The following is a 72,089-nucleotide window of genomic DNA, read 5'->3' on the forward strand; positions in this document are numbered from 1 at the left end:
AAAATGCTCAGTCTCAACAGTAATCAAAAAATTAAAACTGAACAGATAATTTTCCATGCAGAAAATTCCAAATAATGTATTCTGATACTCATTCCTTAAGGAGATGGAGCAGGATTCCCCATCCCTTAAGGATGGGCTGTACATAGTAACTGTACATGGTAACTTCTCTCAAACAGTACGATTTGGAAAGGAGACAGGGGAAACCTAAACTTAACAGTGCAGAGACCTTACAAACACTAGTTTAATCAGGTGACCAAGGTCAACGTCAACAGGAATATGGTGCTGACAGTATGTACTCTTTATGTGTGGGTGTATGTGTGTTGATAGTATGCACTCTTGATATGATGTGATGAGAACAGCAATTTACCTATGTGTTCTTCCTCCCCAAAGGGTTTTCAACACCAATCTAATCATGAGAAAAATAGACAAATTCAAATAGAAGGACTTTTAAACAAAATACCTAACCAGTATTCCTCAAAATAGTCAAGATGATCAAAAACAAGGGAAATCTGAAAAACTGTCATAGTCAAGATAAGTCTAAGGAGATATGAAAATTAAATGTGAAGTGGTATCCTGGATGGAATCCAGGAACAGGAAAAAGGCTTCAGAAAAACCTAAAGATGTCTGAATAAAGTATGGAATTGAGTTAATAATAATGTATCAACACCGCTTCATTAATTGTAATAAATGTACTGTGCCAGTGTAAGATATTAATTAATAATAAGGAAAATTGGGCAGGGGGTATATGAAAACTATCTTCACAATTTTTCTATAGTTCTAAAACTATAATAAAAAATAAATTTTATCTTAAAACATTCTGTACAGATATGGCATTTTCAGTTATTAGATTGGCAATGCTTAAAATTTTATTTTATACTTCTTTGGTGAAAGTATAAAGAAATAGGTGTTTTTATACATTATGAGGTGAGTATATGCATACACTTCTTTATGGAGGGCAATTTGGCAATACATTTTCAGTTAGTATCTCTTCCCTTAGCAATTCCATTTCAAGCAATTTCAAGGAATTTATCATAAAAAAGACTCACGGGATTTTGCCATTTGAAGCAACATGGATGGACGTGGAGAGAATTATGAAAATGAAATAAGTCAGACAGACAAAGACAAATACTGTATGATCTCACTCATGTGTGGAACCTAAAAAAACCCACAAACTAGTGAATATAACAAAAAAAAAAGCAGACTCATAAATACAGAGAATAAGTTAGTGGTTATCAGGAGAGGAAAGTGGAAAGAGGCAATATAGGGGTAGAGGGGTAAGAGGTACAAACTACTAAGTATAAAATAAACTACCATGATATATTGTACAACATAAGGAATACAGCCAATATTTATAAATTACTATAAATGGAGTATAACCCTCAAAAACTGTGAATCACCATATTGTACACCTGTAACATAAAATATTGTACATCAACTATATTTCAATAACAAAGAGATCCACATTTAAAAGAAGCAGTTCATGACAAAAATTTATCATCATTAATTTTATTTTGATCTTTCCTCACTGTTTATCTTTAGGGTTGCTTTATGTAATACATTCTTTCCAAACATAACCCTAATGATGTTAATATTTAGTCCTAATTCTCTTTCACCAACACGCTCCTTTATTGCCTTTGTAACCCAAGTTGTCCAGTTTGTTTGTCAAAGATGTGAGAGCAAGCCTCTCTCTCCTTCTGAAAATGAATGTTATAATGCCTTTAATGGTCTACTCTTTTTCCTATAAAAGCTCAGTATTGCAAGCAAATTTATTTAAGTGCGAACTATGTGTTAGCTTCTGGATGTTCAAGCTGGTTTTAGAAAAGGCAGAGGAACCAGAAATCAAATTGCCAACATCTGCTGGATCATCAAAAAAGGAAGAGAGTTCCAGAAAAACATCTATTTCTGCTTTATTGACTATGCCAAAGCCTTTGACTGCATGGATCACAATAAACTGTGGAAAATTCTGAAAGAGATTGGAATACCAGAGCACCTGACCTGCTTCTTGAGAAACCTATATGCAGATCAGGAAGCAACAGTTAGAACTGGACATGGAACAACAGACCAGTTCCAAATGGGAAAAGGAGTACATCAAGGATGTATATTGTCACCCTGCTTATTTAACTTATATGTTGAGTACATCATGAGAAACGCTGAGCTGGAAGAAGCACAAGCTGGAATCAAGATTGCCGGGAGAAATATCAATAACCTCAGATATGCAGATGACACCACCCTTATGGCAGAAAGTGAAGAGGAACTAAAGAGCTTCTTGATGAAAGTGAAAGAGGAGAGTGAAAAAGTTGGCTTAAAGCTCAACATTCAGAAAACAAAGATCATGGCATCCAGTCCCATCACTTCATGGCAAATAGATGGGGAAACAGTGGAAATAGTGTCAGACTTTGTTTTTTCGGGCTCCAAAATCACTGCAGATGGTGATTGCAGCCATGAAATTAAAAGATGCTTACTCCTTGGAAGGAAAGTTATGACCAACCTAGATAGCATATTCAAAAGCAGAGACATTACTTTCCCAACAAAGGTCCATCTAGTCAAGGCTATGGTTTTTTCAGTGGTCATATATGGATGTGAAAGTTGGACTGTGAAGAAAACTGAGCACCAAAGAATTGATGCTTTTCAATTGTGGTGTTGGAGAAGACTCTTGAGAGTCCCTTGGCCTGCATGGAGATCCAACCAGTCCATTCTAAAGGAGATCAGTCCTGGGTGTTCTTTGGAAGGACTGATGTTGAAGCTGAAACTCCAGTACTTTGGACACCTCATGAGAAGAGTTGACTCATTGGAAAAGTGTCTGATGCTGGGAGGGATTGGGGGCAGGAGGAGAAGGGGACGACAGAGGATGAGATGGCTGGTTGGCATCACCGACTCAATGGACATGAGTTTGGGTGAACTCCGGTAGTTGGTGATGGACAGGGAGGCCTGGCATGCTGCGATTCATGGGGTCATAAAATGTCGGACACGACTGAGCAACTGAACTGAACTAATTGAACTGATAGAAATGTAGCCTCTGCCCTTGAGAAGTTCACCCTCGGTGGAACTACTGAGTCATATTTAGCAGCTATGATTTTGGAGTCAGTTCAGTTCAATTCAGTCACTCAGTCGTGTCCGACTCTTTGTGACCCCATGAATTGCAGCACACCAGGCCTCCCTGCCCAGCACCAATCCCCGGAGTCTCCCCAAACCCATGTCCATTGTGTCACTGATGCCATCCAACCATCTCATCCTGTATCGATCTCCTTTAGGATGGACTGGTTGGACCTCCTTGTTGTCCAGGGGACTCTCAAGAGTCTTCCCCAACACCACAGTTCAAAAGCATCAATTCTTCAGTGCTCAGCTTTCTTTACAGTCCAACTCTCACATCCATACATGACTACTGGAAAAACCATAGTGTTGACTAGATGGATCTTTGTTGGCAAAGTAATGTCTCTGCTTTTTAATATGCTGTCTATATTGGTCATAACTTTTCTTCCAAGAAGTAAGAGCTTTTTATTTTCATGGCTGCAATCACCATCTGCAGTGATTTTGGAGCCCAGAAAAATAAAGTCAGCCACTGTTTCCCCATCTGTTTGCCATGAAGTGATGGGACCAAATGCCATGATCTTTGTTTTCTGAATGTTGAGCTTTAAGCCAACTTTTTCACTCTCCTCTTTCACTTTCATCAAGAAGCTCTTTAGTTCCTCTTCACTTTCTGCCATAAGGGTGGTCTCATCTGCATATCTGAGGTTATTGATATTTCTCCTGGCAATCTTGTTTCCAGCTTGCGCTTCTTCCAGCCCAGTGTTTCTCATGATGTATTCTTCATATAAGTTAAATAAGCAGGGTGACAATATACAGCCTTGACGTACTCCTTTTCCTATTTGGATCCAGTCTGTTGTTCCATGTCCAGTTCTAACTGTTGCTTCCTAATCTGCATATAGGTTTCTCAAGAGGCAGGTCAGGTGGTCTGGTATTCCCATTTCTTTCAGAATTTTCCAGTTTATTGTGATCCACACAGTCAAAGGCTTTGGCATAGTCAATAAAGCAGAAATAGATGTTTTTCTGGAACTCTCTTGCTTTTTCCATGATCCAGCGGATGTTGGCAATTTGATCTCTGTTTCTTCTGCCTTTTCTAAAACCAGCTTGAACATCTGGAAGTTCGCGGTTCATGTATTGCTGAAGCCTGGCTTGAAGAATTTTGAGCATTACTTTAGTAGCGTGTGAGATGAGTGCAATTGTGCGGTAGTTTGAACACTCTTTGGCATTGCCTTTCTTTGGGATTGGAATGAAAATAGGCCAACTTGATTTGAATTCTGGATTCTAAAAGTGTTAGTTCTATTCTCATAGGCCAATGACTGGCCTCCTGGAGTCTCAGTTTTCCCAATGGCTCCTTTTCCTTCTTTGGGTCCAGATGTGACTTATTTAAAATTACATGACAGGACTTCCCTGGTGATCCAGTGGTTAAGAAGAATCTACCTGCCAATGCATGGGACACAGGTTTGACCCCTGGTCTTGGAAGATCCCACATGCCACAAGGCAATGAAGCCCACGAACTGAAGGCCTCAGCCCTAGGGCCTGGGCTCCTCAACCAGAGAAGCCACCTCAATGAGAAGCCTGCCCACCATAATGAAGAGTAACCCCTGCTCTCTTTGCAACTAGAGAAAGCCCGAGTGCAGCAACAAAGACCCAGTGCAATAAAAAAATTCTTTTAATTTTTTAAATTAAGAGAAGGAAAAAAAATGAGAGAAGATCCCTTCTAGTACTGACTCTTGTTGGCCCTGTTCTCCATCTTCACAAAAGTTGGATTTCCATTCATACACTGTATAATATGGGTCTTCTATACCATACTCTTGAGTTATATAAGGGCAGGGACCACAGCTATTTTTTTCACCAGAGTTCACTTAGCTCATAACACAACCCTGGCACATAGAGTCCACTAATAGATACAAGCCATTCTTATTCTTTTTACCTTGGTTTCCAGGATTAAGCCTGAACAGACCCGTTTACTCTGACCCTTCCTTGCTTGAGTCAGGTACTTGTCCTATGTCATACCCCCAACCAGAATGTCAGCATGAGCAGTGCTTCCATCAGTTTGAGCCATTACAGAAAACAGAGTTAGGTTCCTGAAGGATCATTGATACACACTGAATGAACAAATAAAATACTAATTGCAATGGTCTTATTTTACTGGCTTTTCAAGCCCTTAAAAAGGTTCTCTTAGATAGAGTTGTGTCACTCAAGCAACCGTTTTCCCTGTAGAGTCCTAATCACTACAGCTCTGTTTTCCAGGTCAAAAAGATTAATTCAAATGATCTCCTCTATTCCTTCATATTAGATTACATGGTCTGAAAGTACATCCCTCTTTCTCTAGAACCTGGAGGCAAACCTGAAATTGTAAATAAAAATCAAGAGAACCCTCAAGCTATACACATTGATTTTGAAGACAAGAAAGATAGGGTTTTTCTGCTCTGAAAATAAGAAAAAGTAGAATGAATAGAACCTTTAATGAAGAAAGAATGACAGACTGAAATAGTGGAAAATAAATAACAAATAGCCAGAACTGATTTTCTTTGAGTTACTGAATTAGACTCCTTCTACTATTTCAAAGACTGATGATATCACATTTTTTTTTAATCCTGTGCTGGTCTCCAGGTCAGTCTTTAGGCAAAAAATTTTTACAGTAGCAGACAGTTCATTCATGATGCTTGTAGAAGACAGACCTCATAGCACTTTACCCCAAGTCTGTTTTGCCCTGAGAGTCCAACAAAGCACTCTACTAGGAAGGTTTCCAAGTGACATTTGATCTTTCTGTTCTTGTCTCCCTGCTAGTTTGGGCTCCCTCTAAAATAGACTGATGATTAGAAACTGTCATTAGCTATCAATAGCCTAAGCTCAAGTTACTCTCACCCTAGTCTTACAAAATACATTGCAGGTCATACACATTCATATTCTCAAGCCTACAGAGTTCTAACTGTAAACAATAAAAGTGTAAAAGGTGAAAGTACTGGAGACCATAGACTAACCCTTCTCTGCCTGCCTTTTATCCCCACAGAACAGAGGACAAATTATAGATAGCTAGCTTTAAAAACCGGAGAAGGCAATGGCAGCCCACTCCAGTACTCTTACCTGGAAAATCCCTGGACGGAGGAGCCTGGTGGGCTGCAGTCCATGGGATCGCTAAGAGTTGGACATGACTGAGCGACTTCACTTTCACTTTTCACTTTCATGCATTGGAGAAGGAAATGGCAACCCACTCCAGTGTTCTTGCCTGGAGAATCCCAGGGACGGGTGTGCCCAGTGGGCTGCCATCTATGAGGTCACAGAGAGTTGGACACAACTGAAGCGACTTAGCAGCAGCAGCAGCAGCTTTAAAAACAATTATGAAATAGAAGCATTTGGAGAGAGTACAATTATCAAAAGCTGATTGTTTGGATGAAGGATCAGATATAAATATTAATAGAAAGGAAGAGCAATTGGCAACTGTGGCTGGGACAAAAGAAACTGTGACATAAGTAGGCTTTCCTCCCACTTTGATCCTGAGGTGATCCTGGAGATGGTGGGATCTTGCTGGCTTGCTGAGGAGCAGATCTACTGCCTTTTACAGTAGCATAAATTTACTGTATGCAAACAGAGAGAGAAGGAAGAATCTAGAAACTCCTTGGTCTAGACTCCTTCCATCTGGCAGATGCCTTACCAAGGTTAGGACTCAACACTTTCACTGCTGTGGCCCATGTTCAATTCCTGGCAAAAGAGATTGTGTTGGCCCAGTAGACAAAAGAATAGAGTTTGTCTGTTTCAAGGTTATAAGTTAAAAATACTGATCATAAAACAGTGGAAACAGTGTCAGACTTTATTTTGGGGAGCTCCAAAATCACTGTAGATGGTGATTACAGCCATGAAATTAAAAGAGGTTTACTCTTTGGAAGGAAACTTATGACCAACCTAGATAGCATATTCAAAAGCAGAGACATTACTTTGCCAACAAAGACCCGTCGAGTCAAGGCTATGGTTTTTCCAGTAGTCATGCATGGATATGAGAGCTGGACTGTGAAGAAAGCTGAGCACTGAAGAATTGATGCTTTTGAAGTGTGGTGTTGAAGAAGACTCTTGAGAGTCCCTTGGACTGCAAGGAGATCCAACCAGTCCATTCTAAAGGAAATCAGTCCTGGGTGTTCTTTGGAAGGAATGATGCTAAAGCTGAAACTCCAGTACTTTGGACACCTCATGTGAAGAGTTGACTCATTGGAAAAGTCTCTGATGCTGGGAGAGATTGGGGGCAGGAAGAGAAGGGGACGACAGAGGATGAGATGGCTGGATGGCATCACTGACTCGATGGACATGAGTTTGAGTGAACTCCGGGAGTTGGTGATGGACAGGAAGGCCTGGTGTGCTGCAATTCATGGGGTGGCAAAGAGTCGGACACGACTGAGCGACTGAACTGAACTGATCAGAAAATGGATTGAATATAAATGAGCCAATGATTTAACTCAAGGAAAATTACAACTCGAGCTAGAGAAAGAGCCATTTAATAAATTCAAAGAACCATGTGTACTTAGTCACGCAGTTGTATACAACTCTTTGTGACCCCATGGACTGCAACCCACCAGGCTCCTCTGCTATGGGCTTTTTCAGGCAAGAATACTAGAATAGGTTGCCATTTCCTTCTGGATCTTCCTGACCCAGGGATTGAACCCATGTCTCCTATGTCTCCTGCACTGTAGGCAGACTTTTTACCCACTGAACCATCAGGGAACCATAGAGTAAGGAAAAAATAAAGATAATAACAGAAATTAAGGAAATAGACAACAAAACAGTAGGCAGAGAGTGATCAAAAGCAGAAATCAACTATAATGGACTTGGACATGAGTTGCCCAGATTCCCCTTCAATGAAAGAGGGTGTTGTCAGAAGACAGTCTCCAATGTCAACCCCTGGAAGAGTCCTTTAGCTGCAAGCAAATGCCCTTGCCCAAGGTCATACCCTTCCCTGAGCAGCCCACAACCCAGTAACTTGGCTAGGACATAGGGAAGAAACACTTGATCTAAGGTGGGCTAAATGACATTTTAGTACCACAACTGGTCCCAGAGGTTCTTCAGAGTCTGCTTCCTGAAGAACCCGACCTGGACATTGGTCTTTGGGAAGATTAATAACATGAATAAACCTTTAAAAAGACTGAATAAGAAAACAAGAGAAAAATCAAATAAACAAAACATAGAATCTAACAGAAATCAACCAACAGAGCAGAAAAATAAACCTACAGTGATAAATTTGAAAACCTGCAAGAAACAAATTTCTGCAAAAATATGAAATAAGTAGCATAAAAATAGGAAACTTGAACAATCCAATAATGATTTAAGAAACTGAAATGATCATCACCTATTTCCCTCAATACAAATCATGCCTAGATGTTTTCACATGTGAATCACAAGCTTTCAACCACTAAACAATTCCCTTATTATACAAATTGTTCCAAAGACTAGAAAGAGATAATATTTCTAAATTCTGTAAATGAACCCATATAATCTACATTATTAAAAATTTGGTATGTAAAAAATACGATCAAGCTAATCACTCATGTAAAGCAAAAATTTCAAATAAAATATGAGCTAATTGAATTTAAGAGTTTTTTAATGCATTTTAATATTAGTTGGTCATAGCACATAATCAAAAGTTAAATATAAAAATTTTAATTAAAACATAAATAAATTTTTAAAATATTTTTAATCATGAGGCCATAATGGTACTCAAAAAAGAAAGAGGGAAAGAAAAGTTCTTCTTTACAGTAGAACGTCAGCTAAAAATTGAATAAAGTGATAAGATTTTGCCACCTTCTGTAATTATTGATTCAGATATGGATGACTATTGGTTGCTAAAACTCATTAAGGAAAGGTTTGTTGGGAAGAGGCGAGACAGTCACATAGCATCAAAGTATCACCTTAAAGAGTAGTTACAAATTCCAAAATGAAATCTGCATCTAGACCTTGGAGAAATCTGGTGGTCACCACTTTAATAAAGTGTTAATATTTTTAATATAATGATGAGAAATCTGTGTACCTTCTCACATAATGCAGTATAAAGTCCTCAATCTCATGCATGAAGTATTCTTGACAAAAATGTTTTATCTGAGTCTAATCAAGCTTCCAGGCTTAATTTCTAGGTTACAGAAAATATAGAAAATTATTCAAAGAACACTATAAGGAGACAAACAAACCAGAACATAGTATACTGTACAAGAAAACTGACCTTTGTCAATGTCATTAAAAACAAACAAAAAGAAACACAAGATCTTTTTTCATTAAAAGGAACTAAAAAGATATAACAATCAAATAGAAGGTCTAAGACTCTATTCAAGCCTAGATTTTTAAAAGAAAACTACAGAACATATTTTGGGGACAATTAAACATATTTGAATATGAACTAGACATTAGATTCTATTATGGAATGGACGTTTATTTCTTAGGTTTCATAATGATAGCATGATTATGGAAAAGAATGTCCTTATTCTTAGAAGATGTATTGAGGGGCCAAGAATGTGTCTGCTTACTCTATTTGGCAGGGAATCAACAACAAATAGAAAATGAGGTTAATCAAATATGGCCAAATGTTAACAAATGGTAAATTATTTCTGTTCTCTCAACTTTTCTTTGGTATAAATTTTTTAAATATAAAATATAATAACAAAATGAATCATGATAAGCTAGCAGTATAAAAAAATACAAGTGTGTTTCAACATTTGAAATTGATCAGTTTGGGGTTTCTGTTTTATCATACTAATTAACTAAGGGGAAAAAGTAATTTCTTTCACTAATGCTGTATAGTTTTCTGTGTACAAGTCTTATGCCTTCTTAATTTATTCTTTAGTATTTTATGTCATATTTGATGCTATGGTAAATTGAATCATTTTAATCTCCTTTTCAGATCATCAATGCTAGTATAAAGCAATACAACTGACTTTTCCATGTGTTGAGTCTTACACTCTGCAAATCTAATTAGCTCTGATAGTTTTTGGTGGATGATTTAGAGTTTTCTATATGTAATACCATGTTGTGTGTGTATAGACATAAATTCATTTCTGCCTTTCCAAGTAAGATAATGTTTTTGTTTTTTGTTTTCTTGCCTAACTTCTCTGGTTAGAATTTCCAGCACCATGTTGAACAGGAGTGGTAAAAAATGGGCGTTCTTGCCTTGTTCCTGATTTTAGGAGGAAAACTTTCAGCTTTTCACCCTTGAGTATGAGATTAGCTGTGGGCTCTTCATATGTGACCTTTACCACATTGAGGAAGTTCCATTCTATTCCTTGATTGTTCAACGTTTTCATCATGAAATAGTGTTCTGTGTATGTGTGCACGTGAAGCCGCTTCAGTCTTGTCAGACTCTTTGCTACCCTATAGATTGCGGCCTGCCAGCCAGGTTTCTCTGTCCATTGGATTCTCTACGAAAGAATACTGGAGTGGGTTGCCATGCGCTCCTCCAGGGAATCTTCCTAGATTTTGTTAAATGCTTTTTCTGCATCAATTGAGATGTGTTTTTTTCTTCCTGCATTCTATTAATGGGAATATTATATTGATACTTCTCCAAAGAAGACATGTAGATGGCCAAAAGGCACATGAAAAGATGTTCAACATCACTAATTATTAGAGAAATATCAATCAAAACTACAATAGGTAACACCTTACAGTGGTCAGAATGCCCATCATCAAAGTCTATAAACAGGGAATTCCCCAGTGGTCCAGTAGTTAGAACTCAGAAAGTTCACTGCTGGGTGCCTGAGTTTGATTCTTAGTCAGAGAACTAAGACCCTGCAAGGCCAGCAGCCCAGTGGTGGAAAAAAGTCTATGAATAATAAATTCTGGGGACAGTGTGGAGAAAAGAGAACCTTTGTATATTGTTGGTAGAAACATAAACTGGTACAATCACCATGGAGAACAGTATGCAGGTTGCTTAGAAACTAAAAACAGAGTTGGCATATGGTTCAGCAATCTTATTCCTGGGCATATACCCAGAAAAGACAAAAACTAGCTGGAAAAAATACACTCCAATGTTCATAGTAGCACTATTTACAATAGCCAAGATGTGGAAGCAATCCAAATATCCAACAACAGATGAGTGGATAAAGAAAATGTGGTGTGTGTGCATTGGAATACATACCAATGGAATATTACTCAGCAATAAAAAATAATGAAATAATTCCATTTGCAGCAACATAGATGAATCGACTTAGCAGCAGTAGCAGCATCAGATGAATCTAGAGATTATCATATTAAATGAAATACATCACACAAAAGCAAATATCACTCATATGTGGAATCTAAAAAGAAAAAATGACACAAATGAACTTATTTGCAAAACAGAAATAGAATCACAGAAGTAGAACACAAATTTAAGGTTACCAAAGAGGAAGGGGGAGGAGGAATAAACAGATAATTTTGGATTAATGAGTACACACTACTATATATAAAACAGATAAAGGCCTACTGTATAGCACAAGGAATATTTTATATCTTATAATAATGTATAATGGAAAATAATCTGAAAAAGTATACCTCAAGGCAATGGCAACCCACTCCAGTACTCTTGCCTGGAAAATCCCATGGATGGAGGAGCCTGGTGGGCTGCAGTCCATGGGGTTGTGACTGAGCAACTTCACTTTCACTTTCCACTTTCATGCATTGGAGAAGGCAATGGCACCCCACTCCAGTACTCTTGCCTGGAAAATTCCGTGGACGGAGGAGCCTGGTGGGCTGCAGTCCATGGGGTCGCGACTGAGTGACTTCACTTTCACTTTTCACTTTCATGCATTGGAGAAGGAAATGGCAACCCACTCCAGTGTTCTTGACTGGAGAATCCCAGGGAAGGTGGAGCCTGGTGGGCTGCTGTCTCTGGGGTCTCACAGAGTCGGACACGACTGAAGCGACTTAGCAGCAGCAGCATGTATGTGTGTATGTATATGTATACCTGGGCTTCCCCGTGACTCAGTGGTAAAAGAATCCACCTGCCAAGCAGGAGACATGCATTCAATCCCAGGAGAAGAAAAATTCCCTGGAGAAGGAAATGGCAACACACTCCAATATTCTTACCTGGGAAATCCCATGGACAGAGGAGCCTGGTGGGCTATAGTCCCTGGGGTCACAAAAGAGTTGGACATGGTTGGACATGACTTAGCAACTAAACAACAACAAATATGTATACCTATAACTGAACCACTTTGCTATATACCTGAAATATTATACATCAACTATACTTAAAAAAAAAAAAAAGTAGGATCTTCTGCAAAACAACTGACTAGACTCTTCAAAAAACACTGTAAATGGGAATTTCCTGGCAATACAGTGGTTGGGACCCCACACTTTCACTGCTCAGGGCACAGTTCAATCCCTGGTAGGGGAACAAAGATTCTGCAAGTCACACAGTGAGGGCCAAAAAAAAAAAAAAAAAGAATATAATGAAAATAATGGGGAAATTGATTCTGAAAAAGGTTTAATAACAATATAATGTGTAAACTTTGACTGGATTTTGCTTAGAAACATTTTGAACAAATGTGAAATGAAATACTCTGGTTACTAGATATTATGGATGTGTATTATTTTCACCAAGATGATAATGGTATTATGCTCATGTAACAGTTATCTTTTTCTTAAGAATTAAATGCAGACTTTTTTGGTAAAATATCATGCTTTCTACAAATTTTAAATAATTTAGTAAAAATTTGTATATGCTAAAATAATACATACCAAATATAGAAAAATATTAACACATTAAATTTAGGTGGAGGGAATATAGGTATTCACCATATTGTTTTTTCAATTCTATGTATTTTAGTGTTTTCATAATGAGGTGAAGTGAAATTCACTCAGCTGTGTCCAACTCTTTGTGACCCCATGGACTATCCTCCAGGCCAGAATACTGGAGTGGGTAGCCTTTCCCTTCTCCAGGGGATCTTCCAAACCCAGGGATTGAACCCAGGTCCCCTGCATTGCAGGCAGATTCATTAATAGCTGAGCCACAAGGGAAGCCCAAGGATACTGGAGTGGGTAGCCTATCCCTTCTCCAGCAGATCTTCCCCACCCAGGAATCAAACCGGGGTCTCCTGCATTGCAGGCAGATTCTTTACCAACTAAGCTATCAGGGATGGAAAGGGAGATAATTAGGAATATACTGTTTACTGTTTCATATACAGTTTCATAATGAAGGTCTGGAGAAGAAAGGGGAAATCTATGACTTCTCTCCCTTTAATGTTTCACAGCCTTGTCCTGGCAAAGGGGCTTGCCCCGTAAATGACTACTGGAAAAACAAAAGCAAACACATCACTTTGCAGACAAAGGTCTGTATAGACAAAGCTACGGTTTTTCCGGTAGTTATGTATGGCTGTGAGAGTTGGACCATAAAGAAGGTTGGGCTGAGCGCATAATTGATGCTTTCAAATTGTGGTGCTGGAAAAAACTCTTGGGAGTCCCTTGGACTGCAAGGAGATCAAACCAGTCAATCCTAAAGGAAACCAACTCTATTTATTGGAAGAACTGATGCAGAAGCTGACGCCCGGATACTTTCTTTGGCCACCTGATTTGAAGAGCCAACTCACTGGAAAAAAACCCTGATGCTGGGAAAGGTTGAAGGCAAAAAAGAAGAGGACAGCAGAGGATGAGATGGTTAGATAGCATCAGAGACTCATCACGGACATGATTTGCGCAAACTCCTGGACATAGTGAAGGGCAGGGAAGCCTGGCAGGCTTCAGTCCATGGGGTCAAAAGAGTGGGACACGACTTACCAACTGGACAACAACACGACTTCTCTTCAGGAAATACGCAAGTAAGAAAAAGAGTGAAGTGATATTTAAAGTACCTCAAGAGAAAAAAAAAATAGAATTTTGTGTTTGGCAAAATTATCCTTCAAAAGTGAAGGAGAAATACTTTCTCAGACAAAAACTGAGGGACTTGGTCACCAGTAGATGGGTCTCCAAAGAATAGTTAGAAAATTTTCAGAGGAGGGTGCAGAAAGAGTGGAAAGGCTGAAAAAAGTTTTCCGAAGGGTGGTCGCAAGAGGCTGCCATTACGGGACCTTACCAATTTCTGATGTTTGGGTTTCCGCATCGCAAAGTCCACAAGATGCCGCACAACCAGAGTACCTGTGCAGCCCAGTCTGCGTGTGCCGCTGGGTTAATTCTGACCGGAGCCTCAATGGGAGACGCGCAGGTTCCGGAAATATGGCTCACGCCTCTGGATCAAAGAAGAGAGCGGATGCCGGCTCCCTCTCTCCTGGGGCCCCGCCCACTGATACATTTCAGGAGCAAACCCCGTCCAGCCAGGGGTCTTTTGAAGGTGGTGAAAGAGCAACGTCTCACAGAAAGGGAGCTCTGAGGGGATGCTTGGAGCTTGGGAGAGACTCTATAAATGTCCCTAATCCAACTGGGGTTTCAGGGAGGATCGGGAGCTGAGTACTGAAAGAGTTATCTAGGCAAAGAGGAATGGGAAGAGCCTTCTGGGCAGAAATTGATGGAGAAAGATCTTGAGGTAGAAAAAAAGCTTAGCAGCAGACTTGTAGGCAGAGGCGGGTTTATAGTGAAGCTAATGAAGCTGAAGTTTCAGAACCTGTCATTTGCATTACTTTCAAGGCTCAGTACTAAGTTTTACATTTTTTCTCAAAGAGGGACACTCGAATTGTGTAAGGTTTAGACCTCACAAAATGACTCCATATAGGGAGCCAGTGGAAAAGAGGAACATGATCAGATAATTGTTTATAAGAATGATTATCTGATAGGCGATAATCGGGATAGATAGGAGTAAAGTGGGGAGGTCAGATGAGACAGTGGTCTGGATTACTGCGGTTGCAGTGAAGATGGAGAGAAGAAGATGGATTTCACATACAGTTAAGAGAGAGAATTGCAGGACTTGTTGACTTACTGACCCTATCTATAAATAAAACAGTACCTACTACGCCACCAGGCTTCCCTTGTGGCTCTGCTGGTAAAGAATCCGCCTGCAATGCAGGATACCTGGGTTTGATCCCTGGGTTGGGAAGATACCCTGGAGAAGGGAAAGGCTATCCACTCCAGTATTCTGGCCTGGAGAATTCCATGGACTATACAGTCCATGGGATCACAAAGAGTTGGACACAACTGATTGACTTCCACTTTCACTATGCCACCAGTTAAGAGCCGTGATCTTACCCTGCTTCTTATAGTCTAAGCAATAGTAATTTTCAACAGGTTGAAAACAAATGTCTTAAAAAAGTATGAAATGAACACATGACAAAGATTTTACTCATCATAATAAACTATTCATCCATTATTATCTTAAATAATGAGGGAATCAGTAATATGGTAGGTTTTATTACTACCATATTTGAAGTAATATTTGATACCATATTTGAACAAGTATGAATTTGTTCAAATAAGAATTTGTATCAGAGATTTAGATTATCAGCCAAAGGGAAGCTGAAATAAATTTGCTAATAGTTGCAAAAACACTAATATCCTATTAAGCAATAAACTGTAATGTCAGGAGCTGGAAATAACTCCATCTCTACTAACAAAATCCATTTGTATTACTAGGGATAGGAATTATTTATGTTGCTCTCAGACAAGAATTATTTGCATTTCTATCAGTTTTCTGCCAAGTTGGCCTCTACTCCTACAAAGTTCTAAGACAGCTTATTCAACATAAGGTCAAAGATATACCCCAGGTGAAGAAGAAAATGGCAAACCATTTGAGTATTCTTGCCTGGAAAATCCCATGGACAGAGGAGCCTGGCATGCTACAATCCATGGGGTCACAAAGAGTAGGACATGACTGAGCTCGCACACAGGCATACCCCAGAACTGCAATGAAAGACATTGAGCAATTTTTTTCTACCCATTTATAAGTTCTGGGCACTATTTTCAGGACACCTATATAATCACTAGACTGTAAGATTTAAAAGAGCAAGGATTTTGTTTAACTCATTGCTGAGTTATCAACATCTAGAACTATATACAGTATGTAGCTAGTTTGCAATAAATACATATTGAATGACTGAATGGAAGATGAGAAAGTAAGAATGTGAGTGTGAACAATGTCTGGTAGAAGGACCTAGCAGTTGTAAAGTGGGGGGAGATACATATATAGACAGGCCTTTTTTTTTAAAAAAGCTCATAGATGTTTAAAGCCAGATAAGGATCCAATGAAGAGAGACACTGAATACACTGTCGAGGAGGTGTTCCAGATACAACTGTTTTCAAAGGTTTACACCAATTAAGAATGTCAGGACCAGGGCCACAATCTCCTGGGCCTCTTCTCACTCCAAGCCTCTAAAAATTGACGGAACAAGAGAGAGAGAGTTGGACTAGCTCAATGATTCTCACCAATTTGGTCTTGTAGCTCCTCTGCACTCTTAAAAATTGAGAATTATTGAGATATTGCTTGTCTATCAATAGTTGCCAGATGAGACATTAAAACAGAGAAATTTTTCTAAAATATTTGTTCATTAAAAGTAATAATAAACCTGTTACTTAAATATCTTTATGAAACATATTTCTCTAAAAGAAAGGCAATGCCAAAGAATGCTCAAACTACCGCACAATTGCACTCATCTCACACACTAGTAAAGTAATGCTCAAAATTCTCCAACCAAGGCTTTAGCAATACATGAACCATGAACTCCCAGACGTTCCAGCTGGTTTTAGAAAAGGCAGAGGAACCAGAGATCAAATTGCCAACATCTGCTGGATCATCAAAAAAGGAAGACAGTTCCAGAAAAACATCTATTTCTGCTTTATTGACTATGCCAAAGCCTTTGACTGTGTGGATCACAATAAACTGTGGAAAATTCTGAAAGAGATGGGAATACCAGAGCACCTGACCTGCCTCTTGAGAAACCTATATGCAGGTCAGGAAGCAACAGTTAGAACTGGACATGGAACAACAGACTGGTTCCAAATAGGAAAAGGAGTATGTCAAAGCTGTATATTGTCACCCTGTTTATTTAACTTATATGCAGAGTACATCATGAGAAATGCTGGGCTGGAAGAAACACAAGCTGGAATCAAGATTGCCAGGAGAAATATCAATAACCTCAGATATGCAGATGACACCACCTTATGGCAGAAAGTGAAGAGGAACTAAAAAGCCTCTTGATGAAAGTGAAAGTGGAGAGTGAAAAAGTTGGCTTAAAGCTCAACATTCAGAAAACAAAGATCATGGCATCTGGTCCCGTCACTTCATGGGATATAGATGGGGAAACAGTGGAAACAGTGTCAGACTTTATTTTTTTGGGCTCCAAAATCACTGCAGATGGTGATTGCAGCCATGAAATTAAAGGACACTTACTCCTTGGAAGGAAAGTTATGACCAACCTAGATAGCATATTGAAAAGCAGAGACATTACTTTCCCAACAAAGGTCTGTCTAGTCAAGGCTATGGTTTTTCCAGTAGTCATGTATGGATGTGAGAGTTGGACTGTGAAGAAGGCTGAGTGCTGAAGAATTGATGCTTTTGAACTGTGGTGTTGGAGAAGACTCTTGAGAGTCCCTTGGACTGCAAGGAGATCCAACCGGTCCATCCTAAAGCAGATCAGTCCTGGGTGTTCTTTGGAAGGACTGATGCTAAAGCTGAAACTCCAATAACTTTGGCCACCTCACGTGAAGAGTTGACTCACTGGAAAAGACTCTGATGCTGGGAGGGATTGGGAGCAGGAGGAGGAGAAGGGGATGACAGAGGATGAGATGGCTGGATGGCATCACTGACTCGATGGACATGAGTTTGAGTGAAGTCCGGGAGTTGGTAATGGACAGGGAGGCCTGGTGTGCTGCAATTCATGGGGTCGCAAAGAGTCGGACACAACTGAGCCACTGAACTGAACTGAACTGCAAAGAAATTTAGCCAGAAGAGTTACATTGTTTTACAAACCTCTTGCAAATTAATGTCTGGCTTAATAGAGCTGGATTCTATTTTGTAAAAAAAAAAAAAGCTTTAGAAAAAATGTAATATAGGTCAGAAAGTCAGCTCCAAAGAAAGGAAGATTTCTAGAGAAGAAATAAAAGAAACTAAAAATCTTTTATTTTCTTATTCCTTATTGACCTAACGAAATACATGAAAAGATGTCCTAATCATATATCACTAGGGAATTGCAAATTAAAATTGTACTACTGCACACCTTTAAGAATGGCCAAGATCCAAAGCACTAACAAGCAACCTCAAACACTAGTGAGGATGTGGAGCAGGAGAAAGTCTCATTCATTGCTGGTGGGAATACAGAACAGGAGAGCCACTTCGGAAGACTTTATAAGATTCAGAAATGACACTCCTTGATATTTACCCAAAAGAGTTGAAAACTGTGTGTTCACACAAAAACCTGCACACAAATGTTTATAGCAGCTTTATTCATAATTGCCAAAACTTGGAAGTAACCAAGGTGGCCTTCAAGATATGAATGGATATATTACGGTACATCCAGACAAAGGATTATCCAGCATTAAGTCAAAAACTGCTAAAAAACTGTATTAACTAAAACAAAACCAAATTACATTCTATCAATATATAGCTAGTAACAGTCACTTTCAGGTAAACCTTAAGTACAGAATACAGACATTCCCATCTGTACTTAAGGCATCAGGCCACACGGAGGATGGTGAGAACAGAGTATAGCAGTCATTGGGATGTGAATCACTTTAACTGTGGGCTCTCCACCATTTATCCTTTTTCCCCTAATTACTAGTAAGGATATTGAATCAATAATCAAAAACTTCTCATCAAGCAAAAGTCCAAGACCAGATGACTTCAGTGGTGAATTCTAGCTTTTTAAAACTTGAGGTAAAACCATATAAAACATTATGTTACAAATGTACAGGGCTTCCCAGATGGCACAGTGGTAAAGAATCCTCCTGCCAATGCAGGAGATGCAGGTTTGATCCCTGGGTCAGGAAGTTTCCCCTGGAGAAGGAAATGGCAAGTCCTCCACCAGTATTCTTGCCTGGAAAATTCCATGGACAGCAAAGCCTGGCAGACCGAAGTCCATGAGTTCCCAAAGAATCAAGCACAACTGAACAGCTGAGTAATTGAGCACACCCACGCACATACCCACTACAGATATACAACATAGTAATTCGGTATTTGATACTACAAAAATCTAGTTACCATGATTACCATAAAATTACCCTCTTCACCCATTTCTCCACCTCCCATTCCTTCCCTTCTGGTAATCACTTATTCTTTTTTAAAACGTGGTCCATTTGAAAGTAATGATGTTGATGTATCCAAACCAGGTTTCTTCCTCCTCCCCATTGTGATTAATCTTTTCATAATCTTCTTATTCCTATAAAGCAAATCAGAAAAGAATTTTGAAAAATGTTAAGAATAAGATAGATTATTCCATACCAAATCCTTGAAAATGATCAATAAAATAAGGAATATACTTCTGGAGTCTGAGTAGTTTGCCCTACCATCTAAAGGATTTTAAAATTAAAAAGATTAAAAAAAATTAAAAATATTTTATGTGGTAAACAAAAGAAAGATTGTCCACTTAATAATATCAGGGTTCCTATTCTGTATACTACAATTGGTTCTGCCACCTTTATCTTTATACCCTCCCTTTCCTCCTCACAGCTTCTCTCCAAATGCCCTCTCTGTTCACAAAGCTCTTGGTTTTCCCTTTAAAAAAAAAAAAAAAGGACGGAAGGAAGGAAAGACAAAAACAAGCTCCCTTGACATTACAGCCTCAATTGCTATCTCCTCTTGCTCAGGTCAAGTAGTAGATATCATCAATATGACTTGTTCCTAGGTCTTCACATGCTCTACTCCAACTATCACCTGACCCTCTCAACCGACTCTCTAAAAGACCACCAGTAGTGTCCCAAATTGACATTCACAACAGCACTGCATTAATCACCATCTTACATGGCTCTCTTACTGCCAACCATTTCCTTCTGAAACTCTCTACCCTTGGCTTTCTCACTTCTCTCCCAACCTCTAGCTGCACTTTTTCAGTCTTCATTGTTCACTTGTCATCAATAAGCTGATTCTCTTTAAGATTTTTCTGCAGTCCCTCTAATTCCCAAAGATGTTTCTCTCTAACTCATACTTTCTGAACACTGGACACATGTCAAGTATGTACCACATATAATTTTTGGCCATCGAGCTGAACTTCTATTAATACCTATCCTCTAATAAGATGGCATCCTGTTTCTCTACACTCCTGAAACTCTTACATTTCTGTTTAAATTATTTGTAAAGGTCATAAATTACATCTTTCCAGAATTATTACAATAATCTCTTACCTTTCAATCTAGTTTCTGTTGCAAGATTTCAGTCTACCATCCAAAAAAAAAAAATAGTATAATTTCCCATCACACCAATCTTACATCACCTCCAGCCAATTCTATCACCATAAGCTGGATTTTGTACTCATGGATGACCATTGGGAAGTATGTGTCTACATAAAACCTAAAGCACTGCTTGTGTGTATTGCTAATGTGTATTTTCTTGGATGGAGGGTATGTCATTATTATCATTTTCTCAAAGAAGTCTTATGTCCCAAAAGTGACTGAGAGACTATGACCTGCAGGATAATATAAGAGACCTTTAATATAGATATAAAACCAGTAGTCTGCTCCTCCCCTTTATATTCTTACTCATCAATAAGCTTCAATTTACTGGTCTATTTGCAGTCCGTAAGTAGGTCATATTCTTCCACTTTCAGGTATTGGTATGGGTTGTTTTCACTACCAAAATGCCCAAATTGTTAATTTCTAACTGGTGAGTTCTTCCTCAGTACATGTAATCCTTTCTAAAATTTCCCTAAGTCACTCCAATATAAGTACTAACCATATATTTTCATAGCATCTCTTAGTCATTTTCATCCCGGCATGCTAAATGGGTTTTATCTTATTAATTTTTGTATCCCCAGCTAAGTATCTGACATATGGTAGAACTCTAATTTTTTCTTTCTTAAAACAGATGTCTCCGACTTCCCTGGTGGTAGAGTCGATAAGAATCCAACTGCCAATGCAGTGGACGAGGTTTCAGTCCCTGGTCTGGGAAGATTCCACATATTGAGAAGCAGCTAAGCCCATGCACCACAACTACTGAAGCCTGTGCCTAGAGCCTGTGTCCCACAACAAGAGAAGCTACCACAACAAGCAGCCCATGCACTGCAATGAAGGGTAGCCCCAGCTCGATGCGACTAGAGAAAGCCCACATGCAGCAAAGAAGATCCAGCATAACCAAAAAACAATAACAACAAAAAGAATAGATCTCTCTAATACTGAGACAGTTAAGGTCCAACTTGTCAGATACTTTGTTAAGGTTGCTAAGAAGAAGCCATATTTATCTGAGTTCTAATCTATCACTAAATTATGTTTGCTTCCTATTTCCCTGAAAGTTAAACTCGCTCAGTCATGTACAACTCTTTGTGACTCCATGGGCTATACAGTCCATGGAATTCTCCAGGCCAGAATACTGGAGTGGGTAGCCTTTCCCTTCTCCAGGGGATCTTCCAAGCCCAGGGATCAAACCCAGGTCTCCCACATTGCAGGTAGATTCTTTACCAGTTGAGCCACAAGGGAAGCCTGAGAATACTGGAGTGGATAGTCTATCCCTTCTCTAGTGGATCTTCCCAACCCAGGAATCAAACCAGGGTCTCCTGCATTGCATGAAAATTCTATATGGCTTTCTGGATATATGGCATATGGATTCTGATCTATATGGCAAATTAATGAAACAGCATGCTTACCCTGTGCCTTTTCCCACCAAATTATCCAGAAACCCATCTAGCCATCTACTGTTCTGTGTGCCATACTTAAAAATATACTTAAGGGGTACCTCTTAGTGCATTCAGGGCATAACAGGTTGTCTTCCAGGTCTGGGGGTGCAAAAGTGCAGGCAGGTAACATGAAGAGGGAGGTCATCCTCCTGGGGGTGTCAGGCACCCAGGTCTGACCTGCTTGGAACTGCAGGCGAACCCAACCTTCTGTGTCTGCCAAGAGTGGTCTGCCATGGACCACACACCACCGGACACCTAGATGGGGAAAAACAAGCAAATATAAACTGCTAAGATCAGATAACAGCACCCCAATTCAACCCCTCAGTGAGTCTCTCTTAATTTCACTCTTATATTCTATTGATGAATCAACTGAATAAGAAGCATAAAAAATGTAGACCAAAAGACACCATAGTCTGATTCACAAACTACACAGCACAAGGGGCACCAACAATTAACTTTTGGGAAGCCTTGCTTTGTGTCTAGATTTTGCTAAGTTATTTACATGTATTAATATATTTATTCTTAAGAACATTATTAGTATTTGCCTTAATTTACAGGTGAAATAAATGAAGTTTACAGTGTTAAAAGAACATAATTTTCCCAGAACCAAAACAAAGATATAGGTATTCTAGACTCACGGTCCATTTGCCTAACCACTACATTGTACTACCTCAACCATAGAAAACAGGCAGAAAGAGCTTTGTTTAAAAGTCAAAGAAACAATCTAATTGGGGAGATGAGATATTTGAGAGACAACAGAGGAAGTCCTATCTACTGGGAGTAGATATCCAGTGTCTGAAATTTAGAGAAAGGATCAAGCAATGTAAGTTTAAGTAGCTATAAAATCTCCCCACTCTATAAAACAGGAGTAGAGATTACCATGCTCTTGGATAGTAGAACTAATATTGTTTAAATGGCTATACCATCCAAAGCAATCTACAGACTTAATGTGTTCCCTATCGAATCACCCATGAGATTTTTCACAGAACTAGAACAAGTAATCCTAAAATTGATATGGAACCATAAGAGCCTGAATTATCAAACAATCCTGAGGAAAAAGAGCAAAGAAGGAGCATAAACCTCTCAGACTTCAGATAACACTACAAAGTACATTAATGAAAACAGCATGGTATTGGCACAAAAACAGACATTTGGGCCAATGGAACGGAAAAGAGAGCCCAGAAATGAACCCACACACTTGCCTCAACTAATCTTTGACAAAGGAGGCAAGAGTGTACAATGGAGAAGAGACAGTCTCTTCAGCAAATGGTGTTGGGAAAGTTACAGCTGCATGTAAATCAATCAAGGTAGAATGCATCCTTATGCCACATACAAAAACTAACTCAAAATGGCTTAAAGATTTAAATATAAGACATGACACCATAAAAGTAGAAATTTCCATATAATCCAGCCATCCATTTCCTATATTCAGACAAAACTATAATTCAAAACCATACATGCACCCCAGTGTTCATAGCAGCACTATTTACAATAGCCAAAACATGGGAAAAAATCTAAATGTCCATCAACAAATGGATAAAGAAGATGGAATGGAATGGAATGGCATATTGTGCTCACTCACTCAGTCATGTCCAACTCTTTGCAACCCCATGGACTGTAGCCTACCAGGCAAGAATTTCCCAGGCAAGAATATTGGAACAGGTTGCCATTTCCTTCAGGGGATCTTCCTGACCCAGGGATCAAACCCAATCTCCTGTATTGGCAGGTGGATTCTTTGCCACTGTGCCATCTGGGAAGCCCCAACGGAATATTACTCAACCATAAAGAAGAATGAAACAATGCCATTTACGGCAACATGGATGGATCTGGAGATGGACCTGAGAATCTCATACTAAGTAAAGTAAGTCAGAAAGAGAAAGACGAATACCATATGATATCACTTACATGTGGAATCTAAAATATGGACACAAATGAACTTATCTACGAAGTGGAAACAGGTTCAGACACAGAGGATGAAGACTTGTGGTTGCCAAGCGGGAGGGGTGTGGGAAGGATGGATTGGAAGTTTGAGATTAGCAGATGCGAGCTATTATATATAGAATGGACACAAGGAGCTATATTCAATATCCTGTGATGTCATAATGGAAAAGAATATGAAAAAGAATGTGTGTGTATATATAACTGAATCACTTTGCCATACAGTATAAATTAACACAATTTTGTAAATCAATTATGACTTCAATATAATAAATTTTAAAGAAATAAACTTAAAAAGAGTAAAGCTGCTATGGCACAATATACATAGTGGCTAGGCACTCTCCTGTATCCCAGTAGGTGCTTGATAACTGCTGGATGAAGAGGAACTAAAATGGTAAGTGTGGGGTGCCACTCGCTCATATGGCACATTAATGAAAATTAGAAAGAGGTGTCATCGTTGGGGAAGCAGGTCTCCTAGACAGCTTTGTGGCTGGATACTGCTTTTGAAAATTAGTAAAAGGTGCTCATTTCTCCTCATAGAAGGAAGTATAGATGGGGGGTGGGGGGCAGTCAGCAGGCCAATTTTAGCTCCCAGTCTTTTCTTTTTTTGTCTGGGTTCTTTGTGTGGTGAACAATGCGCATGGCCACACAAGTCAGTCCTGAATAACAGGATTCAGACACCTCTGGAAATGGGGTAGAGGAGGGAAAAGAATTCAAGCCACAGAAGACAGTGACTTTGTACTGACCAGAGGTGGGTTTTTCTGGAAATGAAAACAGAAATATGAGATAGAGAAGCAGGAACTGGAGAAAGATGAAGCTAAGTTATGCTCACTCAAGATTTCTCAAGAAATATTTCAATTATTTATCGCCTACTTTTAATATGCCAAGTTGTATCTCATAAGCCTCGCAGTCATTCTATGAAGTCGAATAGTTGAAATCTTCAATTTTATAAATCAGGATACTAGGGTTTACACTGAGAAACCTTGGGTTTCTCCAAGAGAAAGGGGAAGATCTCTGGCTGTGGATGGCCTCACTCTCAGATTATGCTTTCTTCCCACCTTCTGCTTAGTGATGAGAAAGTGTCCCCAACTTAGTCACCTGACTCAGAGCCATTCAGGCAAAACTTGACTATCAATCGAAAGATAAGCCCTCTGTGAAGCTAACATTGCATCTGCAGCTATTTTAACCCTTTCACTGTAACTACCATTAGTATGTGTCTTCTGGGACTTCCTTGAAGGTCCAGTGGTTAAGACTTCACTCTTTCAATGCAGGGGGCACAGGTTCAATCCCTGGGTGGGGAACTAAGATCCCACATGCCATGTAGTGAAACCAAAAAATAAAGCAATTTTTTAAAAACAGAGTGCCTTCTTTCACTGGCATGGTAACCACTGTTTAAGGTTGATCTTACCTGAGGCTTGTGGCAGAAAGGATTCAGAGGCACGAAGGGCACGTGAATTCACAGCCTTTGGTTGAACAGCCTTTGCCGCAATTCTTGACCATGCTGCCAGCATGGCTACCTGAGGTGAAGTTACCACCTCAACCATGTTAGTCCTTTCCTGACTCTCACTCATCTTCCTTTTCTGTACACTTCCCCTCTTGGTCACCATGCTGTGCTTCCTTGAACATGAGTGCATTCGGGCCTCCCGTGATGATTTAGGAATATACTGCAAATGAAATTCACAATGAGTATACAGTGACGTGCCACTGCCCTAAGCACATTTGTGCCGGTTTTATCATTCTTCATGCATTGACCTGTGTATGTCAGTGTAGAAATGGTTTAAGAATGTCAGTTCCCTCAAAGTAGTGACTCTCAGCTGGGAGAAATTTTGTTTGCTAAACTGTGTGTAGGGGGAGGGAGGTCACTGACACATTGTGGGTAGAATCCAGGGATATTTAGCCTACTAAACATCCTAAAATGCACAGGACAACCTGCAGGAGAAAAAGAAACTAATTGGCTCCAGATGCCAATTGTCTTGAATGAGAAACCTTGCCTTCGAGGTACAAGGTATAGAGATGGTGGAGAAGAGGGAAAATTTACAGAACTTACATCACCACATTCCTCACTCACCTGATCTTTTTCAGGAAAAGCATGTTCCTGGAGTCTCCGATAAACTTCTATTTTCTAAGGAAATTAACAAGGGAAATTAAAATTAAAGAGCTTTCCCAGTGGCTCAGAGGGTAAAGCATCTGCCTGCAATGCAGGAGACCTGGGTTCGATCCCAGGTCAGGAAAATCCTCTGGAGAAGGAAATGGCAACCAACTCCAGTGCTCTTGCCTGGAAAATTCCACAGATGGAGGAGCCTGTTAGGGTACAGTCCATGGGATCACAGAGTCGTACACGACTTAGCAACTTTACTTCTCATAAAAATTAAAAGCTGGCAGAGCTCCCACGCTTGTTCCAAGCACCAGAGATTCCCACCAGTGCACTCACCTGGCCGTCAGTACTCAGCTTAAGTTGTTGGCACCAGTTCCGCAAAGTATCCCGACTCACATCGTTAATCGGAGGCAGTGTGGTCGGCAAGGGACAAAATGATCTTCTAAAGCTAGAACTTGGACAATCTTCCTCAAGCTCATTTGTTTGAGGAAGAGGAACTGAGGAAAGAAGGGAACCAAAACAGCAATTCATTAATCTATTTGAAAAAATCTTTTTAATTTTATGAAGTTCTAACTCCCCACAACTCAATTTGCACATATACATATCCAGTATTTTTCCTTCATCTTACAAATAAGGTAATAAATTCAGAATTCAATGACTTGCCCAAGATCACACCACCATGAAAATGGCAGACCTAGGACTCATACCCACATTTTGAAATTATAAATTTTTTTGTACTACATTCAGCAAACTGTTTTTTACAGCCATCACCAACTTCCTGAATAGAACATTACATTGGATTGCTCTCCAAAATGTCCAGATGCTGGTCCACAAACTATCTGTCCTTATAGAAATCATTAAAACCACCCTATCCAACAACAGTCCTCCATTCTGTCCACATGCCTCATTTTCCTCAACAAAGAAAAGTTACCCTGTCTCACATCACTTTGCTTAGATTTAATGTGTCACTATCTGCTCTATCCTGAAGCCCTTGTTATTTGCCCCTGCCAAATAAAAGCATTCTAAACATACTTAATTGATGCCTCTATATGAAGCCCCAAGAACAGATACGAAGAATCGACTAGATATTTTATCAGTAATTACTCACCAAGCAAAAGACTAGATGTTTTCAAAGTGATTTAGCCTCCCAAATACCATCTGGTCTTATATGTGGAATTTAAAAAAGCTAAATTCAGGCACAGAGAGTATATTGGTGGTTGCCAGGAACTGGGGGCAGGGGAAATGGGGAGTTTCCCTGGATCAAAGGGTACAAATTTTCAGTTATAAGATGAGTAAGTTCTAGGGATCTAATGCATATCAACATAACTATAGTCAATACTATAATGTATTCCTAAAAATTAGAGAGTAAATCTTAAAATGTTCTCCCCATGGTGAAGGGAGTTAACCGTGTGAGATGATGGATGTGTTCTTATTTTGTCATCATTTCTTAATTTCTTATTATTGTTCTTAATCTTATTTGGTCATCATTTTGCAATAGACACATACATCAATCATCACATTATATACCTTAAAATTACACAATGTTTTCTGTGTCAATTATATATAACAAAAAACTCAGAAAAAAAATGATCTGGTCTCTGTAAGAGGCACGTAAAAAGGGCATTCGCCAAAATGAAAGACTGGGCTTCGTGGGTTGGGAATTTGAGCTCACATCTAGTTGCTGCATAAGATCATGCTCTATTCAAAGCACTCCACTGTCTTTTTCAAAGTGAAACAGGGGTGCTTAGTGAATGAGAAGTATGAGAGTTTGAGAAATCTCTTACCACAGGTTATCAAGGTGAGAATTAAGCTGGGTGTCACATAGCTAAAAGTCAGGGGAACTTATTTTTCCTGGGCTTCCCAGAGTTGGAGGGGCCGCAAACTGAGCTAACCCTGTGGTCTTCATACCTTGATTATTTGTATTCAGTGCCTCCTCTTTGACTTGTGAAGTTGAGGAAACACCTGGTTCCACTTGATGGTCTTCAATAATTTCCTCATTAACTGGATACAATGTAAGAATCACATTTTCTTCATCTAAAGGCCCTTCAAAGAAATTCTGGAAAAGGAAGTGTCAATTACTGTTCTCATTTAATGCTGTACACTAAGATGTTTAACTTCATGGCGCAACTAATGAATAAGAAACTGAGAAGCCAGCAGTTGGAAGGCAAGACTGAGATTCCTGAATTTGATATTGATTAGTAGACACTTTATTGTGAAGTGTGAAAGTGAAAGTTGCTCAGGCATTTCCAACTCCTTTTGACCCCATGGACTATACAGTCCATGGAAATCTCCAGGCCAGAATACTGGAGTGGGCTGCCATTCCCTTCTCCAGGGGATCTTCCCAACCCAGGGATTGAACCCAGGTTTCCTGAATTGCAAGCGGATTCTTTATCAACTGAGCCACCAGAGAAGCCCCCAGTAGACCCTTTATTAGAGAAGAAAAACAATGAGGAAATGAGCAAAAGTAGATTTATACCAACTCAATGACATGAGTTTGAGTAAGCTTCGGGAGTTGGTAATGGACAGGGAAGCCTAGCGTGCTGCAGTCCATGGGGTCGCAAAGAGTCGGACACGACTGACCAACTGAACTGAACTGACCAATAAGAAGAAATTAAAGCATAGATCTTGAGTTTGGAGAAACCATTTCCCTCTTAGTCTGTCTCTTCATCAGCTAAAACATATTTTCACTTTATCTCCTAAATCTATGTGGAAGGTGTTTCTGCCTTTCCATCTTCTATTGTGTGATTCAAGTAAGCATCAACTCTCACTGGCAGGAGCAATTATCTTCTGTTTTTCCAAAATCCATCTATGCCCTTTCTACAGACTGCTCTCCTGCTTATTTAAAATACTTTAGTTGGGAGGGAGTCTCAAACATGAGGGGTTATATATAAACATCCACTCCGATATTCTTGCCTGGAGAATCCCTGAACAAAGGAGTCTAGCGGGCTCCAGTCCGTGGGGTCGCAGAGTCGGACACGACTGAGTGACTAACACTTCCACACTTTCGCTTTTCATAGCTTATTCACCACATAGCAGCAGAATCTAACACAACATTGCAAAGCAATTATACTCCAATTTTTAAAAGTAAATAATAATTTAATTATTAAAGTAATAATTTTTTAAAAATAAAATATTTCCATTAAAGACAAAATTCCCTCATGCAGCCTGTAAATTCTTGAACAGCAGGGCCCCTGCCTTCCTTTCCAGTTTAAGACCCCTGAGCTTTCCGAGCTTCAGCCATAGCAACCTTGTTTAAGCCCCAGGACCTGAGGGAAGCAAATGTATCTGTCTTACTCTCCACAGTAAACACAGGGTACACAGTGGACACTCAGTGTTCTTTTAACAATTTCATGAATGAAAGATAAAGTGGATAGGTAGAAAGGAACTTATATTTATCACTAAGAGTCGCACACGACTGAGCGACTTCTCTTTCACTTTTCACTTTCATGTATTGGAGAAGGAAGTGGCAACCCACTCCAGTGTTCTTACCTGGAGAATCCCAGGGGCGGGGGAGCCTGGTGGGCTGCCGTCTATGGGGTTGCACAGAGTCGGACACGACTGAAGCGACTTAGCAGCAGACTCTGTCCATGGGAATTCTCCAGGCAAGAATACTGCAGGGGGTTGTCGCCATGCCCTCCTCCAGGGGATCTTCCCCACCCAGAACCGGGGCCTCCTACATTGCAGGCACTCTTTATTGTCTGAGCCACCAGGGAAGTAACTGAGGCTCAGAAATTAAATGTCATAGAATCACATATGCTTAAGTTTTTAACTTTTCCTCTCAATCCAAGGGCAAATCAACTCCATTCCAGCTCAATTGTAATACACTCTTTTCTGAACAGCTAGATGCATCTGCATTTGACACGCCTTCCCCTCTGTTTGTTCAGTCATCAAGTTGTGTCTGACTCTTTGCAACCCCATGGATTGCAGCACACCAGGCTTCCCTTCCCATTTAAATCTTTTTGAAAATTTCCCCTTGCTTTCACATTTCAGCTTGCAACTAGGGATTTTGCATTTGTACACCACTTTTTCAAAGTACTCTGGGACATACTTAAAAAAAACAAATTGGCATTATTGGGGGAAGTATCATTCCAGTCAAGAGGTAAACAGTTATATGACTTGCCCATAAATTCTATACTTAATATTGGCCAATTCTGTCCTTCAACCCGTATTGTGTTCCCCCTTGTGTGTGTGTGTGTGTGTGTCTCAGTTGTGTCTGACTCTGTGCAACCATGTGGACTGTAGCCCACCAGGCTCTTCTGTCCATGGAATTCTCCAGGCAACAATACTGAAGTGGGTTGCCATTCCCTCCTCCAAGTGGTTCCTGTGAATGAAACCTGCTCAATTTATATTCTCATCTAGTTAAAGACTCAGAGAAGGCAATGGCACCCCACTCCAGTACTCTTGCCTGGAAAATCCCACAGACGGAGGAACCTGGTGGGCTGCAGTCCATGGGGTCACTAAGAGTCGGACACAACTGAATGACTTCATTTTCACTTTCATGCATTGGAGAAGGAAATGGCAACCCACTCCAGTGTTCTTGCCTGGAGATTCCCAGGGATGGGGGAGCCTGGTGGGCTGCCGTCTATGGGGTTGCACAGAGTTGGACACGTCTGAAGCGGCTTAGCAGCAACAGTAGCAGTTAAAGACTACCCAAGCAAAGTCAGGAAACTTGTTTTGTAGCAAGGCCGTTGGGAATGGGTTGCTTCTTATCCCTGAAGGAAAGAAAACCACTAGTCAACTTACTGTCTGAAGCGTATTACCCTTTTCACTCTTTTCACTGCAGCCGGCCATTTCTTTACCATTTTATCTTGCCCAACTACAACATGTCTTTTTATGAAAAAAGTATCTTACTTAGAACTAGAAAGAGAAATATTTAATTTCTCCCTTTTACTTTCACCCAAGCTGTATACCACAACCACATGAAAGAAAATAATTCACTTGCAAAGAGGAGATTCTCAGAGATTTCTCATATCCAGAAACTGAGACTTGTGGCAAGAGGGAAATAGAAGTGAGCTCTAGAAAAGCTATAAAAAGTGAATCTGTGGGAAAATGAATGAAATTAAAACCAAACTTACCTTCCCGTAATTTGAGTATGCCATTTCAAGGAATGCTCAGAGAAAGGCAGAGCCACAATGCTCAATCTCTGCAGTTTAATCCTCTGAACCTGAGGGGTTTTAGTCCAGTTTCTCCTTCCTTTTGTAAGCAAATGTCCCCTACTTCCTCTTTCCCAGAAGAGCTGTATTCCTCCCTCCTCTTTCCACCCTCCCTTGTTATCTGTCAGTGTGATAATTTCATCAGCTTTATACACAGTCTTGTCTATTAGGTGAGAGTTAAGTTACTGTGTAGTTAATAATCACTCCTGAACTTTTAAAAAAAATTTTTGGGTTTTATTCCTTTAAGATGAGACTCAGAAAATAAAAAATGAAGAACAGTTGTTAAGTTACAAACAAATGAACAATATTTGTAACTAATATTGATGATAGATTGAAGGATTTTTTTTATAGGGAATAGAAATTCAAAGGTATTTTGTAACTGATTTATGGCTGAGGGTGTGTTACTCACTGGGAGATTAGGTTTAGATTGTAGTGTTTGGATAACACTATCACTCCAAGATCTAGCTCTAAACACAAATTTTAAGCCCACAATAATGGTGAGCTGAGTAGAAGGGAAAGGTTAGCCTATTCAGAATAAGAACAGCAGGAGACAAACCACCAAGGCAAGAGACCTGCTAACGAATGCAGAAGGAACTCCACAACTGCAGTTCTTGGGAACTGCTGGAGGATAATGTTGGGGGCAGGATGTGACAAGAGATGAGGCTGGAGAAGTCACAGATGTTTTCATAGGCCATTCTAATGAGTCAGAGCTTCTAAAGGAAAATCTTCACAAACAATATGGCAGCCCTGGCATCCACTGGTCTCATAACAGGCTTTCTCTGCCCAGAGGCCATTGGTCTCAGGACCCAGGGAGCCCAGGTAACTTTCAGTCAGTTTAGTCACTCAGTCATGTCCAACTCTTTGCGACCCCATGAACCACAGCACATCAGGCCTCCCTGTCCATCACCAACTCCGGAGTTTACCCAAACTCATGTCCATTGAGTCGGTGATGCCATCTAACCATCTCATCCTCTGTCGTCCCCTTCTCCTCTTGCCTTAAATCTTTCCCAACATCAAGGTCTTTTCAAATGAGTCAGCTCTTAGCATCAGGTGACCAAGGTATTAGAGTTCAGCCTCAACATCAATCCTTCCAATGAACACCCAGGACTGATTTCCCTTAGGATGGACTGGTTGGATCTCCTTGCAGTCCAAGGGACTCTCAAGAGTCTTCTCCAACACCACAGTTCAAAAGCATCAATTCTTCGGCGCTCAGCCCTCTTTATAGTCCAACTCTCATATCCGTACATGACCACTGGAGAAATCATAGCCTTGACTAGACTGACCTTTGCTGACAAAGTAATGTTTCTGCTTTTTAATATGCTGTCTATGTTGGTCATAACTTTCCTTCCAAGGAGTAAGCGCCTTTTAATTTCATGGCTGCAGTCACCATCTGCAGTGATTTTGGAGCCCCCTAAAATAAAGTCAGCCACTGTTTCCACTGTCTCCCCATCTATTTCCCATGAAGTGATGGGACCGGATGCCATGGTCTTAGTTTTCTGAATGTTGAGCTTTAAGCCAACTTTATCACTCTCCTCTTTCACTTTCATCAAGAGGCTCTTTAGTTCTTCACTTTCTGCCATAAGGGTGGTGTCATCTGCATATCTGACAGGTAACTTTAACTTAGTACTATAAATTATTCAAAGTACAAGGACTCTGCCTCAATTTGCTTAACAACTGGGGGGTGCAGTGGTAAAGAATCTGCCTGCCAATGCAGGACATTTGGGTTCAATCCCTGGGTGGGGAAGATCCCCTGGAGGAGGAAATGGCAACCCACTCCAGTGTTCTTGCCTGGAGAATCCCATGGACAGTGGAGCATTGCAGGCTAGAGTCCATAGGGTCAAAAAGAATCAGACACGACTGAGCACACACAAATGCATGGTTGGAAAAATAAACTATGAAACTTCAGCCAGACCCTCAAAATAAAATCCTTGAGCACAGGACAAGTTACAGAAATCTGTGCTTCCTCAAGCCCTCAGGGTAGTTCTTCCTGCACCTAAAATCTATAAACATTGGCTAGATCAGGGTGTGACCAAATGGCTTTGGATTAAGCAGACAATGCTTGGAATCCTGGCTACTCCCTTTCAGGGTGGAAACTGAATTGGCCCATAGAGATTCAGCCAAGAAAACATTTCATCTCCTGACTTGGGTGTGGTCCCACATGACACACTTTTTCTGGATGATTTAGAAGAGAGTTGATCTGGTAGCCAGTACAGAATGAGTCCAGTGCCTTAGGTTAAGATAGGACTTTGAGTGGAAAGACTATTCATTACTGTATTTCTTAGCATTTATTACAATGTAATTATCTTATTTATTTTCTTGGGCTTTTTTCCTCCTGCTTTTTGAAAATATTACATTATGGGAAAGTTCAAACATATAAAAACAGACAGTAATATCTTCAGTCCTCATGGATCAGTCGTCAAGCTTTGACAACGATTGACCCCAGCTAAACTGATTCAGGCTTCCTTATTAGCTCAGATGGTAGATAATCTGCCTACAATGCAGGAGACTCCAGTTCAGATCCCTGGGATTCCCAGGAAAATTCCCCTGGAGAAGGAAATGACAACCGACTAGAATATTCTTAACTGAGGAATCCCATGGACAGAGGAGCTTCGAGGGTTACAGTCCATAGTAGTGTTAGTCGCTCAGTCGTGTCCAACTCTGTGACTCCACAGACTGTAGCCCACCAGGCTCCTCTGTCCATGGGATTCTCCAGGCAAGAATACTGGAGTAGATTGACATTCCCTTATGCAGGGCATCTTCCCAACCCAGGGATCAAACCTAGGTCTCCTGCATTACAAGCAGATTCTTTGCCATCTGGGGTACAGGGAAGAGAATTGGACAAAACTGATACAATTTAGCATGCACGCAGTCTGATTTAATCTAAACTGCCACCTATTCCAGAGAAGGCAATGGCACCCCACTCCAAAACTCTTGCCTGGAAAATCCCATGGATGGAGGAGCCTCGTAGGCTGCAGTCCATGGGATCTCGAAGAGTAGGACACAACTGAGCGACTTCACTTTCACTTTTCACTTTCATGCATTGGAGAAGGAAATGGCAACCCCTTCCCGTGTTCTTGCCTGGAGAATCCCAGGGACAGGAGCCTGGAGGGCTGTAGTCCATGGGGCTGCACAGAGTCGGACATGACTGAAGCGACTTAGCAGCAGCAGCAGCAGCAACCTATTCTCCCTCCCTTATTTTGAAGGAAATACCAGACTTCATCTCTTTCACAAATTCAGGAAAAAAGGACTTTTTCTAACTACAGTTATATATGGATCTATGAAATAAAATGCATTACCTAGGGCTTCCCTGATGTCCAATGGTTATGAATCCACCTTGCCGTGCAAGGGACACCAGCTGGACCCCTGGTCCAAGAAGATCCCACATCCCAGGGAGCAACAAAGACCATGCACCACAACCTATGCTCTAGAGTCCAAGTGCTGCAACTATTGAAGCTCGTGCACCTAGAGCCTATACTCTGCTACAAAAAATGCCACTGCAGTGAGAAGACAACAAGCAGCCCCTGCTCACCAACCTACAAGAAGCCTGTGTGCAGCAACAGAGATGCACTGCAGCCAAAAATAAAATTATAATAAATTTCTAAAATCTTTTTTAAACGCATTACCTATTTCAAATATATTTTATTTACTACATAAGCTAAATATTTAAAGCATTGTATTGTTTTGTTTAGATAAATGTTTTTCAAAAGTTTTTTTTTCTTTTAAGCCAAAAGAACATGCTCTATAATTTTGTCCCCTGCATTGCAAGGTAGTTCTAATATATAACAGAAAAAACTGGAGCAACTCTGGTTGAAAGTTAAAAATGTGTAAGACAGCTCACAGAACACTGTGGTTCTGAGAAACAGTGGTTCTGCACACTGTGGCACAGTGTCCCTCTCAGGCAGAAGGGATAGCTACTAAGTTCTTCCATTTCCTGAGGAGGAAAGTATAACTTGCACTCTGAAAGATGTTTCCGACTTTGCTACATCCTTCATTTTAAGAATTCCCACTTACAAGCATTACTGAAATTTATTTCTTCTTTAGGGCACTAGTTGCAGATCTTCACCTTCTGATCAAGAATATATTAGCAGATTTCTTTTTCTTTCTTTTTTTTTTTTTTTTTTACAGAAAAAAAAAAATCTCTGTCAGGAAGCAACAGTCACAATTAGGAGAATCTTAAATTCAGAATCCAAATGAGTAAGGGCTATCTTGTGTTCTGTAATGATTCAGAGGATGTGGTTAGGACAGAGCATGGCAATCAGGTGAGATGAGGTAGCGAGGACAACTTTTGATGAATGGACAGGGAGTTAATCTGGCTATAGATTCTTCAATAATAGTTGCAAATTTAGCCCCCACCAGCAAGTGATCTTGGCCAGTCAAACCAAGTCTTGTCTCACCCTTCTCTTTCCATATTGAATGCATTCTGCATTTTCAGCAAGATAACTCTCCAATGAGACACATGGAATAGCTGTGAGACATGTTGAAGTTGGAAAGCTCAATTCATGTTGTTCTCTTGAAGTGGCTGAAGATTGGTGCCAAAAATTTTTGGACCCCTGAGCAATTGCCACTATGTGAGGATTGTGGGTGAGGAAGGATGGGGACTGAGGCCAAGACATGTAAACTGAAGTTATTTCCTCCTATGTCCCTATCAGTCATTTGTTCCCTCCTGAGTTTTCCACCTCTCATGCTTCACAAATTCTATCCTGCTAGCACACAAAGATGTTTAACTTCATCCCACTTAAAACACTCAGCTCTTTTAACACTATCACTTTATTTAATTACTATTCTCTCTCTCTGTTCTTTCCCAGTTCAACTTTCTGAACATACCTTTTCTTTAACTTTATCTTTTAGCTGCACTGGATCTTCATTGCTGTGTGCAGGCCTTTTCTAGTTTTGGCGAGTGGAGGCTACTCTCTAGTTGCAGGCTTCTCATTGTGCTGACTTCTCTTGTTGTGGAGCACAGGCTCCAGGGCATGTGAGCTTCAGTAGTTGCAGCACACAGGCTCAGCAGCAGTAGCGCATGGGCTTAGCTGCTTTGTGGAATGTGGGATCTTCCTAGACCGGGGATTGGACCAGTGTCCCCTGCTTTGGAAGGCAGATTCTAAACTACTGACCCACCAGGGAAGCCTTGTACACAGCTTTTTACTCTATCTAGTTCCTTTCCACCTTCATCTAATTGTTTTTCTGTCTCCTTTCCCACTCCTAAACTATTGATGTACATCTATTCTTGATCACGTTTTATGCTTCTGTAGAACAGCTTCATCCACTTTTCCAGCTTCAACTTCCATCTACATGCTGGTGAGTCCTATATATGTATATTTCTAGCCCAGTCTTTTTGCCCGCCTTACTGACCCAAGTTGTGGCATATCCTGCTTATGCCTTTCAAACATAGTAAGAAATAAACTCAGTGGACTCCTCCAGCAATCCAGTGGTTAAGACTCCATGCTTCCATTGCAGGGGACATGGGTTCTATCCCTGGTCAAGGAAGATCTGCATGCCCACATGCCACATGGTGGAGTAAAAAAGAAAAAAAATAAAGAAAAGAAATAAATAAACTCAGTGACATCCCTACCAAATTTTTACCACCTTTTGTATTTCTTTTCCTTGAGATATATTATCATCCACCTAGCCATCTAAAGGTGAAAACATAAAACACTCCTTTTCCTTAAATTCCAATGGGTTTAAGTCCTATGGAGTCAAACACATATCTTGCTTGCTATTGTTTCTCTTCTAATTCTACTGCCTTTGTCTTATTTCTTGTCTAAAGCATCTCTAATCATTTATTGAAATTTCTTGCTGACCATAATACCTCTCAGCCAACCTATTCTTTTTTCTTAATTGAAATACAGTTGATTTACATTGTTGGGTAAGTTTCAAGTATACAGGAAAGTTATTTGATTTTGTATGTATATGTATATATATATATATGTATTTATATATATATATATTTGATTTATGTACATATAAATTTGATTTTGTGTGTATATATATATTGTATATATATGCACATATACATATTCTTTTTCAGATTCAACCCATTCTTTTTTAGCATATATAGTTTTAAAATTTTATTTATTTTTTAATTAAAAGATAATTGCTCTACAGAATTTTTAACCCATTAGTGATGCTGTGAAATACCAATATATGTTACCTCAAGCTGAGTTTCATGACTAGGGAATTTAGAATCTATATACAACAAGGTGGGATAGGAAGCAGTTTGAAAGGTTTTGTATTGGCCTTCCTGCTGCAATAGTTCTTATTCCTCAGGCCAAGGACCCAATATGACAGTTACTTCATGTGACAAATATATCAATTCCAGTTTTTACATTCAGAGACTGGAAAACAATCTCTGGGTTTCATAAAAAACAGTGGGCCTCCTTGAGCTAGACTTTAGCCAGGACTCAGCTACTACTGAGCTCTTTTAAGCCTCCAAGCTAAGAAGAAGAGGGTCATGATGATAATTTAAAATCATAGTCAATACAGATCTTATGTCCAATAGTCTTTAAATGTTTCATTTATCTTTTCCAGTGTACAGTCACATTGTTAAATGGCTATATATCCCTTTGAGGAAAGACTGGAGGAATACACATAAGCAATATATACTTTATTTTTTATGGTGGTTATAGAGTTCTTCATAGGAAGCCAATCATCTCATCAACTAGTGGATTCTAGATCTAAAAATCAGTTCAGGTCTGGGAGCTGAGCAAGAGATGGTGACTTTTTTATTAGAGTGACTACCCTCAGCCTCCTGATCCTCTATTTTTTATTTTTTTTGCCTACACTGTGTGGCTTCTAGGATCCCAGTTCCCCAACCAGGGACCTCCAGGGAAGTCCTCCTGCTCCTCTATTCTTGACTTTAATTGTAGGTGTTAAGAAGCATCTTTTTTCACAATAGATAAGTGATAAGTGTATCAATGGAGTAGGAAATGGCAACGCATTCCAGTATTCTTGCCTGGAGAATTCCATGGACAGAGCAGCATGGTGGGCTATAGTTCATGGGGTCACAAAGAATAAGACATGACTGAGTACACATCAGCACATGTATCAAATTATTGTTATACACCTTGAACTTGTACAGTGGTTTATGTCAATTACATCTCAATAAAACTGGAAATTTAAAAAATAAAAGTAGTTTCTTACTTCCACATTAAAAAAAAAAAAATGAAGCATCCTTGTTGGCTGCCCATCTACTTTGACCCTAGGCACCATGATCTATTAACCATCTCCACAGCCTCCTGTGAATCAAGGCCCCTTGGCTGCCCTCCAACCTTCTTGGTAATTGTAGCCTCCCGGTTTCTGCTTGTTAAGTGGCACCATCTGGCTCACTGACTTCAGGGCCCATCACCCCAAGAATGACATTAACGAGCCAAGTTCTGTGCCAGCCTCACCTACCATCAGCCTGGTCTGAAGAGGACCATTGACCTTCTCAGCAATACTGCTTCTCCCTTCTCCATCACATTCCTGATGGCCATGGTGAAAGCTGGGCCCTCCCATGGAACATCCTATGGTGGGTTTCCAGCCTCACGTAACATTCCTGCCCTGCAGGTCTACTTTGCTCACCTCTTTATTCCCTCCTCCACCCTCTGCCAGGGAAGGTTGGGCATTTATACTTTGCTTGGTGTTGGCTGTCACTTCCCCTTCTCCCCAGACCTCTAAGAAGCATCCTAGCAGTGAATCTGTCCCATCTCATGGGATCCTTGCTAAGATCCTAAATTCTGTGCAAAGAGAAAATATTCCCTCAACACAATGAATTCTTGCTTAACTAATGTCATAGTCCAGTCCTTTCGATCAGTTGCTTTTAAAAACTAGTGAAAGAATTATCCCAACTCCTGCCAGTACATGCTGGCTAATGTCTGCAGATCCTTCATGTATGTTCTCTTTCCTCCCTTGCCAGGCCCATCATGTCCTCAGCCGGGTTATGCTGGAATGTAATTCTCAGTTATTGGCCTAGTAGTTGGGAGAGGAATTTGGAGCACATTTTTGATGGGAGCACCTGACACGACTATCTTTGAGGTGGGGGTGGGGGGGATTGTTGTGCAGCATCCTCCAGCATACAGGTTGTGTTAGCTCTTACTAGGGGACTGCAGACCAGTTCTGAAAAGTCTGAGAATTCACAGGGCTGTACAGAGCCAACACTTTCAGGGGCATCCATTCCGGTGTCCCCACCTGATGTTTCAGGGTCTGAGATTTTTCCCAATCAGTTTGCTGACTTTAGCATATTAGACCGGCCTTGGCTAAAATTTTAAGGCCCTGTAGCTCTGCGACTTTAGCTATTAGAACTTGTTTGCTGTTCAGCTGTGTCCATTCATCTAACAGCAGGAGATGTGGGCCTCTGTAAATTACTAAATGCTTTTTGGCTCTCACATCTCATATTCAGTCTTCCAATGCTTGTTAATGGCCCTCAGTTTCTCATTATGCCATTGATGGACATTAATACAACTTACCAGTAAGCAGCCAACTCCACTAATTTTATAGGATCTTTGACACCTTTATTTTCCAAATGCCTGAATTATAGCACATTTTTCCAGACCTCCTCCAGTGATATCTTCAGCAACTGGACCACCATTGTGTGCCAGGGACTATCCGTCCTCTGTATAGCACTCAGAATGCTGTCCTTTTGTGTTCACCAGCAGATCAGTGAGCCAGTCCAGAATCTCATTACTTGTTTTCTTCTGACTGCTTCTGGCACCATATGTATTTGTTCATGTCTTTCAAGAAGCAGATGGCATGAAGGCACTGAGTGTGCAAGAGATTTGGTATACAAAACAACTGCAAAGGAAAATAAGAAGGGAGACAGAAGGCTAGGAGAGCTGTAAGACCATGATGTAGGTCTGAGTCATGTGAAGGAGAGGAAGGGAGTTTGGGTGGGAAGAATGTTGAAATACAGGGCCATTCTAAGGACGTTTCAGCAAGGCTGATGAGGAGTCCTTGAGTCTAAGCCGTAAGACTGCCCCAACTTTAGAATCCCCGCTACTTAGTTGCTGGGAGGAATAGATGGGAGTTACAGTGCAGGTGTGAACTTTATAGCAGTGGTGTTCAAGATGGGGCCAGTGACTTGCAGTACACAGCTGAAAGGCACATTTGCATGATTGTCACACCATACAGTACCATTGTACTCCCTTTACTAGAAGCCCTTGAAGGAAGAAGAGAAATAGAGTACACTCAGGTTGTGGCACCCCCTTCTGAGCACATCAACACTTTATTCTTTTCTCTGAAGTTATAATTACACTCCTCAATGATGAGAAAAGAACATGGGCCAAATCACTTGGCTTAGAATCAATTCAGGAAAAGCACTGACATCTGCCAGTAGTAAGTGAGCTACAGCCAATGGAGAGAAGCTTTATGGAAAAATATTTTCCAACTTATGAACTGTTAAATGGTAAGTGCCTTGTTCCATCACTTTATTTCCATTTGAAGCTAATCAAAATTAAGCTTCTTGCCCTTTTCTGACCAGCACTATTCTCAGTCTTACCAGAGACTTTCTGAGTCCACAACTCAGAAGTGGCAATAACAATAGCCAGGGCAACTGCAACAGGGTTTTCCCATCTTAATCTTTTTCTCAAATGTAATAATTGTACAGACTCTTAGTCTGAGTTATTTATCACAAATCTTTTAGCCATGTGAAAGGTAGTGACTACTTCAATCTTCTTCCCTCGTGTAGGGCGTTGCTGAGGCATTGCTGAACTCTCTTTTTTGTTCTTTTAGTTGATATATGTATATATATATTTTTTCTTTCATTCTTAGCAAGATAATATTAGGTCTCTTCTCAAATGTGACAATTTCTGGACCTTTTCTGCTAAGGTGAGCATATTCTGCAAACAGGTCTCTCTCATGACCAGTGTCCAAAAGTAAGATACTACTGCTGCTGCTGCTGCTGCTAAGTCGCTTCAGTCGTGTCCGACTCTGTGCGACCCAATGGACAGCAGCCCACCAGGCTCCCCTGTCCCTGAGATTCTCCAGGCAAGAACACTGGAGTGGGTTGCCATTTCCTTCTCCAATGCATGAAAGTGAAAAGTGAAAGTGAAGTTGCTCAGTCGTGTCTGACTCTTAGCGACCCCATGGACTGCAGCCCACCAGGCTCCTCCGTCCATGGGATTTTCCAGGCAAGAGTACTGGAGTGGGGTGCCATTGCCTTCTTTTTTTTTTAATGAATGCTATTTATTTCAATAGTTCAACATGGAGTGTGGAGACAGTAATATATGAGAATAGACACTAATAATAATGTCCTCTCCTTCTTTATCTGCCTGCTTTCTTTATGGCCTTGCTTTATGCCAAAATTAGGCAAAATGACTCAATGTAAGAATTATGATTTTATACCACTAATGCCTTCCCAAAAAGTGACTTTAAAAAATAATGTGTTTACACAAAATTGCTTTTTCTTTCCTGCAGAGAATAAGAGAGAAATAAAAAGTTAATAAAAGAATTCACATTCTCATCTTTGTTCTAAGCAGCACAGATTCCCAATTTATTAACCTTGCTATCACTACTCAAATTATATTGTTGGCACCAGCTACATAAAGTGTCTCAAGGTAGCCCATCCATAGGAGCAGACTGGTTGGCCAGGGAAATATTCTGTTTAGAGCAACTTAATAGTTGATATTCTCTATCAACTATTGGGGCAACAGAAGTTAAGAAAGAATGAAATAAAATAGTCATAAACAGCATTTGCATAGACCTTCAATGAATGAAGTATATTATACATCTCTCATTAATTATATGAGAAGTTAATATATTAATATGTCTCATTTATTTTTATAATCCTGTGAGATAAATATCATCATCATTACTATTTAGGTAATGGATAATATCAACCATCTATTAAAATAGCACATGTGGTCTCAAACCTAGGTGTTAGACTTCTTCCTTCCTTAGTCTTTGCAAGTTATTAACATTTTACAAAACACACATGTGTATCATCTCTTTTGTTTTATAGGCCCCATCCACAGGTCAAATCGTTGCATTAGATACTAGTTGAGTTATATTAACAAAGTCTTCGAATTTAACACAGTTGATTATTATCTTCATTTCACAATACCGTCCACACTACATACAACTCACCTCCATTCCATTTGTTGTAGTTGTTCAGTTGCTAAGCTGTGTCCGACTTTTTCTGACCCCATGAGCTGCTACACTCCAGGCTTCCCTGTCTTTTGCTATCACCCTGAGTTTCTCAAACTCATATCCATTGAGTCAGTGATGCCATTCAACCATCTCATTCTCTGTCATCCCCTTCTCTTCTTGCCTTCAATCTTTCCCAGCATCAGGGTCTTTCCTAATGATGTGACTCATCCCATCAGGTGGCCAAAGTATTGGAGCTTCAGTTTCAGCATCAGTCCTTCCAATGAATCTTGAGGGTTGATTTCCTTTAGGATTGACTGGTTTGATCTCTTTTCTGTCCTAGGGCCTCTCAAGAGTCTTCCCCAGCACCAGCATTCCATTACTGCCTTCTTTTACTCCAGATAACTCCTCACACACTGCATTTTGCTTAAGGCCAGATATTTGCTTACAGAGGAACATATTTTTTTTTTTTTTAGAGGAACATATTTAAATGCATTCTTATTGCAAGAAACATGGCTATCATTAACCACATTATGACACAACATCAAATATTTTTCTAGAGTTAATCCATAACTCTAGACCTACAATATACTACTTTTCTCATTACACATTGGCCCAGAAAATTCATCAAAATCCCAGCAGGATTTTTGTTGCAAAAGGTGACATATGTAAAGGGTTCCTTAAATCCATAATAAGAAAACAAATAATCCCTCCCCCCCAAAAGAGCAAAATTCTTTAACAGCTATTCCATCAAGAATCTATATGGAGGGTAAATTAACACCACAGTTAAGATACTGCTGTACACTCAAGTGGGCTTCCCAGGTGGTGCTAGTGGCAAAGAACCTTCCTGCCAAAGCAGATGTAAGAGACTTGGGTTTGATCCCTGGGTTGAAAGATTCCCCTGGAGGAGGGCATGGCAATCCACTCCAGTATTCTTGCCTGGAGAATCCCATGGACCAAGGAACCCAATAGGCTATGGTCAATAGGTTTGTGAAGAGTGGGACATGACTGAAGTGAGTTAGCACACACATACATTAAAATGGGTAAATTTAACCGTATGTAAATAAAACTGTATGTTCAATAAACCTAAGGCTGCTGCTGCTAAGTCGCTTCAGTCGTGTCCAACTCTGTGCGACCCCAGAGATGGCAGCCCACCAGGCTCCCCCGTCCCTGGGATTCTCCAGGCAAGAACACTGGAGTGGGTTGCCATTTCCTTCTCCAATGCATGAAAATGAAAAGTGAAAGTGAAGTCGCTCAGTCGTGTCCAACTCTTAGCAACCCCATGGACTGCAGCCTACCAGGCTCCTCTGTTCATAGGATTTCCCAGGCAAGAGTACTGGAGTGGGGTGCCATTGCCTTCTCCATCTCTCTCTCTACTCCCATCATTTGGTCCTACAAATGCCAGGCTGACTTTCAAAGGAGGTCTGCTGAGTTCAAGTTCCAGTTATCTTATGGCTCCATTATATTTCCTCATGAACACGTATAGTTTGGATTTTCCAGGCAAGAGTACTGGAGTGGGGTGCCAGTGCCTTCTCCGAAACCTAAGGCTAGAGAGATTAAATTCCCAAAGCCACAAAATTTTGAAATGGCTCATAAGTGCTTGGAAATTACAGATCACTTCAGTGTAGAAAAGGAAGACAGAGACAAAACATGGTAGATATTACAACAATTACTCTTGGCTGAGTGCTTATCACTTTCCTAACATAATTTTGTTTTTGAAAAGAAATTTTTTTTCAACCTAGCAAAGGTGAGCTGTTAACTTCACTGAGCTTTAAGGACAGAAACAACTTATGTCTGCTGCTGCTGCTGCTGAGTCACTTCTATTGCCTTCTCCATAACTTATATCTAGCTGCCCTCAAAGATTGAGCTCTTGTTTTTTTTTTTTTTTCCATTTTTTAAATATTTCACTTGACTGCACTGGGTCTTAGTTGTGACATGCAAATATTTGGAAGAGCTTTTTATTCAGAGAATGTAATTTCAAAACCACAGTGAAATCCAAAGATGTCCTATAAAAAGTGACAGCTGTATGATAGTAGAAGTATATGAAAGAATTGGTTTGGCAACTATACATGAGTTCAAGTGGAAAGTAGCATGTGAACTCTCAGGTGAGGCATGTGGGTATCTAGTTCCCTGACCAGGGATCAAACCCTTCCCCTTGCATTGGGAGCTCAGGGTATTAATCACTAGACCACCAGGTGAGTCCCTCTTGTGTTTCTTAACAATAAGATGTAAGTGAGTTTCAATCCAGTATAGATAAAAAAGATAATTTTAGTAGTTTTGAGAATCAGAATATATCAAAAAATGTTACCAGTGAAGTAATATTTAATCAGGGCTTTTAAGGAAGAGCAGAAGGAAGTTCTGACATTCATTTTCATTAGAGCTAATGATCTTGAGACAGAGAAAATCCTGCCCAGTCTCTGTGAGCCTCTTATATAACCCTCCTCAGTGTTATAAATTCCCCTCATGTCCTCTTTGTCATCCGTCACAAGAAAAAAGAGGACCTCCTTAATGTATTATGTATATATAATATATACTGAGGTCTCAGTATACAAATCCTAGGAGTACAGACGTGTGACAGACACCATTTCCTCTCTGATCGCCAGACCCTTTTGCTTTGAGGTAAAATTTACAGTAAAATGCACAAATCTTAAGTGTCCTATTGGATAAGTTCTGAAAAATGGTAGTCAACTCCCTAGTCAAGACAGAAAATACTTGCATCACCAAAGAAGTCTCTCTTTGCCCCTTCCAGGCAATGACCACTCCCACCCTATGCATTAGTTGAATACAGAGAAGTGTCATTTTTCACTTTGGGTAGGTGGACTGTAGATGATGAAAAGAGTTACGGAGGAAGAACACTGGGCGTCAACACACCAGAGTTTTTCCTGTCCAAGAGGTAATTCATAGCAATTACTTTCCAAAAGAATACAGACAGCAATTACTTTCCAAAATCTATATTTTAAAATATAGATTTCTAAGTAAGTTGCAATCTGTCTCCTTTCCTAATTCACTTCAAACCTTTTCATTCATCATTCATTGAATCAACATTTATTGAGCACCGACTACGTGTTCGGTGGTTCTAGGAGGTTGTTGTGATACCCACATGCACAAACAAAATTGACAAATCTTTTTATACTGTTGGGGAAGACACACAAATTATAAATTAGAGGAGATAAGTATTATGGAAAAGGGGGCATGGGGTATAAGGCACTTTAGGAAGGCCTTGGAAGTCATTACAAGGACTTTGGTTTTCCCTCTGAATCAACAGGATCCAAGAGAGGGTTTTGAGCACTGTTATGATCCAACATATTTCAGAAGGATCGTTTCACATACACAATGGAGTATTTTATTTTTCAGAGTCTATAATCAACTTTATTTTAATATAATCTAAACACATATCATTTAGAAAATACCAAGAAAAATTTATGTACAAGAGTTGATGCTATCACATTTGGACAAAGCTGGCAAGTTCCTGCTACGAGCATATCCCAGGAGATACCACTGAAGAAACCTAATATATTGGAGTAGATTTTGTGGCATTTGGCCCACAGTTTGATAGCCCTCAGGGTTAACCTGAAGTTGTCAATGTTTGATACTAGATGTAAAACATCTCGTAAAACCATTTCATTGATTTGCAATAAAATCAGAACCCTGCAATCATTAAGACTTCTTATACATATCTAAATTTTTAAGCAGACTGTCATGTTTTAAGTCCAAATTTCCTGGAATAGTCTGCAGTGCTAATCTTGCAAACAAAATATCAATCTCTATTCCATCAAACAGTTTGGTAACTTGGTACAAATGCCTCTTCAACAGCTCTTAAATCTTTTACTTCTCCCTGTAATTTCAACTTATCATAGAATGAGGTGAAAAAGTCACTTCAATCAACATGTCTTGGTGCAACACACAATGCATCAATATTGGCTGTTTTTTGTATGTACACCTAATCTGTAAGATCCAGAGGTAAACATTTTCCCATCAGCATGTTCAATTAGAGATTGTGGAAGATTATTGCTTTCACTGATTTCTCGTATCCAGTCTTTTACCAGGTTAATCTTCCCAAAATTAAAATCCTGCACTGAAGTTCCTCTTTCTCTTCAAAAATCCCAAAGGGCTTCAGAGTCTCCACTAGTTTCTGTGTAAGTAGGCAGTTAGTCTCCTTGGGGGCTGCTAAGCAGAAGGGAGAAGCAATGCCATAGTGCTTCTGTGGCGGGTGTTTGCTGTGATCCCTGCTTTGTAATTGGAAACAGCTTTGTCTCAGCGGCGGCACTGCCCAGTCATACTCCACCCAGCTTGCCTGCAACGGCAGCCAGGCATACTCTGGGCAGGATCCACTGATGTGGGAAGGAGGGGCCTTGGCTGCCTCAGCCCTGGTCCAACCTCACTCCTACTCTGGCCTAGAGTATTTTATTTTAAAATAAAAGTTTTAAGTTTAAAATTTTCTAGTTGCCTTTTTACTAGAGGCACTATAATGTATCATTCAATCTGGAACACTTAAAAAATTATATATAACTCACATATACATAAAATATAGACAACTTAAGTGCATAGGTTGTGAATATTTACATATGGATGGATGCATCTAAGTAGCTGACACCCAAATGATGGTAAGCTCACCTAATTACGCTGAGACAAGAGGCATAATCAGGACTGATTACTTCCTTGTGAATAGATTCTTTGGGGCAAGAATATTGTCAGTGATACATTGTATCATGTCAGGAAACACATTTTTGCTTGTACCATGCCTGGTGATGATAAAGTTGAATACCTTAACTAGATACATCTGGTTAAGGTGTATATGACCAAATTTCAACTGTTGCCTATAAGACCCATTTTGTTCAATGTAGAGATTTACCTGAGGCATTTTCAAGCAAATTAATTCCACTCAGTGACTTAGTATTTTTAAAATGTCCCCATCTCTATCCTCTGCTCCCTTAGGGCTGGGCATCTTTGGAGAGACAGTCACTTCTGCTTCTGTTTCCCATCAGTTCACAGGCTTTCTTTTTCATGCAGCCTTCTAAGCAGGCTGTGCACTCCGGGAGCAGGAAGCATAGAGAGTGGAGCGGCCCAGAGTTCAGCTGTCTAAAGTCACCGTGGAGTTGATTGTAGTCACTTCTCTATCATTAATTATAATCATAGCTGTACACTTTTACTGGCATTATGATCTCACTGCAGGCTTTTTGTTAATACTTTATTCCTATAAAGTAAATGAAATGTTTTAGAATTGAGAGGAAATAGCAAGTTAAATTCTTGAAAAGAACCAAGAAACCCACCACGAAATCCCAATAAAATCTCCCTTAAACTTTAGGACCATGTGTGGAAAGCATGTGGCCATGTCATCAAGGAATGACAATATTCAAGTTATATTATTCTCTAATATGTTCTTGTCCTGTGCAGCTCATGGGCAGGAGAGGCCCCACAGGGAACTTAAACCATTTGCCCAGTGGCCCAAGAATGTAACTAAAAGGCTACCCAAAGTGATCTCCATTGTATTCAACTTGCTTGACAAAAGATTGTGGCAGGAAAGAGGATAGCTGAAATGGGAAAAGATGAGTAGTGCACACTCACATACTTCCTCCTGTGGGACATGGTATTTGTGCTGGGGCCTGAAGGCTGGCACTTCTGGCTGTGGATGGGGAGAGTCTAGCTGGAGACTCTTCCCCCCACCACCTGAGGCTTCAATTTTCCAACTGCCCTAGACCTCCGGCGTTCAATCATGATGATACCAAATGTGGGCCCCCAGCAGACCAACAGAGAACTTGGGATGAAGCCCAGAATGGTTTTCTACACAACTGTGGGGTGAGGAGATGGATCCCTGGGAACCAAGTCTGGGCTGAATCAGCCCCTCTATCCAGAAGGATGGATCTCTTGCTATCCTCCTCCTCCATAGGCCCCTCTCCTAAGCTAAGCCCAGAAGCACACTTTGCCCTCTTCAGCAGAAAACACGACAGTTTCCTCTGAGCATCCTGCTACTCCCCCATTTGTGCCTTTCAGAAAATACTTCTGATTGTAACCTCTACTTCTGTCCTCCCCTTATTCAACCCACACCAAATCATCTACATTCTCTACTGCTTTCAATATTCTCCAATCTATTATGTTATCTGTATCTTCTTCAGCTTCATTTGATATGACACTGCTGTTCCTTGAAGCTGTCTTCAGCCCCAATGCAGCTCTTACCCTTATTAGTGTTTAAGTATAATTACCAAATAATTATCTAGTAGCCAGGTTTCTTCTTTGGCACCTAGAGAAGGTGCTAGGCCCTTTAAACATGAGAAACTGAATTATCCCACATGATTTTTCTAATAGATCTTGTATCCTACTCTCTTCAGAAGTATAAGCCTCAGTTCATTTACTTGCTTAAAACTTTTCAGTGGCCCATCATCCAGGGATGGTCTGAAGCTTATTTTCCATGACATTCTGTCACTACTGGCAGTTTCTTTATCCTAAGTCCTTTCACAACCTTGGCATTGGTCCCTATACTGAAAAATGATCTTACATCCTCCTTTACATCTAGATAATTCTTCCTTTAAATTAAGAAACTTCCTGTTTGATCACAATCATCACATGGTGATACAGTTGTTTACACAGCAGTTATCCCCATTATACTGTAGGCCACTTAAATGAAGGACGTTTTTGCTAGTCATTATTTCTGTGTAGTACATATGCCTGGGATATAGTAATTATACAGTGGTTACTGCCTCAAAGTTATGGGTCTCCAGGTAGATGCATTAAGCCTTGACATAAAAATGTCCTTTTTCCTAGGAATATACTTTCCTAGCGAGAATTTCTGTGAAACTCTTTACTGACAACTTGTGCTTGAAATGCAGGGCTAATTAAGATAAATATGTATCTCTTTTCTCCCTCCAGCTAAAAACCGGATGCCCACATTCAGTGTGTAGAAAAGTACCAGGTAATTACCTGTGTACACACTCAGGGCACAGCATATTGTCCTCCAGGTGTGGGGGTGGAAAGTCACCAGATGGTATCAGGAAGAATGCAGATACCCTCCTTCGTTTTCCAGGCACCCAGGCCTGCCCAGCATGAAACTGTAAACGAACCCAGCCTTCTGTGTTAGCTGGGAGACTTCTCCCGTGGACCACACACCACTGGACCTCTGGAGAAGGAAAAGAGAGGCAAGTATGAGCACAGCAAGACCCAGTCCTAATGTTTGCGTCTGCACCATGGCCTTTGGTTCAACTGTCTTTCTCAAGTGCCAGCTCTCAGACACTAACACTGAACACCTACTTATTCCACTCTGTTCCTCTTAGAAAATTATGTAAAAACATTCAACTTTTTAAAAGAAATTAAGAATTTCCTGTTAATTTTTTTTTTTTTTTAAAGAAACAAATAATACAGTTGGATGTATAGAGGCAAGTGGGTAGATGACAGTGTGTTCCGGGGTAGGGGTGGGGTCAAACCTTACCTCTGCCCATCTGGGATCCTAACAAAAACATTAACAAGGGAAAAGCAGTTGATGAATTCATGCAGCACACACAGTTCAGGGAAAAAAAGCAAAAACTAGCTCAAAATGGCAGCTTAGAATATTCCATCTTATATAACACCTTCCGACAAAGAATAATACATTTGTAAAGAAATGACAGGACAAAGGGAAGCAGTTTTAGGCTCCCACGGGTGGCAAACAGTGGGAAGGTAAATATAGGAGAGGAAACTAATGGATGAGGTATGTTTGCAGGTTACTCTGGATAAATCTGTCTCCAGCAAAAAGAACATAGATATCCTGCGTTTAGGCTAGAAAAGGAGAGCCTTTTCTGGGTTTGCTGCTTCTTAATTGCCTTCAGCTCAAGATTTTTATGGCAAAGAGCATTCATTCTGGTTTCCTTCAATAGAAACATTAAGCCAGATTAGGTCTGGGAAGGCCCAGTTCAGGGGTCTCATATCTTAAAAAAATTTTTTTTGTTTAATAGAGAGGGGTATCTTACACATCTGAAGCAAAGTCCTGGAATAACACCCCACTGTGTGCAAAAGACAGTGGGCAGGATATGGTTCCAGGCTTTGCTCCTGAGGGGCAAGGGAGGTCACCAGGGGATAAGGGTCTCAACAGACATTGTAATGGCTAACCAGTACATGGTCTTCATTAATTTTATCTCCTTGATACAAGAGCCTCTTGATGAAAGTGAAAGAGGAGAGTGAAAAAGTTGGCTTAAAGCTCAACATTCAGAAAACTAAGATCATGGGATCCGGTCCTATCACTTCATGGGAAATAGATGGAGAAACAGTGGAAACAGTGGCTGACTTTACTTTTTGGGCTCCAAAATCACTGTAGATGGAGACTGCAGCCATGAAATTAAAACATGCTTACTTCTTGGAAGGAAAGTTATGACCAACCTAGATCAGATCAGATCAGATCAGATCAGTCGCTCAGTCGTGTCCGACTCTTTGCGACCCCATGAATCGCAGCATGCCAGGCCTCCCTGTCCATCACCAACTCCCGGAGTTCACTCAGACTCATGTCCATCGAGTCAGTGATGCCATCCAGCCATCTCATCCTCTGTCGTCCCCTTCTCCTCCTGCCCCCAATCCCTCTTTTCCATCAGAGTCTTTTCCAATGAGTCAACTCTTCACATGAGGTGGCCAAAGTACTGGAGTTTCAGCTTTAGCATCATTCCTTCCAAAGAAATCCCAGGGCTGATCTCCTTTAGAATGGACTGGTTGGATCTCCTTGCAGTCCAAGGGACTCTCAAGAGTCTTCTCCAACACCACAGTTCAAAAGCATCAATTCTTCGGCACTCAGCCTTCTTCACAGTCCAACTCTCACATCCATACATGACCACAGGAAAAACCATAGCCTTGACTAGCTGTACCTTTGTTGGCAAAGTCACGTCTCTGCTTTTGAATACGCTATCTAGGTTGGTCATAACTTACTTTCCTTCCAAGGAGTAAGCGTCTTTTAATTTCATGGCTGCAGTCACCATTTGCAGTGATTTTGGAGCCCAGAAAAATAGTCTGACACTGTCTCCACTGTTTCCCCATCTATTTCCCATGAAGTGATGGGACCGGATGCCATGATCTTCATTTTCTGAAGGTTGAGCTTTAAGCCAATTTTTCACTCTCCATTTAAAAGCAGAGATATTACTTTGCCAACAAAGGTCCGTCTATTCAAGGCTATGGTTTTTCCAGTAGTCATGTATGGATGTGAGAGTTGGACTGTGAAGAAGGCTGAGCGCCGAAGAATTGATGCTTTTGAACTGTGGTATTGGAGAAGACTCTTGAGAGTCCCTTGGACTGCAAGGAGATCCAACCAGTCCATCCTAAGGGAAATCAGTCCTGAGTGTTCATTGAAAGGACTGATGTTGAGGCTGAACTCCAATACTTTGGCTACCTGATGCTAAGAGCTGACTTATTTGAAAAAATCCCGATGCTAGGAAAGATTGAAGGCAGGAGAAGGGGCTGACAGAGGATGAGATGGTTGAATGGCATCACCGACTCAATAGGCATAAGTTTGAGTAAACTCTGGGAGTTGATGATGGTCAGGGAGGCCTGGGGTGCTGCAGTCTGTGGAGTCGCAAAGAGTCGGACATGACTGAGCGACTAAACTGAACTGAATTCTATTCCTGTAACTCTTACCAAAACATCATGAAATAGGTATATTATTATTAACCTACTTTACCCAGAGCAACCTGGGAACTAGAGATACAGGGCTTTAGCTCAGGCAATTGATTTTAGAGCCTGCTTTTACTTTTGTAATTCTTTAAAGGGGGAAAAAATTAAGCCAGATTGCTGTCTTCTTCTGATGACTTCATTAATTTAGAACAGTGTTTCTCAAAGTGTGGTCCCCAGATTAGCAGTGCCTGGGAAATTGTTGGAAATGTAAATTCCCAGGCCCTATCAAGACCTGAATCAGAAAAATCTGTGGCTGGGTGTAAGGAATCACCATGCCTTCAGGTGATATTGATAATATTCTGAAGTTAGTCAGTGGCTAATATCAATTAAGCTTCTTTTCCCACCTAAGCCAGAACCTGTTCTTAAAAATGAGCTTACTGGGACTTCCCTGGTGGCACTGTGGGTAGGAACCTGCCTGCCAATGCAGGGGACACTGGTTGTATCCTTGGTATGGGAAGATTTTACATGCCGTGGAGCAACTAAGCCTGGGTACCACAACTCCTGAGTCCGAGTGCTGTAACTACTGAAGCTGGCTCGCCTAGAAGCCTGTGCCCCGCAAGAGAAGGCTCCGCAATGAGAAGCCCACCCACTGCAACCAAGAGTACTGCCCAGTCCCTGTGACTGGAGAAAGCCCATGTTCAGCAATGACGACCCAGTGTAACCGCAAAGAAATATATAAATATATATATTTTAATAATGAGCTCACCACAAGTCTCTTGTGATCGCACTGACTCCGTCTTCACGGCCCTGGCTGTCATTCTGCTCCAGGCGGCAAACACAGCTTCCGAGTCGGGGGCAGAAGTTGATACAACTGCCTCAAGAGGCGGAGGAGCTCCCTCAAGGGCAGGCGGCCCCCGTGCAGGAGGAGCAGCCCCTTCAGAAGACGTTCTCTCAACAGAGCATTCCAGTGGTAGTTCCCCCTTTTCTATCTTTATCCTTTTCGATAGTGACAGGATCCTGGCCTCCTGTGCTGTGGCAGGAATGTTCTACAAAGAGGGTTTAAAAGATGAAAAGGCTATTCTTCTACTCACCTTTTGATGCTAAAATAAGTAATTAGGATGAGAACTAAATCTTCTCCTGAGCCACATTCCCTGCAAATTACTCACTTTTTGATGAGGGTAAGCATATTCACAGAGTCGTTTATATCCATCTAGTTTCTAAGACAAGAGAAGAGTGAGTGAATAATCAGACTAAGGTTCATTGTCTTCCTCCCAAGAGCCTCATTCCCACTCTGGACTCTCACCGGGCCTTTGGTGCTCAGTTTTAACTGCTGGCACCAAGCACGAATGACGTCCCTATGGACCAGGTTGACAGGCGGCAGGACAGCAGGTAGAGGGGGGATGGGGATCTGCGTCGGTGTCTTCGGAGGTTTCACACAGTCACAACGCTGTGACATGTCTCCTGGACCGCAAGCTGAAGGGGAATGGGATAGAACGAGCAATAATTAACTTTAATGTAGACCTTTCGAATGTCAAAAGTACAATCACTTTTAGTTCTCAGTAGTCTAATCCCCACTGTGCAATTCAATGATTCCCAAAAGACTACCTAACCTCCAAGGGTGTGCGTGTGCAGTCATGTCTGACTCTTTTGTGGCCCCATGGACTGTAGCTCACCAGGGTCCTCTGTCCATGGGATTTCCCAGGCAAGAATACTAGAGTGGGTTGCCGTTTCCTCCTCCAGGGGATCTTCCTGACCCAGGGATCAAACCCTCATCTCCTGCATTGGCAGGCAGACTCTTTACCACTGAGCCACCTGGAAAGCCGCAAACTCCAAGGGACAGAACCTCAAACCTAAGACTGACAATATTTCTGAATCCCTCAGTTTTCTTACTTCCTAAAACTCCCCACTACTTACACACACTTGCTCTTTTGTGAGAGCAATAAGCCACAGACTCTGAAGAGGTTGACCTAGAGACTACAGTTCTCTAGAGGTTGACCTAGAGAGTGCACTTCCAATTCCTGAGGGAATAATAGAAGTTTTTAGAACTGAGGTCATAAATACTCAATGATACCTTGCCCTCTCACCACAAGACAAAATAAACCACTCAGCAATGCTACACAACTACTAGGACCCATAACTCTTGCAGCCCACCCCAGACAGGGCAGCGCTCCGGTTTCCTGATGCACCTCACATACTCTTACCATTCAAGGATTCGAAGGACACCCCTCCAGAACAGTCACAGCTATAGTGACACGAAGTGTAGGTGGTTTACCTAATTATTCTGAGTAAATTACAACTGACCCTCCACCCTGACCTTGACCCAACTTAGCATAAAGTGAAGCTTCAAGGGTGGGATTTCAAATTTATACCCATCTGTACTCAGATCACTACACATTGAGCTCCTTATCTCCCAGCAGCAGAGTAGGAGAAACAATGCTCAGAACCAAGAGGTGAGACTTAAGCTAGGCTTTCGAAGTGTAGGATTTACAGAATACAGGATGAAAATTTCTTTCCTACTTTTTCAGACCCAACGAAACACGATTTGAGGAACTGTAGCTCTCTTACCTGTGCTGTTTTTTGTATCTCTTTTTCTTTTGGTTCCCCTTTGCTGAATTTTTTGCTATCTCTGCTTCACCAGAAGTTCCCTGTCCCTTTTCAGCTTCTACTGATGTAAGTCTGCAACTCATACGTTCTTCAGATTTCTCTGTGGAGTTGCTCTGGGGACAGAGGAACCAGCCAGTCATTGTTTTGGGGTCCGACCCACTGTATCCATTGCCTGACTTCAGATACCTCACGTCCAAGGCACCAAGACAATCACTGAACTGTGTTAGCAATGTGGAATCCCTTCTGGACATCATCTTAATACTCAGGTTTATAAGAAAGGGAAGCAACGATGGGGAAATGGAAGGCTGATTTGAAAGTATGAGAAAAGGGGGATTCCGTGGCTGTCCAGTGGTTAGGACTCTGTGCTTTCACTGCCAAGGGTCCAAGTTCAGTCCCTGGTTGGGGAGTGGGGGAACTAAGATTCTGCAAGCCAATCAGCACAGCTCCCTCCCCCCAAAAGAAAGAAAATATAAAACAAAAGACATAGAAGAAACTAGCCTCTGCTTTGGAGAAAACCCTAAGATCTCTCATCATATCCATTCTCCCTCACCTGGAAGGTTTTTTTCCCCTATTCCCCTCCTTGACCTCTACCAGATAAACCTCTCCCCGTACTATTGCTCCAAGCTACTGTCACAAAACTCCTTTCCAACCTATTTACTCTGCCGCAAGGGCTATCACTCAACTCTACACACACCACCATCCCTTATATTCATATTCTTAAACTTTAATCCTCTTTCATAAACTCACTTTAGGTGTTTTAAGTTCATCTAATAACTTTTACTTTATAGACCAATACAAATCAACTGACTCATTCCTACCACTTGATGTAGGTTTATATTCGCTTGTGTGCTTTGATCCATACCTGTTACTCCATTTGATTATGAGGGTAGAATTCCTTTCCCTTTTGTTGTAAGAAATACTGGTTAATTCAAAAGAAACAAGAGAACAGTAGGGATAAAACTGTTTGATACAAAGAAACTAACATCTATTGAGTCTATACCTTCTATCTGGTATTGTTCCACAGGACAACACTCCTTTTTTTTTCTTTCAATTTTCAGATGCAGAAGTTGAGGCTCAGAGGTTACATAACTAAGGGCACACAGGTAAGCATTTAAGATAGAAATTAAACCACAAATCATTATTAAAAATCCAAATTTTGTTCCCAAATCTAAATCCTGTCACCTTAAAAATGGAAGTATGGGACAAATTAACATTTGTATGGCATCTTTACATCTCTATAGCAGGTTTACATTCATACTCAAATCTCACATTTGCGTAGCCTTTACACAAATGATTAACTTTGGGGCTACACAGAAGGGTTTTTTTTTGGCCACACCAAGAGGTTAGTGGGATCTCAGTTCCCCAACCAAGGATCAAACCCTGGCCCCAAGAAAAATGCTGAGTCTTAACCACTGGACCGCCAGAAAATGATCTGCTTACAAAAGTCTTAATTAAAATTGGGAGGGCAAAAATGACCTGGTTCTGGGAAAGAGAGCTGGAGAATGCTCAAGTTTCTCTGGCAGAGTAGCTCAATTTTTCTAGACAAGCCCCACAACCTCTCCAACTTTAATTGCTGTCTGCAGTGCTCCTCTGTATGTCTGGTTTCTGACTGTCCCTTGGTCCTAAAGACTCAGGGAAACAGTGAATGCAGATCCAGCGACTTTGGTTTCGAACCTGTGTCTATAGAAGGGAAACTAAAGGATCTCATCCAATACACCAGGCAACGATCATATCGAGGAGTTTCTTTTTTTAACAAGAGAAGGAAATTCTTAATTTAAGAATCAAGGCACCTTCTTTTCTCCTCAAAAAGAAGTGAGGGAATTCTAAGGGAACTTTTAGAATTCCAATTCTTAAGGCACCTTCTTTTCTTCTCAAAAGAGACAGTAAGTGTGCCCGACAATGATTCACAAAGACAGACAAAAGCAAACCCATTCAGATTGTACTTACCTCCTTGTTTCTGCTCTCCATGCTCAGAAAGGTCAAGGCTGATAAAATGAAGACTCTCCTTACTTCTGAAATGGCTCCGGCCCAAGATTGCTCTTTTAAAAGTCTCCTCCTCCTTCCGCCACCCATAAGCACTTTCCTTTTTCTCCTCCCCTCTGTCCCTCCCCCATAACATGTGAAAGCTAAGCTTGCCTGCTTTCTTATTCATGAGTGACTATTGTATGAATGAATACATTCGAAGCCCTTTCCTGTGAGTTTTTTTAACATTATCATTGAGGGTGTGGTTCCGGAGACTTTGGGAAGTTGAAAGCTCCTTCAGAAAAATTCCAAGGGAACACTTAGAATTCCAACTCTAGGAGTTGGACTCGGCTCAGAGTTTAAAGCGTCTGCCTCCAATGCGGGAGACCAGGGTTCGATCCCTGGGTCGGGAAGATCCGCTGGAGAAGGAAATGGGTAACCCATTCCAGTATTCTTGCCTGGAGAATCCCATATACAGAGGAGCCTGGTGGGCTACAGTCCACGGGCTCGCAAAGAGCTGGACACAACTGAGCGACTTCACTCACTTCACTAGCTACTAAACAACAGTATACATTTACTACTTAAGGTTTATACTTAAAGTGGGCTTCCCTGGTGGCTCAGATGGTAAACAATCTGCCCACAATGCGGGAGACCCGAGGTTAGATTCCTGGGTCGGAAGATCCCCCGGAGAAGGAAATGGCAACCCACTCCAGCATTTTTGCCTGGAGAATCCCATGGACAGAGGAACCTGGTGGACTATAGTCCCTGGGGTTGCAAAGAGTCAGACACAACTGAGTGAGTAACTCTGAAGTACTTGATTGAATCATCTTCATTTTCCCAGTGTAACTGAAGGTAATGTTTCTGAGTTCTAAAGTAGGAGATACCTAATCCTGGGCAAGATACAGTCTGTAATTTGTGTGTTAATAAATGGAGTGTGTGTTGAGATTATAATTTAGAAATTCTTAGGCCAACCACTATTTGGGGGAAACACAATTCTGAAAGAATTCACCAACCACTAAAAAAAAAAAAAAGGATATCTTATGTCCTACAATAAGGAGGATTAGAATAAGTTAAAATTTTGATCATAATTAAAATTAATACTACTGAGTTCTTGAATGAAGCAAAAAGCCAAATAACTTTCTCATATTAATATATATTATATACATAATATATATATTACATATATATAATCCAAGCAAATAGACATTCAATTATGATGCTTGAAAAGGAGGAGCATTTGGCAGCCTGTGATAGGGGTTTAGATTTCATTAAGAAACTCAGGAAAGTAGATCTGAAGGACCAGGTGAGCTTACCTAACTGAATACAGGAAGGTGGGGAGGGACCAGCCCAACCCTGTTCTGAGGAGGAAAGTGTAAACTGAGTCTGGACAGTGTGGCCTTTTCATATGTGGGCTAAAAGCAATAGAAAGTTAACAAAAAATTAAAATGGTGGTGGGGATGAATGGGAGCGGGTGGGCTCTGATGAGCGTTATTTTAAAGATTTCTCTAGGACATCCCTGGTTGTACAGTGGATAAGAATCTGCCTATCAATATGAAGGACACAGATTCAGTCCCCTGTCCAGGAAGATTCCACCTGCCACGGGGGAAGTAAGCCTGTGAAACACAACTATTCAGCCCCCACTCTAGAGGCTGTGCACTGCAACAAGAGAAGCCTGTGCTCTGTGATTGGAGAGTTGCCCCTGCTCACTACAACCAGAGAAAGCCCAAACAACAAGCAACAAAGACCTGGTGCAGCCAAAAAATTTTTTTGATTTAATTTAATTAAAGAAAATAAAAGAACAATCTCTCAACGGCAGTGAGGAGAAAGAAGTGGAGATGTGTTGAAACGGAAGACAGAGAGACCTGAATGTTTCTGCCAGGTTTTCTTTTCTCTTGTTTTTGTATTTTGTCTTCCTCCCCAAATTTTGATTGAATAAAGTAAGCTGAGTTAATGAAGCCTATAGTAGTTTACCTGGAGGCAATGAATCTTAAAAAGTCATTAATCTGCATAAACAGAAGACAAAACAGGATTATATCATACACAACCACCATTTCACATTTGATGAGATAGAGATTTTGTGGGAGGTGTGACTGTGGAGGCTGGTTGGAGAACTTGTTTGAATCTCTCTGCACTGTGTATTCACAGAAATGGTCTATTCAAAGTTAGGCTTATTTAAGATTTATTGTTGTTGTTGAGTCACTAAGTCGTGTTTCACTCTTTGGGACACTGTAGGCTGTAGCCTGCTGGGCTCCTTTCTCCATGGGATTTCCCAGGCAAGAATACTGGAGCAGGTTGCCATTCCATTCTCCAGGAGATATTCCTGACCCAGGAATGGAACCTGAATCTCCTGCTTGGCAGGTGGATTCTTTAGTGCTGAGCCACAGGGAAGCCTCATTTAAAATTACATGTAATTCAATTCATATCCAGAATGATTTTTACCAGTTTAATTATTCAATTATGACACAATTTATGACAATCTACCTTTTAAATAGTATCTCTCATAGTGGGAAATTATTGCTCTTTATGGGGTTATTTTATTTTAAGAAACAGGCTAGTCATTTAGAAATAAATCTAGACAGTAAAGTAGGCCATCAGGTTTGTTAGTAACTTTGGTTAAAAAAGGGAAAAACTGGGGACTTTCCTGGTGGCACAGGAGACAGAAATCCTCCTGAAAATGCAGGGGACACTGGTCTCATCTCTGGTCCAGGAAGATTCCACATGCCATGATGCAGCTAAGTCCCTGAGCCACAACTACCGAGCCCTCGCCTAGAACCATAAGAGAAGCCACTGCAATGGGAAGCCCGCGCACCACAACAAAGAGTCGCCCCACTCACCACAACTAGAGAAAGCCTGCGTGCAGCAATGAAGACGGAGCACAGACAAAAGTAAATAAATCTTTTGTAAGGAAAAAATTGGAGGTAGCTGGTAGAGCTGATATCATGAAGTGGAAAAAAAAATCTGTCTCTTTATAATCTCCATCCCAACTTCCTTCCTCCCTGTCTTCCTTCCTTCATTTGTTAGGCACAAGGAAAATTATGACCAACCTAGACAGCATATTAAAAAGCAGAGACATTACTTTGCCAACAAAGGTCTGTCTAGTCAAGGCTATGGTTTTCCCAGTGGTATGTATGGATGTGAGAGTTGGACTATAAAGAAAGCTGAGTGCAGAAGTATTGATGCTTTTGAACTGTGGTGTTGGAGAAGACTCTTGAGAGTCCCTTGGACTACAAGGAGATCCAACTGGTCCATCCTAAGGGAAATTGGTCCTGGGTGTTCATTGGAAGGACTGATGTTAAAGCTGAAACTCCAGTATTTTGGCTAACCTGATGTGAAGTGCTGACTCACTTGAAAAGACCCTAATTTTGGGAAAGATTGAAGGCAGGAGGAGAAGGGGATGACAGAGGAGGAGATGGTTAGATGGCATCACCGACTCAATGGACATGAATTTGAGTGAACTCCGGGAGTTGGCGATGGACAGGGAGGCCTGGCGTGCTGCAGTTCATGGGGTTGCAAAGAGTCGGACATGACTGAGGGACCGAACTGAACTGAGCTGAACTGAAAAAGAAGGTAGTTTAGGTTCTTTCTTTACAGTAGAAGTTCCCCAAATATAAGCAAACATAGTGGCATGAATTACATACCTAGTTTTCTTTGATATCCACTTTAAAGGACAGGACATGCTAATTGGGGCAGATTTACCAGGAAGCCACTAAAGTTTAGGTTCTAGGTACTTGACTTGCACTGGCTCATCCCAATTCCTGTGAAGGCTCTAGCAGTTGTGCATTCATAATTTTATATCATTTTTCTTAAAGAGGGAACTCCACAGTTGTACAAATTTTAGGTGATTCACAAATTCTGAACCGTTTGCACAAAACAATAGCATTCTTGACAATCACATCTAGTGTGTTCTCCTTTGCTTCCCCTTCCCAGCTTCCCTTCTCTCCTTCCAGTTAACTGCTCCAGGAGAATCATTACTTGCTTATTAGGTTTCTAGCTTCTGATCTTTCTGTAGATACTAAATGCCAAAGTCATTGTGAAATTACTTTGAAATTTAGTATACATCTGAAATTGATAACGCTTTGGGGCTGACAAATTGCAAAAAGCAGCCACTCAGGTGGGCCAATTAAGAAAAAAGTTGCCACTTTCTCCAGGCTGATGCAGCTCTGAGTGAGGCCACAGGGCTTGGCAAGAGCCCCCTGAGCTTTATTCCAGCTTCAATTCACATCCTTTCTCTGTAGCTCCTGTGTGAAGGTCAAAGCCTGTACTATGTACTTTTACCCTGGCAGTTCTGTGTACCTGGTTATTTCTTTTTTTTTTTTCCCCCACAATGTGTGGCATATGGGATCTTAGTTCCCTGAACAAGGATGGAACCTGTGCCCCCTACAGTGGAAGTGTAGGTTCTTAACTAAATGGACAGCCAGGAAAGTCCCCCTGGTTTATTTAAAATATGTTACTGAGGACATCTTCAAATGCTTTTTGAAGCCAAAATAAATTTTATCCATCAATACTCTAGAGATTCATCAGTGCTGTGGAGGATACTAATGTTTCCCAAAGGCTGTTCTTCACCAAGCCAACTGATAGTGTTTGTAGATTGATGAGTGTTGATTTACCAAGCCTTTGTATGTTACTGGGGAAGAGTGGCAACGGTGAGCCTACAGGCCTTAATGAACCAATTTCAACTGAAAGCAGGGTAATACCTGGTTCCATAGTAGTCTTTGTGATCATACAAACTCACCTAGATACAGTGACCTTCTTCAAAGCAAAGGAAGGAGAGTACAAAGATTTGGACCAGATATGGTGACTAAAACTATGATAGGGAAGAACCTGTTGTAGTCTACTAAAAATTAGTCACTAAAAGGGTGCTGCCCATAAGCTTAAATTATACATGATGGCACATCTCTGGGAACCCAGCTCTAGGTAATGACCCTTAAGCTAAAATACCTTTGTGTAAGCTCACAGGAAACATCCTAAACAGGCCCACCTATGAATGAATGCAGAGAGGCAGAAATTAACACTTCCCCTCTGGAGGCTGAGCAGGTAATGACTGACTTTACTCCCTCCCCTTTTAGCATAAAAGAGACTGGAATTCACACTGTGAGGGGTGTGAGGGATCTTAGTTCCCAGACCAGGGATCGAACCCATACCTCCTGCAGTGGAAGTGCAGAGTCTTAACTACTGGACTGCCAGGGAACACCTGGAAGCCTAACTCAGGCAAGATGGCTCTTTGGAGCAGGAATTCACCAGCCTCTCAGTCTGCTGACTTTTCAAATAACGTCACTATTCCTTGTCCCAACAACTCGTCTCTCAGTTTATTGGTGTGTTATGCGGTGAGTAGTGTGAACTTGGACTCGGTAATGAGACCATTCCTCCAGTTTCTGGTGTGAGAGACAAATCCCTATTCCTCCTCCTCATTCCCCACCAAGTCCTGTTGGGTCCATCTCCTCAATGTTTCACAGTGCTGCTACTCCTCATCTTCATCCTCCCAGCTACCATTGTGCTCAGGATTTCATTTCTTCTCCCCTGAAGCACTGTATAGCCTCCTTTTTGCTCTCCTTATCTTTATTCAGTTTCCCCTTTCTAAACCATCCTCCACACAAGGCTTACTATAGAAGGCTGTGCTGTCCACCTCCAGGAGACATAGGCCTGAATGGTGTTCCCTGGAGTCCTTTCAGTTCTAGAGTTCTAGTGACACAGGGAATAGGAAGTATGGCTACATGAATTTTTTTTTTAACCTCGGCAACTGTCCCAAGGAATTTAGGAGGGATATTTTGTATAAAAGCAGACTTAATTTAATTCTGTGGCATGTATGCATTTTTTCTCAGAAGCCTTAACTACTTTTAAATATAATTCACTCTCTTTGACTTTAAATGTTACCCAGCTCTGAAATACAGTGGCTTTTATAAAAATTGCTTTCCTCCTGAGCTAAAAGCATAATCATGCATAGAACAGGAAGAGTAACTTAAATGAGAATGATTACTAAATAACTGCAACCTCAAAGAGAAGATAGGTAATAACATTTTGCATTCAGATAAGCCTGCCTTTCATCTAAGTATCTCAAAGGAAGGTGGGTAGCTGATGCTGTGTTACGGTTGAAAATTACAACTGTGCAATTTCCTTATCCCTGAGTGTTTCCCTTCTCAAATATGATACTGAGTTGAAGCATCTCTAGAATTCAGTGTGTATTGGTTTTGAACACAGGTTTCTTTCTTCTCCCCTCTAACATCAACCCCGAGGTGTGAAGACATCGATGGAGCACTACCTGCCTTTGCTGCATTGACGCATTTGCTATCATGGAGAAAAACATAATGAGAAGTGATGGATGGACATTTTTTTGAGCTGTTCTAAAGTTCTGATGGAAAAATACGGGGATGAAGATGGACATAAAACATTTTTTTGCTCCCCAGAATCTATTTAATCACAATACTAACACTTCAAGAACTCATAGGAGAGCTGGCCTGTTCACTCTGCAGGAGCAAAAGATTTACAGGATGTGCTCGGTGACATAGATAGAAATTATGCCTATTAGAGCCCTGAACTGAACTACTAAGAGCTTTCGGCATATTGATAGTAGATCTAGAAATTTCCAGAAATACATTGCAACTGATCCTCTTTATACACTTTCTTTTGTGAGTTTGTAACCTTGTATTGTTTTGGTGACTTGAAAATGTTCATCTAGTACCTGACTATGCTCAGTCACTTCAATTGTGTCCAACTCTTTGTGAGACTATGTACTGTGTAGCCCACCAGGCTCCTCTGTCCATGGGATTTCCCAGGCAAGAATACTGGAGTGGGTTGCCATACCCTCCTCCAGGGGATCTTCCCAACACAGGGATGGAACCTAAGTCATCTGTATCTCCTGCATTGCAGGCAGATTCTTTATGGCTGAGCCACTGGGAAAGCCCAGTACATGTCTATTGCTGTTGCTGTGTAGTTGTTCGGTCATGTCTGGCTCTTTGCAACCCCATGGACAGCAGTGCGCCAGGCCTCCTTGTCCCCTACCATCTCCTAGATTTTGCTCAAACTTTTGTCCATTGAGTCTGTGATGCCATCCAACTGTCTTATCCTCTGCTGCCCCCTTCTCCTCCTCCCTTCAATCTTTCCCAACATCAAGGTCTTTTAAAATGAGTTGGCTCTTTGCATCAGGTGACCAAAGTACTGGAGTTCCAGCTTCAGCATCAGTCCTTTCAATGAATATTGAGAGTTGATTTCCTTTATGATTGACTGATTTGATCTCCTTGCAGTCCAAGGGACTCTCAAGAATCTTCTCCAGCACCACAGTTCAGAAGCATCAGTTCCTTGGTGCTCACCCTTCTTTTTGGTCCAATTTTCACATCTGTACTTGACTACTGGAAAAACCGTAGCTTTGACTATACGGACCTTTGTCAGCAAAGTGATATCTCTGCTTTTTGATATGCTGTCTAGGTTGGTCATATAGCTTTACCCCAAGGAGCAAGCATCTTTTAATTTCATGGCTTCAGTCACCATCCGCAGTGATTTGGAGCCCAAGAAAATAAAGTCTGCCACTGTTTCCATTTCTTCCCCATTTGCCTTGAAATGATGGGACTGGATGCCATGATCTTCATTTTTTGAATGTTGAGTTTTAAGCAGCTTTTTCACTCCCCTCTTTCACCTTCATCACGAGGCTCTTTAGTTCCTCTTCACTTTCTGCAATTAGGATGGTATTACCTGCATATCTGATGTTACTGATATTTCTCCTAGCAGTCTTGATTCCAGCTTGTGCTTCATCCAGCCCAGCATTTCCCATGATGTACTCTGCATATAAGCTAAATAAGCAGGGTGACAATATACAGCCTTGATGTACTCCTTTCCCAATTTGGAACCAGTCTGTTGTTCCATGTTCCAGTTCTAACTGTTGCTGCTTGACCTGTGTACAGGCTTTTCTGTAAGGTGGTCTGATATTCCCATCTCTTTAAGAAATTTCCACAATTTATTGTGTTCCACACAGTCATGAACAGTATCTGTCTATATGTGAATTCATTTTTGATTCCTGACAAAATATAAGTTAAGCAGCAAGCCTCTAAATCTCTAAATAAATTTTTAAAAAACAAGAACATTTTTGAAGGTTAATAACTCATAGAAAAAATAATATAAGCAAAAATAAACAGTATAATTTTCCTCAAATAATGAAAATGTTCATGATAAAAGACCAGGTGTTACCATTAATGAAATAAAATTCATATTTTATGGCAATATGAAAAAAACTTAAGCATAACATTTTTGTCTGTCTGTTCAGACCTCTTCTCTCACCTTTGGTGTATACTGTGCATCCGCATTCACCAAACCTCCTTAAGAGATAACATTCCTTCTTAATCTCATCAAGGGTCACAGCTCTTCAGGAGATAACCTTCCTTCTTAATCTTGTAAAGGGCCACAATGACCCATGACCCACTACTGGCTTTGTATGTGTAGATCTGGATTGTGCAAGCTGCAAATAATATATTATTTAATGTACAGCCATCTGTCTCAAAAACTTACAATTGGCTTTGGCCTCTAGAGTGGAACAGTTCTTAGAGGTTTCTTTGGGGCTGTCCCTAGGTTATAATCTTCTTTTTGGCTCCACTAATTTTTTTGTGGCCACCATAAAGAAAAGCAAGAGATCCAACTTTCACATTCTCAAAGAGCCTCACATTTAAATGTTTGAAAGATCTCCAAAAGAGGCTATCCAATTAGCCAGAGATGTACTATCTGTAGTAAAAGAAAATAAATCAGTTGTGTGTATTTGGTCTTCATTCTCCTTTTTTTATCCAGAGCTTCTAAAACTGTTGAAATTTCTGAATTGGTAGAGCAGTAAAGGCATCTTTTCTTATGTTAAGGAGGTGACTTTTGCAAAGTACTTAGGGGCGGGGGTTGGTTGCCAAGGGAACCAACTGGAGATTTAGAGGATTGAAACTTCCTATATCTCCCTCCACTCTCACCTGACTTCTAGGGAGGGGAAAGGGAGTGGAGATTGAATTTTTCACCAATAGCCACGGATTTAGTCAAGTGTGCCTAATGAAGCCTCGATAAAATCCCCAAAGTGTAGGGTTCAGAGAGCTTCAGGGTTGGTGGATTTGTGCGGCGCTGGGGGAGTGACGCCCTTGGAGAAGACATGGAAACTTGTACCTCCTCCCCGTACCTTGCTCTAGGCCCCCCTTCCATCTGGCTGTTCCTGAGTTATATCCTTTTATAATAAACCAGTGATCTAGTAAGTAAAATGTTTCTCTGAGTCCTGTGAGCTGCTCTCATACATTAATGGAACACAAGGAGGTGATTGCTGTAACCTCAATCTCTAGCTGGTTGGTCAGAAGTAAGGGTGATAGCCTGACCTTGTGACTGACATCTGAAGTAGGGGTCAGGGGGAGTCTTGAGGGACTGTGGGATCTGAAACTCTCTCTGGTAACATAGTATCAGAATTGAGTTGAATTGTAGGACACCCCAGCTTGTTTCAGGGAATAGCTTGTTGATGTGGGAAACAACTCCACCTGCACCCCCACTCCCCTATGGTTGGAAATGGCTGCAGAAAATTTGCATGTGTGCATGCTCAGTCACTTCAGTCATGGCCAACTCTTTGCGACCTTATGGACTGTAGCCTACCAGGCTCCTCAGTTCATGGTATTCTCCAGGCAAGAATACTGGGGTGGGTTGCCATTTCCTCCTGCAGGGGAGCTTCCCAGGGATCAAACTTGAGTCTCCAGCATTGCAGGTGGATTGGGCCACCTGGGAAGCCCCCTTATACAATATAATGTTCAATAAAGTAACTACTAGCCATGGGCACAATAAAGGATAGAAATGGTATGGACCTAACAGAAACAGAAGATATTAAGAAGAGGTGGCAAGAATACACGAAGAACTATTCAAAAAAGATCTTCACAACCCAGATAATCATGATGGTGTGATCACTCACCTAGAGCCAGATATCCTGGAATTCGAAGTCAAATGGGCCTTAGGAAGCATCACTACAAACAAAGCTGGTGGAGGTGATGGAATTCCAGTTGAGCTATTTCAATTCCTAAAAGATGATGCTGTGAAAGTGCTGCACTCAATATGCCAGCAAATTTGGAAAACTCAGCAGTGGCCACAAACTGGAAAAGGTCAGTTTTCATTCCAATCCCAAAGAAAGGATGTGTCAAACAATGCTTAAACTACCACATAATTACACTCATCTCACATGCTAGTATAGTAATGCTCAAAATTCTCCAAGCCAGGCTTCAACAGTACATGAACCATGAGCTTCCAGATGTTCAAGCTGGATTTAGAAAAGGCAGAGGAACCAGAGATCAAATTGCCAACATCCATTAGATCATCAAAAAAGCAAGAGAGTTCTAGAAAAACATCTACTTTTGCTTTATTGACTATGCCAAAGCCTTTGACTGTGTGGATCACAAAAAACTGTGGAAAATTCTGAAAGACATGGGAATACCAGGCCACCTGACCTGTGTCCTGAGAAATCTGTATGCAAGTCAAGAAGCAATAGTTAGAACTGGACATGGAACTACAGACTGGTTCCAAATCGGGAAAGGAGTACATCAAGGCTGTATTTTGTCACCCTGCTTATTTAACTTATATGCCAAGTACATCATGGGAAATGCTGGGCTGGATGAAGCATAAGCTGGGATCAAGATTGCCAGGAAAAATATCAATAACCTCAGATATGCAGATGACACCACCCTTACAGCAGAAAGTGAAGAAGACCTAAAAAGCCTCTAGATGAAATTGAAAGTGGAGAGTGAAAAAGTTGGCTTAAAACTCAGCATTCAGAAAACCAAGATCATGGCATCTGGTCCCATCTCTTCATGGCAAATAGATGAGGAAACAGTGGAAACAGTGGCTGACTTTATTTTCTTAGGTTCCCAAATCACTGGAGATGGTGACTGCAGCCATGAAATTAAAAGATGCTTGCTCCTTGGAAGAAAAGCTATGACCAACATAGCATGTCAAAAAGCAGAGACATTACTTTGCCAACAAAGGTCTGTCTAGTCAAAGCTATGGTTTTTTCCAGTAGTCATGTATGGGTAGGAGAGTTGAACTATAAAGAAAGCTGAGTGCCAAAGAATTGATGCTTTTAAACTGTGGTGTTGGAGAAGATTCTTGAGAGTCCCTTGGACTGCAAGGAGATCCAACCAGTCCATTCTGAAGGAGATCAGCCCTGGGATTTCTTTGGAAGGAATGATGCTAAAGCTGAAACTCCAGTACTTTGTCCACCTCATGTGAAGAGTTGACTCATTGGAACAGACTCTGATGCTGGGAGGGATTGGGGGCAGGAGGAGAAGGGGACCACAGAGGATGAGATGGCTGGATGGCATCACTGACTCGATGGACGTGAGTCTGAGTGAACTTTGGGAGTTGGTGATGGACAGGGAGGCCTGGCGTGCTGCGATTCATGGGGTCACAAAGAGTCGGACACGACTGAGCGACTGATCTGATCTGATCTGAAAGGCAATTTTCAGACAAATATTGGCCCTTTAAACCATTAGAGAGTAGCCAACTTGAAATTCAAAAAAATGTAAAAAAAGTCTGTAAACTTCAAAATAATAACCTGATTTGAAATGGATACAAATGCAGAGAGGCAGTGCGGTCATGTCCTGTTATAAACCAGAGTGGGTAGAGAAAAAGAATATGTCAGTTCTTCAATTTATTTACAATTGTCCAAAGGAGAGAGAAACTCCAGATATTGGACATAAACATTCTTGATACTACAGTGAAGCAGATATTGTGAATATTAAATCCTTTCTGCTTCCCTCGGTAAATTTATTAGTGAAGCCAGGGGTCAATTCTAACAAACATTTGGTGACTGTTTATGGGTCAGCACTGATGGGAATTTAATGATGAGCACAGCTGTGTTACTTAGAAAGGTATGATGGGAATTGGGCTTTATGAAAATTACTCTGGTAAGGAAGGAGTGTGGGATTTTTACAGGGACCATGAAGACCAGAATGAAGTGGTTGTTGGTGGAACTGGAGAGACAAGGAAGATTATGTGATACATGATGAGGTAAAATCCCATGGGAACCTATTCAGTTCAGTTCAACTGAGTCGCTCAGTCGTGTCTGATTCTTTGTGACCCCATGAATTGCGGCACTCCAGGCCTCCCTGTCCATCACCAACTCCCGGAGTTCACTCAGACTCATGTCCATCGAGTTGGTGATGCTATCCAGCCATCTCATCCTCTGTTGTCCCCTTCTCCTCCTGCTCCCAATCTCTCCCAGCATCAGTGTCTTTTCCAATGAGTCAACTCTTCGCATGAAGTGGCCAAGTACTGGAGTTTCACCTTTAGCGTCAATCCTTCCAATGAACACCCAGGACTGATTTCCTTTAGAATGGACTGGTTGGATCTCCTTGCAGTCCAAGGGGCTCTCAAGAGTCTTCTCCAACACTACAGTTCAAAGGCATCAATTCTTCAGCGCTCAGCCTTCTTCACAGTCCAACTCTCACATCCATACATGACCAGTGGAAAAACCATAGCCTTGACTAGACAGACCTTTGTTGACAAAGTAATGTCTCTGCTTTTGAATATGCTATCTAGGTTGGTCATAACTTTCCTTCCAAGGAGTAAGAGTCTTTTAATTTCATGGCTGCAATCACCATCTGCAGTAATTTTGGAACTTATTGGGGGATTGAAATTAGTTACAAAAATATTGGGAGATTGAATATTGTGGAATATTGGGGCACTGAAATTATTTATGGAGAAGGAAATGGCAACCCACTCCAGTATCCTTGCATGGAAAATATAAAAGTGAGGTTTAAATATGGTACCAGGAAAATGGTGGTATGATTAACACCATGTTTGAACCAAAGAGAGCATAGAAGGGAGATGTGTCATGGACTTTAAAGATTGAAGCACAGGGACTTCCCTCGTAGTTCAGTAGCTAAGACTCCTCAATCTCAATGCAAGGGGCCTGGGTTCAATCCCTGCTTGGGGAACTGGATCCCATGTGCTTCAACTAAGACCAAGTGCAGCCAAATAAATAAATAAGTAGATTGTAGCACTTAGCAACCATTGATAGGTGTTATTTCCTGCCATGACCCACCTGACATATAATAAATCCAAAGGTATGTAATCAAGTATTTGTCAGGCTTTGGTTAAGATTCCAAGGGCAGCATAGAGCATAGAATCATAATGTATCTTTCTTTGTTAAAGAAAAGTGAAAATTTTGGAGTTCATTTAGTGGTCCAAAGTAAAACCAGTGTGATAAAAATGTCCTAGTTAATTATCTGACAAATTGCTTCACCCCATTTAATTCTTCCCTCCTTGCCTTTTGCAGATCTGGCAGGACTCTTATTCTATAGTATAATGATTTGCTAGATTAGGATTTCGTAGATTAACAGGACTCTGCATTATTTAACTTTGTATTGTCAACCTTTGTCTAAGAGCCTTGCACACAAATATTGGCTAAATAATGAATAAATGACTGAATGGATGAGCAAACAAATCTTCCAGGGCTTGATTTAGTCCTCATTGCTACTGAGACTATGTTTGGGTGTCTGGCCACAGGAATCCCGACATTGACTCAAATTGCTCTCCAGTTAGTATTGATGTATAGTACGTGTGACTAGTCAGGTCCTTGGTTAGTAAGTCATGGTGATAGTGGTGGTGGTATGAGCTTAGGGGAGGGTATCATGGCGATGAGCATAGGGAAAACAGGATAGAAGATATAGGTATATTTATTTTTAATGCCCTTCTAGTATTCTGATCAAATTTTGAGTTTCCTTTTCTTAATTCTTAAATAGGTAATAGGTACCAGGAACTGCATTAAGCATGGGGATAAAAATACAAGGAGCAAGTCCTGGAGTGCAAAGTATTCCATCCATGGGGGATGTGCCATTCTTTGATGGCTCAAGTTGGCATGCCCAGTTAATCTTTGCTAGCCTTCTTGCTTTACAGTGCAATATGATACTCCATATTTATCTTATAGTGCATGATTTCTTTTTGAAAGATTTTCTCTTGCCTCAAAAAATGCATAATAAAATTTATCATACCTAAAAATATTTTCAACAACCTTCTATTTCATAGGGAGAATGTTTCAGCCTTAGTAAAAATTAACATTAGGGCTTTACTAGTTGTAAGATCCACATTTACTTTCCTTTAATTTAATGGCATCTTGATAGTTGTCCATAAGATTCAGCAAAGTTACAATGGTAGTATTTAATGTTTTAAAGCAAGTGTCTTTCTCAGTGATTCTGATACACAGTATCTGTTGGATTTGATGATGATCTCAAGTAATATATTGGTTAAAAAACAGATTTTAAATGTACATGTTCTTTAAAGAACTGAGCTTGCTTTGGGAAGCAGTTTTTTTTCCAGCCACTGCCAAACAAAGCAGCAGTTACAAATGAACTCTAACTTCCTTCACCCTTATCATTGTCTGTTTGAGAAATAAATGTATTACATTCTCTAACATGAAAATTGGATGCTTGTTTTTATATTCATATGAATACTGTTTCTACTTTAAAGTCATACAAGAAAAAAAAAAAAAGAACTAAAACAATATTTGCCAAACCCTGAGATGAGCACATTGAAATCGTAGGCAATAACAAAACAGCCAAGTCCCCACACCTCCTGCCCACCATCAAAAAAAGCCATTACATAATTATGGCCTCACCAGAAAAGGACATAAAACAATTCTAAAGTAAAGCAGGTTATAATAGCAACAATAAATGAGTGGTTAATTTAAATATGATTTAGCCCACTGACTCCCAAACTTTGGTGGGTATCAGAACCATCCTGAGGGTTTGTTAAAACATATCTTTCTGGACTTCACCCACAGAGTTTCTGATTCAGTAGGTCTGGAGTGAAGCTGAAGTATTCGCATTTCTAATAAGTTCCCAAGGAATGCTGATGATGCTGGTCCAGGGAACACATTTTGAGAACCATTAATCTAGGCAAACAGTGGAACACTAGACACTTCTGAAATCAATAGTATCAACGTATAATTATTAATAGAGAAGGATAAATTCATAATGGAACAAATGGGAGGGAAAGAGAGCCTCTCTCTCAGTCCCCACCAACCTCATCCCCTTCAACTCATGGGACAGCATTAGAACTTGCTAAAATATCAGCCTTTTATCTTAAATTTGACAATTAGATAAAAAGAATTATACTTTCCTCCTACAGTGTTAAGACTGTGATTTGATTGCCTGACAAAGTTGAGAAATAGTCCCAGTAAGTATCAGAAAAATTTCTCCTCTGCAGAAGTTATAGGTAGAGAAAATGGAAGGAACGATAGAATTAGAAAGTCAGTGTTTTGCAGCTCCTAATGTAATAATTCAAGCAACATCATTGGATGAAACCAGGAGGTGAAAGGCTGATGTATCTTTACAATGGAGGGATTCAGTAGTTACTGTACAAATATACTGATCTACCTACAGAAATGTAGAGAAACAATCAGACATTGTGGTGCTTAATCCACACACTAAGTATTATTGCCCCAAACAGTGAACTTGAATCTAATCAAGATTCTGGGGCACACTTTCATTTACAAAAACCGTGTAGGAAATAAACAAATTAAGTGATTGCATAGGGAATGAAACAGGCACGTCCAGAATATGGCATATTCTACCTGACAAAGACACAGGGGAAAGTTGGAGTAGTCTACTTGATTCAGAGAGACTTAAGAGTCATAATTAGCAAATGTGCCATATGGATCTTATGTAGATTTTGTTTTGAACATGCTAAATGCAAGAAGGAATTTTTTAATAATTTACTTATTTTTATTTATTTATTTTATTGCCTTGAGTCTTTGTGGCTATGTGAGGACTTTCTCTAGTTGTGGAGAGTGGGGGCTATCCTCCAGCTGTAGTGCATGGGATTCTTATTTCAGTGGCTTCTTTTATTGTAGAGCACAGACTCTAGGTGCATGGGCTTCAGTAGTTGCAGCATGCAAGCTCATTAGTCATGGCTTGCAGGCCCTAGAGGGTGCAGGCTTCAGTAGCTGTGGCTCACAGGCTTACTTGCTCTGCAGCATGTGGAATCTTCCCAGCCCAGGGATTGAACCTGTGTCCCCTGCACTGGCAGGAA

At 40.7% G+C, this 72,089-nt stretch overlaps 2 protein-coding genes, 1 long non-coding RNA gene and 1 pseudogene across 3 annotated transcripts in view; all 4 read right to left on the reverse strand.

Annotated features, from left to right (window-relative positions):
- LOC132345557 (uncharacterized) overlaps window positions 1-6,648 on the reverse strand; it is a 13,603-nt gene extending 6,955 nt beyond the window's left edge. The window contains exon 1 of the long non-coding RNA XR_009494997.1: window positions 6,112-6,648. This is a non-coding gene — a long non-coding RNA (uncharacterized lncRNA). The remainder of the gene's footprint in view (window positions 1-6,111) is intronic.
- A 12,339-nt stretch (window positions 6,649-18,987) lies between these two features.
- Window positions 18,988-30,917, reverse strand: DPPA2 (developmental pluripotency associated 2). Its single transcript, NM_001206470.1, is given in 7 exon segments — window positions 18,988-19,268; window positions 21,773-21,968; window positions 25,060-25,315; window positions 25,720-25,773; window positions 26,083-26,243; window positions 27,655-27,802; window positions 30,822-30,917. Coding segments are annotated over 7 exon segments (948 nt in total). The 5' UTR covers window positions 30,846-30,917; the 3' UTR covers window positions 18,988-19,159.
- Window positions 30,918-44,986: 14,069 nt separating this feature from the next.
- DPPA4 (developmental pluripotency associated 4) lies at window positions 44,987-56,130 on the reverse strand. Its single transcript, NM_001206481.2, is given in 8 exon segments — window positions 44,987-47,148; window positions 48,870-49,065; window positions 52,279-52,558; window positions 52,679-52,729; window positions 52,816-52,985; window positions 54,078-54,112; window positions 54,114-54,229; window positions 56,064-56,130. Coding segments are annotated over 8 exon segments (900 nt in total). The 5' UTR covers window positions 56,085-56,130; the 3' UTR covers window positions 44,987-47,117.
- On the reverse strand, window positions 45,250-46,815 carry LOC107133448 (poly(A) polymerase alpha-like; annotated as a pseudogene).
- Window positions 56,131-72,089: the final 15,959 nt, after the last annotated feature.

The sequence above is a fragment of the Bos taurus genome, chromosome 1 (genome assembly GCF_002263795.3).
Source record: "Bos taurus isolate L1 Dominette 01449 registration number 42190680 breed Hereford chromosome 1, ARS-UCD2.0, whole genome shotgun sequence".
Classification (NCBI taxonomy): Eukaryota; Metazoa; Chordata; class Mammalia; order Artiodactyla; family Bovidae; genus Bos; species Bos taurus.